This window comes from Argentina anserina, chromosome 3, assembly GCF_933775445.1.
Source record: "Argentina anserina chromosome 3, drPotAnse1.1, whole genome shotgun sequence".
In the NCBI taxonomy this organism is placed as follows: Eukaryota; Viridiplantae; Streptophyta; class Magnoliopsida; order Rosales; family Rosaceae; genus Argentina; species Argentina anserina.
Window position 1 is genome coordinate 13477836 of NC_065874.1, and position 72089 is coordinate 13549924.

The 72089-nt window shown below is 36.3% G+C and overlaps 3 protein-coding genes across 4 annotated transcripts; all 3 read left to right on the plus strand.

The window, feature by feature from the left end:
• The first annotated feature begins 11790 nt into the window (after nucleotides 1–11790).
• Nucleotides 11791–16383, plus strand: LOC126787784 (uncharacterized). Its single transcript, XM_050513684.1, is given in 6 exon segments — nucleotides 11791–11815; nucleotides 11818–12102; nucleotides 12306–12470; nucleotides 12702–13067; nucleotides 13070–13185; nucleotides 15816–16383. Coding segments are annotated over 6 exon segments (1329 nt in total). The 3' UTR covers nucleotides 16188–16383.
• Nucleotides 16384–31711: 15328 nt separating this feature from the next.
• On the plus strand, nucleotides 31712–34068 carry LOC126786186 (indole-3-acetic acid-amido synthetase GH3.6). The gene is made up of 3 exons (XM_050511936.1): nucleotides 31712–32132; nucleotides 32225–33153; nucleotides 33248–34068. The coding sequence occupies exons 1-3, from the start codon at nucleotides 31831–31833 to the stop codon at nucleotides 33835–33837; spliced, it is 1821 nt and encodes a 606-aa protein (XP_050367893.1). The 5' UTR covers nucleotides 31712–31830; the 3' UTR covers nucleotides 33838–34068.
• A 10641-nt stretch (nucleotides 34069–44709) lies between these two features.
• LOC126787778 (DAG protein, chloroplastic) lies at nucleotides 44710–46654 on the plus strand. 2 transcript variants are annotated; one of them, XM_050513677.1, is made up of 5 exons: nucleotides 44710–45093; nucleotides 45829–45926; nucleotides 46014–46079; nucleotides 46159–46335; nucleotides 46417–46654. In XM_050513677.1, exons 1-4 carry the CDS (start codon nucleotides 44744–44746, stop codon nucleotides 46332–46334), a joined length of 690 nt encoding a protein of 229 aa, XP_050369634.1. In that variant the 5' UTR covers nucleotides 44710–44743; the 3' UTR covers nucleotide 46335; nucleotides 46417–46654. The 2 variants fall into 2 exon arrangements, with proteins under 2 accessions (XP_050369634.1, XP_050369633.1); XM_050513676.1 differs by having other exon boundaries at nucleotides 46159–46654.
• The last annotated feature ends 25435 nt before the right edge of the window (nucleotides 46655–72089 follow it).

The window sequence follows — 72089 nt, forward strand, 5'->3', positions numbered from 1 at the left end:
TTTTCTAGTCGATCATAGCAAGTGATCTTCAAACGAAGATGGTGATCAACCAATAGATCAATTGAGTTAAATTTGATGATCGCTGTGAAGCAGCTGCCCTTTATTCAAAAAAAAAAGTAGACATATCTATCTATGATGTCATATCGCAGTAAGCTTGAGGTGTGCAAGCTGACAAACACAAAGATGCTTTACTCACATATTTAGAAGACACAAACTAGTGATATCCTTCGTATGAGAGAGAGAATAGACAGAGACAGACGCTCTGAATGTACACAAACTAGTGACGATCCGATCGAGCCGACCATCTCTCTCTCTCTCTCTCTCTCTCTCTCTCTCTCTCTCTCTCTGATATCGATTTGACACAGAATTGGAGCACATGACATGTACTAGGCCAAAGCAAATCAAATGCAGAAAGAAATACGAACGACCTAGCCCTAGCTAGCTTGCTGATTTCTCTAATCTTCTTGATACCAATCGCATACTTTATATGAATTTTAGGTCAACCGGAGAAATCAGAGAGAAAGTGAAACACGCACCGCGTAAGCCAGTGGGTAGGTCAAGACATTCCGCCAAACTTAATAATCAGTTTGCTTTGTTTATTTGCTAACTAGATTAACTGATTGGTTCTCTCTGTCACACTGACACACAGACTTGCACTAACTCACTTGTTAGTAAAACATAATTTTCGTTTAATTACTTCGATGTGATAGCTTAGCGTTATAAGTCAACATATATTTAACTCTTAACATAGTCAACTGGCATGAATTTGGAGCTTGACTAATGAGATTTGGCAAACTTCCGGGGGCAATTTGGACGGTTCAGATCGTTGGGGTTTGACTTTTGATTTAACTAGCTAGATATATACCGTATGTAATTGACAACCCTATTCATATTTACATGTTATTTGATGGATTTATTGGCTTCCGTGTTCATCTTGGTTTTTTTTTGTAAAGGGGTTTGAAACCCAACCTAGTTGGGAGACTCATGACTAGTTTGGTATTGCTGGAATATTTTAAAATTTTATTTCCGTTGTAGTGTGATAATAATCAATTGTCAATTAAAACAGTTTTTCATTTGGTAAATATTATTTTTACTAGTGCTTTCAGCAAATAAATTATTTAGTAAGTTCTAAGCAAAATTGTTGTGGTAATGGTCAACAATAAAAAAATATATGATTTTATTTTAACTTATCAAAAATTATTATAGATAAGAGTGTTATTTGAAATTTTACAAAAAAAATATTAATATTTATTGAGTTTTGAGAAAGAAAAACAGCTTCTAAAAACGACTTTCAGGATGTTCTTAAAAACTTATGTGAGTGACTTATAAATTCTATAAAAATTGATTTTTTAAGTTATCAAACACTATAAAGTCAACGTAGAAGCTGATTTATTTTAAAGTAAAACTATACCAAACTAGCCCTCAACCCCATGTCTGGTTCCATTTATTGAAATAGTAATAAAATTTTGCAACGAGGGAGACGTATAACTTGAACCCCGTGTTACATACTCTGAACTACTCATATCCTTGGTTTTGTATAATGAGAAAATTAGATATAAACTCATTACTGTTAAATCTTCTTTAAAATAAACCCATGCATATTTTTTCTTCATTTTACACCCATTCCACGTAAGCAAACCTACCATATAGAGCGTATGTCTATAATTAATGGTGTTTTCTATTTTTCATGTTACTAATTTGCCCTTTTAGATTGTAAAATGCTATATTTGGTATGTGACACAATTTTTGTATCAATTTGAATTCAAATAATAAGCTGAAATTTAGTTGAATTTAACTTTATCATAAATTTTACATTCTTAATTTCTTACCTCATTTTATATTTACTCTACTCCCTTGATTATATATATTCTCTTCGTCAAAGTATTTCATTTATAACAAAGTTTCATATTTTCTTTCAAAAGATGAAAGGAGACTTTGATTAGAATCTTCATAAAGATTTGTATTATTGTTTCAAAGTAAGGGAAGAAGAGAAGTGTTCATAGCACTTTGTGCATATGTCTTTGTGAGTTGATTGAATAAATATTATGAAAGAAAAGAAAGAATTGAAGAAGAGGGAAGAAAGGGGAAAAGAGTTTTGACAACAAATTGGATTGCATTTCAGTCCTAAGCTCACATTGATACCTTGATTTTCATACTCAGAAAAATGTCTAATTGCAAGGTACATAATTTTTTTTCTTTGGCAAGTTTTTCTCTTCTTTTAGGTATATTATTATTTCAAATTTAAACTTGATCTAGAGAACCTTTTATTCTCAACTATTTACAACTTTAATCTACCTATTAACTATATATATATATATATATATATATACAGTCTCTATCCAGAGTGAAGCTTCACTCTGAAATTACAGAGTGAAGTTCCAATTTTGGCACACTTTTCGGTCAAATTTTTTCACTATAAGTGATTCCATATTTAGGTATGCTATTCAAGATCATCTCTACAAAATTTCATCCAATTTGACAATGGTTTGAGCTTTCAAAATTGGGATTTACACGAACGGTTCACGTTGAACAGTTTTAATTCATTCATTGATTTAATCTAATTTCAATACCTTAACGATATCCGAATTAGATGAAATTTTGTATAGATGATCTTGAATATCATACCTAAATATTGAATCGCTTATGGTGAAAAAATTTGACCGAAAAGTGTGCCAAAATTAGAACTTCACTCTGTAATTTCATAGTGAAGCTTCACTCTGGATAGGGACTGTATATATATATATATATATATATATATATATATATATATATATTCCACAATCATAGGTATAATTTAATAGGAAACCTAACGAATAGGTATAATAAAAATAAGAATCTAATATATAGGTGTCTAATATATATATGTGTCATACAAAAAGATGTATATATATGTATCTTATTTATGATTAATTATACCTTATGTATAAATAATAAATTCTCTTTCACCTAACTTTTCATAAAATTAAAAATTGTAGAAACAATCCATGATTCTTGCAATAATAATTAAATTGATTGAAACAACAAAATAATTAGCATTACAAGAAAGAATAAACACATAATTAAGGTATTGAATACAAATCGTTAATCAAGATTTTTAATTATGTTGATTTTATAATTAAATAGTGGCAGTTTGTAAATATTACATAAAATAAGACATAAGATATATCACAGTCAGTAATTTTATGTGTCTATTGAAAAGATATATTTAATGGGTTTTATTTAAAATGGGTCTTGAAAATTGGGCATAAATTAAATTTCCCCTTTTATAATTTAGGAATGATTCATTCTAACTTTTGCTTGAATCAATAATAACATTTTTGAGAGAATTGATATGGATACATCATTTTTGTGTATTAAGGATGATACTAATTTGGGAGCTTCTACATACCTCCAAAATTAGCACTTAAATCTCCCCTCTTAATAGATCTCCAATTCGTTTTTTTAAATAACCAATTTGGCATCTACACCTCCTTTTTTCCAAAATATCTCTCCACCAATACTCAATGAATTATAAATTTAATCCTAATTAACCAGGACATTTAACGAAAGCAAGTCTATTATTTTGGTGTTGATTCAGATTATAAACCCTTGCAATCAGCCACATAGGGTATATGTGATCGAGTACATACATATTTTCTTGATGAAGCCCTTACTCGCATTAGGTTATCAGTATATGCAGCATTGCCATTTTTCCAAATAGAATGTTACAGTTTTCAAGGAAGATAACCTCATATTCTTGTATAATAATGATGACATAGCAGCCTATATTCTCTATGGAACGATCTCTATGACATCCAAATGGAGTAGAGTAAGATGAGCTCTAAAACCTTATAATCAAGTTTAATAATCAAACCTTATTTCTAACCTCCAAGAACTCAAAGAAATAAAATCGGAAAAAACCAAATTGATCTTAACGATTTCCTTAGTTGAAAGTTATATGCTCATGTAGATTCTTGCTCCGTTGTATAATATAGTGTTTATGTATATTACGAGTTGTTAATTTAGATATCAAAAATTTTTAATTCTTATGTTCGGGTACGGTGTATACAGATCTATGTACTTTTTGGTAATATGACATTAGTTGATAAAGCCAACTATCAATTAGAAAAAGAAAGAGGTCTAAGTACCAAAATTGGAGCTATGAATATAAGCCCCCTGCTAATTTTATGTGTGATAGCATCTTTTTATACGGAGGTACAACAATTGGCTAAGCATGTCAAAATTCAAATCGCTTGCACATTCATCTGGCATACATAATGGTGAGTAGTGTTACCATAGAACCGAATGATTGAAAGGATTCAACTCTCTAGCTTGACTATGATCCAAGTTTCACTAATTCGAATTCGCTGCGCGCATTCCGACAATGCAACAAGCGAAGGATTTTGGGCAGAATGCGAACATCTTGGTATTCTACGATATATTTTTGCAGACTTGGTCCTTCCCTTGGTGATTCTTGGATTAACCAAAAAACTTTCCTCAACGTACGTACAAGTATTTATATGAAAGCGAGGATATACATATTGATGATATCTGAATACTATCGTTTCTTTTACAAGGTTCTCCAATATTTTTATATGTCCCGCTTACGAATCAGCCACTAAAGAATGAACTAGTACATAATATATAGACACTACTATGAGTCGACCCACCCATCACTTAATCTTCGTTAAAGGGACCAACTAAGACTTCCACTTTGTTCCTCTAGAGTCGAGACTGAACGATATTATTTGTTTATAATAGCCGAAAGAATGTTAGCCAAACTTTCTAAAAGTTTAGGTCTCCAGATGAACAAAGCTTATGGATATGCATAAATATGGTGTATATTATAATAGAATAAGTTTGAAATAATTGAACATAAAAAACAAGAGGCTGCAGCTTGCTCATAGTTTCTTATTCAAGTAAGATTCACAAATGACAAATTGCTTAGTGGAAAATAATGTAAACTAAGTACATTCTAATCATGATGATAAATTCGTTTGAATAACTAAGTTCTAAACGTGTAATATTAATCAAATGTGAAAATATCTCTTCTAATTGTGAAACTGTCCAAGTTCTTCTCATCCTCACCAACCTTATTCCCTCAACCTCATCATATCCTTCATCTGGTTTAGGTTTCTTCTTACAAATTTGCGCAACCAGTTGCGAGAGATCGAGTAATTAAAGCCCTCCATTATATGACCATCTTTCTTTTCATTGACTTCGTCTCAAGTTATGTACGTGGGGTTTCAGTTCATCTGGAAAATTATTTGAAACTTAAATATAAGCTAGAGTCCTCGCACTCCTAGGGTTTCAACAAGATGATGATCATGATCGAATAATAAATTTACCAGCTATAGTGGGCTAGCTGATGCATTGTCACCAAAAAAGAGTCTTCCCCCACCTGGTGGGGTTGACATGGATCTTGACTCTCTTTCATGAAACATTCTCTAGGTCATGATTGGCCCCCCATTTACATTATGACCTTAATCCTACAAAATTTGAGGACATGGGTTGAAACTTGAAAGTTGAATGCTGATTTATCACTTGTCCTCTTATGCTTTTCTTTGAAAATCGTTTTTCTTTCTATTATTTTATGTTGTTGTTTAGCTGGTGATTGATGCTATATGAAACTTTCTTATTTTCATATATTGACTACTTAAGAAGTATAGTACGTATTGTATGTGTGACATACATCTCACTTAGAATTGTATATGTATATTTATTATCATAAATTAAGAGAAGGGGGGCGGTTTGGTTTCCCCTCGCAGGAGGAAGAAGTAGTTGTCATTTGAAAGGAAACGCCCCGGTTCCAGCTATTTTTAAAAGAGAAATTATTTTTTTAGACAACTTATGTAAAACATCATTTTCCTTATTTTTAAAAAATGCTTTATTAATAACTCATGTCAAAATGTCCATTATATATTTTAAAAATAGATTAAGATTTCATAGTGTACACCATAATGACCATAATGATACATGGGATATACCAACTAATATCACAAATTCTACCATATTTCGAGAGGTCGTCTACAATACCTTAAGGTATAGCATACCCTCAATTACAAATTTTTGAACCAAAATTACAATTTTATGTAACTAAATTTACAACATTGAGAACAAAGTTACAACATGTGTTTTATATATTTACAAATAACTAAATAAATTTACCACATTAACAACTATTTATTCATAATCTTGTAAATTGTTATGGGTGGAGTAATTACACCTAATAGAACTAGATTTATCCAAAAGAACACTCTATTTACCACAATGACAACTAATTTATTGTGATATCAGTAAATTGAGGTACTACATACCTCGAGGTGTCTACAAAATTCAATATTTCGACACAATTAAGCACTTCAACTTACACCCAGACAATTAGTTTGATAACTTCATTTTTATATCTTGAGTGCATGGTTTGTTAATTATATATGTCCGTTCAACAAAAAATTTTCTTTCTCAACAAGAAATCCTATTGTTTGCAATTATATTTCCTAGAGAAAAAATAAATTTTGAAGGGAGTTGTGTCTGTTGAACAGTAAAATTGCCGATAACTTCATGCACCAACTTAAGGATACAAAATGGAGCGCGACTAGTGTATTTTGGGCATTTTGACAGAGCTTATTCAGTCTACTGTCTGTGGAGCTTCACAGCATAAAAATCACCGCAGGTGTTTCGCACGCATATTTTGTTAAGAGCGAAACACGATACATCCTCAAAATTACCATCATCTCTGTTTTTTCCCCTCTTTCATGATTTCATCGTTCTGTGGGAGAAAGATCCAAACATCTTCATGTTCGTTCATCCTAATCCCTCAACTATCAGTCTCCCTCAATATTTCTTCTTTGTTTCAATCACATTAGAACTAGCAACCTCAACTGTTTTCTTCTTCATCTTGTTTCTTCCTTGTGCTTCAGCTCTACACGGATTCCACAACCGGAGATTGAAGCCTAAAATGGCTTGGCGCTTGGCGAAACTCGACGCCACCGTCTTTGAAGTTGCCCAGTTGAGCTACTGTTTTTGTAGCTTAACAAAGACATAGATTGATGGTAGATGAGATTCTTGAAGTGGGTTTTTGCTAGGCTGGTTTGTACTGCTTTGGTTTTGGAGTTTGGTTATGGGGAGGAAGCTCGAATGACTGTAAGGACTTCATTTTTAGATGGAAATTTGTATTTGCCACATTGAGTTTGGTTGCTTAGGGATAGTGTGCTTTTAGATCTGCTATCTAAATTAGTTTAATCTGACATGTCTGGTGGATGTTAGTTTAGCTCTACAAGTTGTTTGTTCTTCTTAGTTTTGATTTGACTATATCTATCTTAGTTTGTGAAATGACTGGTATTTGATTCATAGTGATACTTGGTGTTTTCAAATAGTTCAAAGCACCACCACCATGTCGCCGCCAAATAGTTCAAATGCTTGGTGTATTCGATTTCACCGATTTAGAAAATAACTCAATTTTCCTCTGTGTTCTTCACCATCACCATGTAGCCATCGCCGACTTTCATTATCTCGACGATGTTCAGAACTTCTTTACCCGTGGGTAATCTCTCCTTCCTTCTTGATATAGATTGTTGCAGGTTTTAGATACTCCCGAGATCAACCATATAATACCATGTTGAAAGTTTGCAGAGTTTATATATCACACGCGCAACCACATTCTTTAATTTTTTTTTACTGATTTTAACTTAAGCAACCAATAATTGCCACTTGTCTTTTTACCTGCTGTGACCCTCCACGGCTGTGGAGGGAATAATTTTCGACATTCGGAACAGGAACCTATACGACATTCTCTGCATCCAAATTGTGGATAAAACTCAAGTAGCGTTTGTTTTTTTCTTCTTTCCCCTAATCCCTGATCAACAACATTGTATAGTTGTACTATCGCTCTCGTTTCAGCCTCTCTTTGTTCTGGCCCAAATGGAATCACTCAAAACTGGATCGATTGTTCGTGAAGCGCAAAATAGTTAAGGTGCGCGCATTGAAATAGCATGACCTCGGGTTGACGTCAATGAAAATTTCAAAATATAAGATTTTTTTGGCATTCTTTTATATGTATAATCCTTTGATAGGATGTCTTGGCTTTGAAACGGAGGGTCGGGATCTGAAGGAGCTTTCAGAATTCAGATATATTTAAAGGTTTCATGATGAAAATAGGAACTAAGAAAAGGGTTTCCATAATGGTCTTCCTTACTTTCATGCCCTTTGTTCACTTTTCATGATAGATATTAACGTAGGGGCTACCCTTACCCTTATGGCCCTAATTATCTGAACCTTGCTTGGTTTTGATCCGTTCGATCAACCATTTTCGCATACTCAAATTCCAGGTCTCTGTTATTTTTACACACAATCATATGCAAGATCATTTCGACTGCATTATTCACACTATTGGTTGCCTGCAGGCTGCAGATACCGTAATAGAAGCCTGCCTGTTCACACGAACAACTTTAACTTCTTCAATTTGACTTGGATATTATAATGGACTTAATATTACATAGGTTTGATTGTTTGAATTTGAGTTTCATGTCCTAAAGCTTGTCCTCCCCCCCCTCCCCCCCCCCCCCCCCCCAAAAAAAAAAAACAGGGTTTAGGGTTTAAAATCCTTACTAGAAGAGACATACAACGCTCACTCTATATATCGTGTACCCTCCCAACTCCCAAGTATAGCATGCATTGTAGCTAAAACGAAATCAGCTAGCCTGCTATGAAATTAGTGGCTAGAAAGTCTGATCCTTATGTGAAATGACTTAAATCTACGAGAGAATTAACCTGTGTTGATCTCGATCCTAATTAGATTAATTACAAAAGCTCTCTACAAGTATCTATCCTCACTAAGGCAAATTATTAGGAGAACATATACAGTTAGCTAGCATATATCCCATGCCACCATTGCTGAGAAATGGGTTTTAGGGAGTTTATGGTTATGTATTTAATAAATTGTTACAGTTGTGTATTTAAACATATATAGTCGGACTGTTGGACTGCTGTATCAGTAGACATTATGTTATATATTTTATTGTGTTACAAATATACCGATCTCTGAATTATTTCAACGCATTTCTAAAGACAATAGAGATGTCATATGTGTTATGCTCTTTACTAGTTGATGTGTTGTTGGGTACTTGTTTGTAGAGATTTTTAATAATATTTTAAGTCTTTGTAATCAAGGGTTAAGACCACATCCCTCTTATATTCAACAATTTTATTAATAAAATCTTGAGAAGGTTGAGAGGTTGGTTATGGAAGGTATTTGTTTTGTCTTGTCAAATCATGGCAACTAGAAATCGCGATGCTAGTTGCTTGTGATTATATCAGTGATGGTGAAATTATATCGGTGGTCATTGTTGTAGAATCTTGGTACTATCAATGATGGTAATCGGGGCCGGCCCTGTGCGAAAAAGGGCCTAGACGAAAAATAAAAATTATTGATTAAAAAAATATTTATTATTAATTAAATAAAATTTAAGACCCTCACATTCATAATGGAATGTAATTTATCATATATATACCAACTTTATGATTTCAAGAGTCAAATATCAAATTACATTTGCAATAATAGAAAAAAAATACATTTGATCATGATTTAAGCCCACAAAAAATTGATAATTAAAGTATCTATTAAATTCTTTCAATAAATAATTGAAGAATATGTGAAGAAATAGTTAATTTTGGACTTAATAATTAATTACATATCAATTTTTATTAATTTTTATATTTACATGTAAAAAAAGGCCACTATATTTTTTGGGCCCTTGGTGTGGGCCTACTTTGTCTTAACCCAGGCCGGCCCTGATGGTAATTGTAGCCTTGTATATTACAGAAGATGAAAGATAAGTTATTGATTGTATGCGAAAAAATAGTTTTATAGTTTTGTTACTTTGTAAGATAGAACTTAAGAAGTTGTCATATATGTTATAAAATGATAGGCCAAAACCTATTCTAGATTTTGTGCAATAGGGCAGCGTCTCTACGGCGTCTATCTTCTAACCCCGTCTACACCAGGACGCTCCAGTGTGCAAGGGCTAGAGGCTTCTTCCCCAAGTGTTGTGCGGGGTCGCTGGTTCTCAAGTGCTCTTCGACGTGGGTGCAGCGGGGGTAATCAAGCGTGGTTATTGTTATACTTTATTGCTTTCGTTTTTTTCATTTGTTGGCATGGACTCAAGTTTTACTTTTTTTTTTCTTTCACAGTTTATAATGAGATTGCTCCTGCCTGAACCTGCAATAAATGCCGATTTGCACCCCAAATTTGACTGAAAATTGTCAATTTGTACCCCGAACTTGCATTTGAGTCAATTTACCTCCTAAACTTGGTAAAAATTGCCGATTTACACCCCGAACTTGTATTTGAGTCAATTTACCTCCTAAACTTGGTAAAAATTGCCGATTTGCACCCCATCCGTTAAATTTAACTGTTTCTATCCAATTTTACGTCACATGTCATGCATTTAAGGGGTAATATTGTCATTATATATTTATTCATATTGAATAATGAAATAAATTAATAAAATTACTTAAGAGGAATACTTGCTACAATGTTTGTTTTTTCGAAACATGTTATTGATTTATATATTTATTATTTTATGTGATATGGTATGTTAAAAGATATTAGAAAAAATATAAATAAATAAATACATTGAAAATTAAAAATAAATGTGTGTTCCGAGAGAATTACTATTCTACCATTGTGTGTGTCTTAGCCTTATTAGGTTTCCTGTTAGAGATAGATTCGCATCTCTGTAATAGATTAGGACTTTGAATCTTACGGGATTGTGGTTATGTAATGCTTATATATTGGCCTCATTATCAATCAATAAATGGTTACGTTCTGTTCTATTACGTCGTTACTATTCTCGTTTTGTTTATCCTCCAACAATGTGTACATATAAAAATATATTTATACACAACACACTATATTTGAATGGGTGGGTATATTGAATATATAATTCAAAGTAGGGTTAAGTAAGTAGAAAAAAAGATGTAAATAAATAATTTGATTAACAAAATAATCCTCATTTTAAAGAATATTTTTATTTATTTTTAAGAAAAATATAAATAAAAAATGACAACATTACCCCTCATGTGCATGACATGTGACGCAAAATTGGATAAAAACAGTTAAATTTAACGGATGTGGTGCAAATCGGCAATTTTTACCAAGTTTTGGGAGGTAAATTGACTCAAATACAAGTTCGGGGTGTAAATCGGCAATTTTTACCAAGTTTAGGAAGTAAATTGACTCAAATGCAAGTTCAGGGTGTAAATTGACAATTTCAGTCAAGTTTGGGGTGTAAATCGGCATTTATGCCTATATGTAGATTAGAAAACATTTTGGATCATTAAGATAAACTCTTACTCTACTTATGATCTTTCATTTTCTTTTTTCCTGAAATTGATATGTCATAAGTTCCATATTTCCATTTCCTCATAAGAAGTTCAGAACTTTGTTATAATAAAGGATCTGAAAATCCACAATCTGGTCTGGCAACTGAGGCTTCTTCATCAGTGCATCTCTATCTCAACCTCTCTTTATCAGTCAGAAAGATTTTCTGTATATCAGCTGCCACAATCAAAGCTTTACCTTAAAAGCTCAATCTTAAGTAATCACATAACCCACCATTAAAAAGAGAAAACACACCGCAAATTCTGAGATTCACCCCAGGCACAAGAATAGTGAATTCTTAAATGGTGTACAGTACTAGTAAATTATGGGGGCTTCCTACTATCATGGGCTCAAAAAGGCAAAATCTAATACTGGCCCTCTTTAGAAATTAGAGCAATTCCAAAGCGCCAAAGCTCCCGACTGCACACGACATGGACCTTCTCTGCAACGCTTACTCAATTCAAACACCTCGGACGACGACGAAGAAGAGGAAGCTCGACCACTTAAACAACCCCGACCCGAAACCTCCACACTCCCGAATTGGAAGCCCCTCAAACCCAACAACCTAGTTCACCATCCCAACACTTATCTCCCTCCTCCGACCGCCGCAGCCCAGTTTCCGGTCATCCCAGCACAGACCCATGTCCCCGGCAGATACATATCCAAGATAGAGCGGGCTCTTCTGGGCTACCAGCCCAGCATCCACGACCCGAATCCGAATACCCTCCCCACTACCTCCCCTGGTCTATTGTTTCAGTTTCTGTTGCTTTCTTACTATGTGAGTTCAAAGACAGTAACTTGTTGTGTTTCTCTTACGTTTGTTGTGGAAAGTTTGAACTTTATGTTGGGAATGTAAGGTCGAAGAGAAGAAATGGTTTTTATGAAAGTTTACAATGTCAATCATAGGATGTGGATATGGTGCTTATTGTAGTGATTTTGTTGGCAGTTTTGGGGAGTATTTCGGATTGTAATGTTCGTCGCGATGTTATGTCATTGTTGAGGAATAAAGGAAAGGATGGTTCAAAGCATGGTCGAATGCCTGACAGAATGTCTGTGTGTCTGAATAGACATACCAAAGCTGTCAATGCGGTACATTGGTCACGTAGTCATGGTAGGTACCCTTGCTCCTTTATGAAGTTATTCTTGAATTTTTGGAGTGATTTTCGCTGTAACTATTGGTTATTGAATGTCTTTCAATGCATTTGTGGATTCAATAAGTGGTTTCATCAATAATTTGTAGAAGGGTGTTTTTGTTTTGAATTTAAGCATTGAGCAATGTGTTGGAATGCCTCTTCTGTTATTGTCACATTCCTTATTGATCTGTTCATTGGATAGTTTACAGCTCATCTTCTTGCCTCTGCTTCGATGGATCACACAATCTGCATATGGAATGTGTGGAGCAGTGACCAGAAGGTAGCACATGTGCTGAATTTTCACAATGTAGCTGTCAAAGATGTAAAATGGTCGCGGGATGGATTGTTTGTGCTTTCTTGTGGATACGACTCATGCTCAAAGTTAGTGGATGTTGAAAAGGGGATAGAGACACAAGCTTTTAAGGAGGATCAAGTTGTCAGTGTTGTTAAGTTCCACCCTGAAAATTCAAAACTCTTCATAGCTGGGGGATCAACAGGGAGCCTCAAGCTGTGGGATGTTAGAAATGGCAAGGCGGTTCATAACTACCTTCGTGGCCAAGATCCTATCCTTGACGTCGATTCACAAAGAATGGCAAGCAGATGATTTCCTCAAGTGATGTATCTGGACGAAACCATAGTGAAAATTCTATTGTTGTTTGGGATGTTTCGCGAGAAGTTCCTCTGTCTAATCAGGTGATAGCCTCATTCCTTCAATATATGTTAAATCTTAAAAGTTAAAACTGCTGGGTTTTCATGATTTATCAAAAGTTCATGACCATACACCTATGTAGCACCGACACTTCTAAGGCTGTAGTGTCGAAGTGTCTGACACTCCCCGACACTTCTCCGACACGCCACGTGGCGTGTCAGTAATATTGACCCCGACACTTCCCGACACTTTGACCGACACGGCACGTCATCATTTTAGATTAAAAAAATAGAAAAACAAAAACAAAACATGAATAACCTAAGTTTTGGTTCAGCCTCATCGTTTTCCCTTTCTTCTTTCCTTATATTTATTTCTTTTGAATTGTTATGCAATGGAATGAACTTTTGAATCTTTAATTTGACATTATTTCATATATTATATATTTCTTTTATTCATTAATAAATATATTAAATTATATATAAATTGCCGTGTCAACGCCGTGTTGGAATCTAGGTATTTAGATTTGCGGTGTCAGTGTCGGTCCTACATAGCCATACACACATATTTATACAGTTCGGTCCTGCTTCATGTATTTTTTTTTAAGTCCTGCTTCATATATTAAGTAGAACTTTCGTGTACTGCAATTTGCATGCATCCCTGTTTAGAAATCTCTGTAACATTTTGACTTGTAGCTTCCACTAGACTTTTGTTCAATATCTGTTAATTAAAGCTGCATTTTGATATACAAGATGGATATAAATGCAATTTTCTTCTTGCAGCATAAAAAAATTCTTTTAGCCTTTTCTCTTTAAAAATCCTTAATTATTGGATTTTATTATACTTAATGGTATGTTCTTATTTAATGTATGGAATGTTGATCATTTCTCTTTGGCAGCAACATACTAGTTAGTTGGCAAACACATTTATCACTATCTTTTGAAGACATAACGGTCATCGAAAAGTCAGAACATATAAACATGATAATATGATAAAGGAAAGACCTCTGATGAATTGGAAAAATACATTTATCATTATCTTTTGAACACATAACATTCATTCAAATGATTCAATGAGTCAGAACAGATAAACATAACTGTATGATAAAAAGATACCTTCTAGTTAGAGAGATAGATTTTCTACAAAACTGAACTACTATTGTCAAGGATGGATAGCATTTTATTTATGATAGATTGGGTAGTACTTTCTACAGATAAGCTCAAAGACATTGTACTGTTAGTTTGTGACTCTGTTTTCATATTTAAGTGATGGCTGCATGGACTCATGCATCGTCAGCATTTCTTTCTGAACACATCTGTAATTTGAGAACATATTTCATCCTGTATGGAGTCACTAGTAGTAAGTGGCCTGTAAGGGTAAATCATAACCTCTTCCTCTCCAATGATGATGTTTTGTGAAGCCTTTTAGTTTAAATATATAATAGAATCTATTCTAAAAAAATTGTGTGCATTATCGGTTTTCATGCAATGGTGATGGAAAATTTATATATGCTTTGGCAACTTTAGTTGGATCCATTCACCAAAGTAAAATGAACAAGTAGAAGAAGCTTGAACTTGTTGCTTTCTGTCTTTTTCACCGGTAGAGTTTTGTGTGGAGATATGGACCAAGATGTGTTGTCTTCGGAAGCTTTTTTATGTTAGAAATTAGAATAATCTGATGGGGCAGCCATAAGATGGCTGGAAAAGAACTATCATGTTTGGAAGCCTAAAATTAAGTCCAAAAGAAAGTCTCCATGGTAGTTTAAGGGTCTTGTCAGGTTAATTTACAGTTGCAAGAATAATTATAAGTCTAGTGTTATAAGAGTCTATTAATGTCTTATTATCAATAAGTTTGAGCAGTTATAGTCTTAGGGTATTCTAGAAGTCTAAGAGTTGTCTTTGAAACTTATAAGTATAGCTATCTATTGTACTTTCAAATCAGATTGGAATGAATTGAAAATTGTCATATTGAAGGCTCTGCCTTGTTATCTCTCCCTTAACCTCCATCATTTTACTTTTCCCTTCTAAAATCTCTCTTTCTCTCTTAAACTACCCTCATTCCTGCATCAGAATCACATGATTGTCAAGTTTTCTGTTGTCAAGTGATAATGTCTATCGAAATAAGACATAGAAGAGTTGTGTACTTCAGACTAAGATTATATTAGAAATATTGATGTATTATGCTCTTGAAGTTTATTTTCTCAAAAGAACTAATAACTTTTTACTCATTCGATTTCTCCTTTAGGGGATGATACTCTAATTTATATTTGAAAAAAAATATTTGTTTAAGAAATTTTTGTTATTCAATCAATTTTTTGTACCATTATCATTTACTGGTATAAGAAAAGCTTTTAATGATTTGAAGATTCATAGGGGCAGGAGTTGGCATCGCTACACTGTGATCATCAAAAATGTGTTCAGACTTTAGAGTTGTATGCATAGTTCCTATTTTGGGATTTGAATATGCTACAAAAATCAGTTGAGGACAAGTACCCTAATATTATATGTTGCTCAAGTCGCTCCACATTTGTGATCATACACTTTTCTGTTACTTAACATAAAGGTGAATTGTGTTTAGACCATTGTTTACTTGTTGAGTTGTTGTGATGACATTCGTTTGTGCATTTTGTTTTTTACTTATATAAATGATAATGTAGATTAACATTCCTCATTACCAGGTGTGTGTAGAAGCATTCACCTGTCCCTGTGTTAAATTCCACCCTTTTGAACAGTCATTTGTTGCCCAGTCAAACGGTAACTATATTGCCATCTTCTCTGCAAGCCCTCCCTTCCAGATGAACAAGTACAAGAGATACGAAGGCCATGGGGTATCAGGGTTTCCGATAAAATGTGTTTTTAGCTTGGACGGGGAAAAGCTACTGTCAGGCTCCTCAGATGGTTCAATATACTTCTATGATTATGCGTCTTCTGACGTTATCAAGAAAACCAAGGCATTTGAGCAGGCCAGCATAGATATAGCTGTCCACCCAATCATACCTAATGTGATTGCTGCGTGCAGTTGGGCAGGAGAAGTTACTGTGTTTGAGTAAGGTGTTTATCACTGCTTTATCTGAGCTCTTTCCATTGCAAGGCAGTCTCTGTTTTCCTAAGAGAAATTGATGCAGATGGATATAACGAGAAGTCTAGAACATACAAAGGATTTCTATTATTTGTGCAGAGAACTTTGTATTTTTATATGACCAGGCCATATATAACTTCTCAAATTTAGAATTTCAATTACTGTTATGTCACTTTTAAGTGTACTATTCCAGCGATGTGGGCTCGGTTTTAGTCATGTGAGTATGTGACTATGTATTTCACATCATACACAAAGTGTTTGATGGCCCTTGATTTGAAACTCCTTGAAGTAATGCTTTCTTTCGAGACTTAATTTCTGCAAGTGCTGAAATTTTTATCTTTGATGAAATGATACGCATCAAATGGGCTTTGTGTATCATGCAATTAAAGAGGCCATCATAAACACAATTCATGGAAAGTTTTGACATTGTACCATTGAGGACTATAAGCCATTCAAATTCATGGCTGTGTTGCCCACTAGGAGCCGGGAAATGTTGAAGACGAATCAGTTTCATTGATAAAGCTTTTTGATCCCCCTTTATCCTATTGTGATTGACCCAAGTGCAGTGCCGAATTTGCAAGTTTAGTCATATCTAATGGGCTCTACAACAAATATGGCAAGTTCTGAAGGTTTTCCTAGTGGTATAAGGATCACCCTATGGTACCAGTCTTGAACTTTATATTGAGTTTCTTTTTTCTTTATTACACAAAAAAAAAAAGGAATCCTCAATATGGAAGTGCATAAACATGAAGTCCTATAGAGAAGTACAGATATTTTCCACAATCTAATATCAATAATGAAGAAAGTAAACGAAAGCTGTTGTAGGGTTCATTGATGTTAGGTGCGGGGCAATCGGCATTCTGGTGCTGCAGTTCACGATCAAAATGCATGTCCAGATGCGACTAACTCATACCTACCAATCAGGAACAGAAATATGCATGATTCAATTAAGAAAGAGGTGTTGGGGTATACTCAAAGCTCTGCCTTTGTTCATCACCCACCACCTCCCTTGAGATTTAACAAGAAGAGAAGAGGGGAGGAGGGGCCAAAAGTATACTAAAACAAGACACAATTATGCAGTCCCCTTTTCATTCTTCATGGGGGTCAATTGTAAAGGGGACATAACACACTACTTCTCTCCCTTTTTAGATGCATTTGCAAATGTCCCAACCCGCTCTGAACCCCCGTTCTTTCAACACCACCTCCACAACAATCACAAACAGAAAACACATACATAAACAGAGTAGACAGAAGCACAAACCCAAGATACTATTTCAAGTCAAACCAATTCTCTCAACAAAAAATATAAGAATTATTTATATAAAAAAAACATGCTTCTATTTCTAATTTTTTTTCCCACAGCACTATCCAGACAGACCAGCTATTGCTCAAGAACATTGATGGTCCACATGCAACATCCTCCTCTCAGAAACTATTTGTATTGGAAAACTACAGGGAGTGATCCCTAATCCCAGTTAAAGCAAAGGAACACAGTCATGCCAACCTACTTTCCTATCTACATTACTTATTTAATTTCAACCTTCATATCAATATGCTCCCCACCTTAATTGGTCTCAACTCAAGTACTTTCTTCCTCCTCTCTCTACAAATTAATCTAATCTAGCCATAGCTAACTCCCATCCATCCATCCATCCATCTACATACTAGCTTGTCACAATGTCACTCATACCATTATTTCAAGAAGCAAAGAAAGAAAGTTTAGCTGAAAAAAAACAAGCAAAGAAACAAAACTCTAAAGTATGACTCCTTATGAGAGCAATCATCGTCTAAAAGAGATACTTCTTTTCGAAAGGAAATGTAAAATATTTGGTTTTTGTGGTCAAGCGGATATTCGCTCATCGAGGGACCCTAGAGTTTGCCTATCTTGGAACATAAAACGATGGGTTGCAAGGTTTTCAGAAATTAGAAATATATTCGATCTATGTCTTGAATTAGGGTTTAGGATTGGACATGAACTCCATGGTCTTAATCGATTTTGATGATGCTTTTGCTTTTGATTAGGAAACCAAAGACACCATTATTGGGAATCTAAGATCATGCTTAACGATGCATAATCGTTGCTTGAGAATCACAAAACTCAATCGAATCCTAGCTACATCATTAATGAATATATTAGTCACCCTCATTATCTTTCTGTGCCATCTTTCGACGATGAGGACTATTTTCTCTTCTTTGATGATCCATCTTGTCATCTTTTCAACTTTAGATGAATGTTGATTATACGCTAACACATAGACAGTCTAGACCATAATCAAAATGTTTTGTTAATTTAGGACACAAAGTTTTTAGAAATTATCATCTTCCAATCGTGGCCTTCAAAAGTAGCCGACAGACTCATATTTATTGGCATCACCATGTGATTTGCGACCTTACAACCAAGTCATGCGATAATACAAACAATTTAATTAATAGGTTTCTCCATCTCTTAATTTTAAGCATTTCATCAAGTGTGAAGGGTGAGATCAGGTCGAGTAATAAGGTGCATCATTCTCCCATATCATTACATTTCTATATTTTAAAGCAAACTTGTTATAAATTGAGTACAAAAAAAAACTAGAGGAACGATGTTTATAGATGCTAAAATACGAATCAAAACTCGTGAATAACCGAATATGAAGATCGATCACAGGAAAAGTTTAGTATCGAAGGCTAAGCACAACCCGCTTAACAGCGCCAAAGCTTCAGGGCTTATCCTTGTTATCCTGGACAATGTGACCAACGATCTAAGCTTTAATTGGTTGGTTTATCTTTTGCTCTTGTTGGATTAGGGAGTGAACTCCAATAGTCATATTATATATTTATTGGGAAACCACCAATCATGAATTTGTTAAATTACATGTTCTTTCTCTTCCAATTTAGGAAGTATTCCTTTTTAGGTCTTCTGTGTAGGTGATATAGCCATTAAGCTCTAGTGATGGCTTTTCATGCATGCATTTTATCTAAATTAACAACAATTATATAGTACTACGTCTTTTATGATGTCCTTAGAATGCTATGCTCCACAGCCATGAATAACACGATGTAGTATTCTAGTATAAGTGTAAACCTCTGGCTAATATTAAACAAGAGATTTCTGATGGCAATGATATCTTAGAAAGCTAAATAGCCGAGATTATGTCACCGGTTGAAGCCAAGAGTCGACAATGCTGATTCCAGCTAGAATCCAATTCAATTCGATTCTATGTATAATCAAAGCATTTGGATTTCATCAGCTTTTTGTAAAGCAATTAATAACTGTATCATTGAATATATAGTAATTCTGTTCATGCAGATGACCGAAGAGATACTGTTCATGCAGAGATTGCATGAAGTGATTTAGTCAACTATAAGATTTCAACTTATTTAGGTGTGTGGATTATATATAAACTATAGGCTTAATAGCTAGTTACTGTTATCCTTTTCTAAAAGAAAAGATTTGTAGCTGTCTAGGAATATTATAAAAATTCAAGACAATGGGATACAATAATCAGATTTTTATTTGTCAAACCGAATCGCGAGTTCAAAACCAGTAACAATTAGGTGGTTTCTACATGCATCTAATTTCGCGAGTTTAATTTTGGGTCGTCTAGCTCAACTGTCTATTCTAGGTGCCGATTGAAAACAACATAAAATTAATCTGCAGTTATTTTGTTCAAAACTTTGTATATATTTATGAAACTTCAATCTTATAATTAGTATATCTTTTTTTTTTTGGGTAAGCGACTTAAGGACTGAGCGCCCTTAGCCGAAAATTTATTAAACATAGAAAAAAAAAATACAAAGTCCAAAAGTAAACAAAAAGAATGAGAAAACGAGGGAAAAATATAATCTTCTTGTATACAATTTTGGGAAAACACAAAAAAGAAAAGCTCAAACAATAAAAAAACTAGCACTGAAATGTCAAAACTTCCTCAAATTCAGAGCTTCATGATGATGATAGTGTGATCTGAAACCTAAAACAGCCGGTCTTTGGAATCGACTTGTGTAATCAAAAAGAAAAACGATAATTTGGGAGTCCTAAAAAATCAGCATGCAAGAACTTGTGTATCTCCAAAGGAGGGCTAACATACCAAGTATATGAATCACATGAAATACCTAGGTTTGTCATCTTATGTGCTGGTGTATTCCCCTCTCTGAAAATATGAGTGCCATGAAATTGCATACATTGAATGATTTTCATATAGTTCTGCCATCTAACTCTGAGGTCCCAATGAGGAGAAAACATCGTTTAGTACAAAGACGCTATCACACTAATAGAATCAATTTCCAACCATAAACTAAACCAACTTCTAGAAGAAGCAATTTCAATAGCCCTAATTACAGCATAAAAGGATGAATTGCAACCTAAAGCTTGGCGGAAACACCCTAAACAAATACTAAAAGAATCCCGAAAGACATCTCTATAAGCTGCAGGACCAGGATTACCTTTCGCCAAACCATCCGTATTAACTTTGACACAGGGATTGATAGGAGGCTGTTGTAAGACAAACTGAATCTTGGGTGCCCTTCGGGAAATAGGACGAACACCAAGAGAAGATAAAAGGCAACTATCAAGAACACCCTTATAGTAACCTGGAATAAGTATACCAAAATGTCTAATCCATGCCATGACTGAACAATATAGTCTACAAAACATTGGAGACTGATTATCAAACATGAGTCTATTCCGCGCCTTCCAGATTGTCATAAAAGTAAATAAACCAGCTGCTAACCAAACATTATACAGTTGAGGCGAAAAAGACTTGTGACAAACTCAAACTCTTGTAGTTACAACTCCATTGCAATACCGTACGAACTATGAAGCCGACACTTGCGTCGATTTGTATCATAGTTCAAGGGACCGAGTTTAACTACTTTCTTACCTGGGAGAAAACGATAAAATTGATGAAGATGATATATGTGACACTGAAACGAGAGCGTACAGATTAGTCAATATATATCCAGGGGATTAAGGAAAGTTGTTCTTAGAATCTTAGATATTGGTATGTTATAACATAATGCTTAACACATTAATCCCTATCAAGAACATATTCATGTATCACATGTACCGCGGATTAGGTCAAATATTAAAGCAACTTGTGTTGGATGATCTAAAATATGTGAGCTCTTGTTGTTTATATTACTATCCAGGATGACCTGAACGAAAGATGATCGAGATTGCACAATTATGAATGGATTAGGTCTTCTTTGCTAGTCAAGTCATGGGCACGTACACCAATAATTCTCTGGATTGTTCGACCAGGTGAGGGATTGACTTAGTTTCAGAAAACGTCATGAACAGTATCCCCTAATTTCTGGGGCACTTGACCGACAAGAGTGCACAAACAGCTAGCTTCTCTGCTTCTGGATGAAGAATGGCCTTTACATTATCACCATCATCCATGGAAAACAGATTATTATTAATATTATTGAAGGTGAAGCTCCCATTTCTCTTAGGGGTAAAATCACAGTCACTATACGAACCCTAGCTATCAGAATTATCAACGAAAGCGAAAGAAAAGCATACGATCGAGCCAAACAAAAGGCCAAAGGTTTCGGCACCATTTCTTCTTATATGGTTACAGAGATAAGGACTACTCAGACCAAATATGGGCATGCAGATCTACCCGGTACGACTTGCTGGAGCAGTAGTGAAATATCCGATAGAGATGTGAAACTTTTTATGCTTGGTTCATGACGTGGTGACAATGGCATCATGTTGATAAAGTTGTACAGCTAGATATGCATTCCAACTTTGGATGATTTCTCTGTTTTGCATTGTCTTCATGTTTTCTAGTTCCTTCTTCCTTTGCATTTATGCATGTGATTAATCGAGGACATGCCCAAGGAAAAGGGGCGGTACAAGCCAAGTACTGGATTTTTAAGCTACTCTCTCGCCAATTTTTTCGCTTTGGTGGACTATCTATGTCACTTCCATTTTACCTTTCTGCAGATGATCATGATGATCTTCTTGTCTGCCAATTAGTGTGAGACACTGCAATTGTGTCGGCGAGTAAAAGATAACACAAAGTACTATATCTACTATAGATTAAAAATAATAGAAAGAATGGTGTTGGATATGGAAATTGTTATAGCCATTTCCTCATTAAGTTAGATCCTGCGCCTCCTTATTTTTCTTAGGGATGCATATATATATGTCTCAGCACATTAGCACGTACCGTAGCTTTATACCTAGTTTATACCCTAAAGATAAACCAATAATGTCACCAGCAAATGAAAAAAAAAGTTGATAGTATGTTTAATATGTTAATCGTTATAGCCATTGAGTGTGTGTGTGTGTGTGTAATTAACTGTGTGAGTAGTGAAGATTTCTTAATCTGTTGTTTGGTACTTTGGTTACATAGAAAATTGATCTTTTTTATTGTGTCCTATAATTCATGTAAGATCGTAAAAGTATTGGCTTCTCTTAAATTTCTTTCAAGTGAAAGCAAGTTGAAGATAAGAAATCATGCATTAGACTGTTTAGAGCGTGATGAAACGTGAAAAAAAAAAGTCTGATTGATGACTGACGTTTATGATAAGGAGCTTTGCATGCGTTAACTTACCGCAGATAAGACCCTTCAAATCTGAAAAAGAAAAATGAGAGAGAAAATTATATGCCCTGATAAAGTACCTAATATGTACCATTTGCTTCAATCAGTTAGCTAGCGCCACAATGTAATCGATACTTGACAATTCATTTGCAACAATTAAACTGTAAACATGATATAATTGAACCAGCAGGTAGCTAGTATCTGATCCATATACTGTTCTCTGTCGAAATGATCACAATTAAGGTACATTTTATTGCTTCTAGTCTTTTCATAACTTGACAAGATATATGCTTTAAATTCCTCAAATAATTGAGTCACCAACAAACAAAGTACGTCCATACCTTGACATGACAAAAAACACTTTTGATGTAACAAATATGAAGTTGCCAATACAAAACCCATTCCTTCGTTTGCTCCAATAACTGAGCTTATGAATACACCATCAAAGATCTTTCTAATTCTCGCAATATATGATAAAAACTATGTCTTTTGAACTATACGTCTCGTTTTTTTCTTTTGTCCAACAATTTTGCGTTTCTTGATGTTTAAAAGCAGTACTCCTCCGTTATATATCAGCTAGGTTCTGCAGAAACTCCGAGGGTTATGATTCTTGTTATATGTATCAGCTAGGTTCTGCAGAAAATTGGAGAGTAAAGATCTTCAGAGGGGACAACAGGATTAGGGTTTTTGGGGTTTGGAAACTTCTGGCTAGTTTCTGCAGCTTTTTTATGAATACTATGCAAGCGCCACATGTTTTTCCTGCATTCAACATGTTTCACGTACAAACCCTCGATCATCATTTTGTTACTTGATTACTTTTTCACCTGGACAAGATAAGAAAGATTCCACCGATAATTCATGAGCTGTAAGTACTCCTCATGAACCCTAAAGCATTAGGGTCCTGACCTCCATCATTGCACGAATAGGAAGCTGAGCTTTTTCACTTCCAGTTCCAGTGGGTAGGGTTCAAAAGCCAAAAACCTCCCATGTAAATCACGAGCTAGCTTCAACTTGAACAGTAAAACAGACACAGAATAATCAACTAAACTAAACTGGTCCCAAAAGATGCGTGTGATTAAGGAATAGTTACTAATTTTAAAACCCTAACAGCCAATTAGGTTCGGGTCAAGCCTCAAAGTACTTAACGTCATTGAATATTATGCATGGTGATTAATACCACGTACGTACTGTCAAAATAAGGCAGCAGGATCCTGGCTTAGCGATACGTTAATTATTCCTTTTTACATATGTTCGTGCTGTCAGTGACAATTTTTTCCATGTTACACCCAAAGGGCAACATGATATTAGGGACCATAATTTGGGTCTCTTAAAGTTAATCCTAGCTTAATTAAAAAGCTGTTGAAGGACTTACATCAAAAATCCAGGTTTCTCTATGTTATCTTTTCTAGCTGTTAGTTAATCATTTAAACGATAAACAAAGTGGTTTTCAGTATCTGCCTAACTAGCCAGTGTCAATATCTTCGTGTGAACATTTATATCTGCCCCTGCAGATCTTATGAACATGATTCAACAATGTGAACCTCATACTACATGTACGCAACGTACAAGAATATTTGTTCAGAAAAATAATTAACAACTAGCCTTCTTGCACGTACTATGCACATGCAAAAATTGTGCTCGCACGTGCATCTATATTTTCCTTTTCACTTTCGTGTTTAGGTCAAATTTTAGGGTTTGTCTGGGGTACATCGATGTACACTATACATCAGGTGCTGAACGGCTGGCAAGAGCTGTCATTTTCTGCACGCAGTGGTGGTGGTGGTGGTGTGCGGTTGGATGTGCCGGCGTATACCATACATCCGCGTAGGATAGATTTTTCCCAAATTTTATATTTAAAACAAATGCGCCAACCTATTGAAACATACTTCTTTACAATTTAATCTTGATTTTTTCCGAACAATTGATCAATCCAAAATGCTACAATGTGTAAATTAACCGTGTATATGGCCAGGTAGTTGGTTACTATTGATAACCAATTTAAAGGATCTGCAATTTTATTTTTGGGAATTCAAGAACAATTGTATCGTAGTTTGAGAGGTTAATTAATTGCAAATAGGTTTGCTTGGACAGATTGCTTACCATGTTATTAGGAGCAATTGAGGTACAAATAATTCTCTTCCATCGGTGTTGATTTTGTCCATATATATCCATCCCCTCTTCCATCTCCAACATCTCATTCCCTGCATATCTCCTCATAATTACTCGTAACCCTAGATAGATTTACATCAACTAATGGTGATTACCAAAGAAGTTCGATATGATAACAAACCTGCTTGACCAACCTTGTATAGCCTTCACTAATCACTATCTTCTCCCAATGACAATATGCGTTTTGTTTACCACGTGGCAACTTCTAGAAAAGAAAAGGGTTTCAAACTCATCATATCAACAATTTCATAGAGATAAGTCATAAGTCATACCTTTTATTGATTTATAGTTTGGTAAATCCATGCTTGAGATATCGTTTTCCATCATTCGAATTAGCACTTAGCAGTAACTGGTGGCGATGTAGAGAGTGAGAACAATGCTTGCAGATCAGGTAGATACGTGGGAGGACTACTCCTACAAAACTTGTCCTCTGTTACTCTTTTACCCTTTATAGGAAAAGTTATCTATATTAAACCATAAAATAAATAAAGGGAATTGTTGGGTTTTTGAGGAGCAGTTCCATAAGGCTTATTGCCTTAATTAATACCGATGCTATCATTTAAAACTATTAACCACATACACTAATGTACCTTAATGGTAAAGTAAAGTTCCTTTCTAGTCGGGTACTCCTTTACTCAAGAAGCATATATATAAACCGCACAATGTGAGTGGTGAAAATCGATGATTTTATTGTAATTACTTGGTGGTCAAAACATATAGACGTCCTAAATTGTATTATAAGTGTAGTTCCACACCTTGCTTGTTTTTAGAGACATTGTTAACACTATTACAGATATATAATATATTTCATCATTACCTAAAGATGCAAGTCATGCAACACCTGTGAGCCGGCCGGGAAACACCAAAAACAGAACACACGCCCCTTCATACTACGTACAAAATATTTTCACAGTATCTGCTACGCATAATTAAATTTAATTAGAGCATATCCTCCCTGTTTCGGTAACTTCTCTCAAGAGTCCGCTGCATATGATAGAGCTTGGAGTACTATTGGTATGAAGGGGGTATTATACTATCATTGACAATCACGTACCTCTTTCGATCTCGATAATTTTTTCACAGAAGACCACAATTTAATGGTATCTTCATCACTTTTTTTTTTCTGATCTCGAGTTGTTAAAACAACTCAAAAATCTGGATAAACAAAAGTGAAATATGAGAGTAAAAGAGAGAAGTCAACGGTCAAAGATATGCATTACCGTCTGTCTCCCGCACAAGGCACCACACTCCTCCCTTCTATAGATTTGCATTACTTGCATCAACACACATTCTCTCTCTCTCTCTCACTGGTGCAACAAAGTCCCCAAAATCCCTCCGATCCCGAACACAAACACAAACAATAACACGAGATCGCACGGAGCACTATGCCCTCCCCACCTGGGCTCGGCCCTACCTGCCTCCTCGGTGCACTCGCATCCACCCCAGAATTTCTCCTCCTCCTCTTCTCCCCCCCAGTCCACCACCACCACCTCTAAACAAGTGGGGGGCGGCCCCCACTCCATCTCCTCCTTCCTCTCCTTCGTGTTTTCCCAGTGTTGTTTTTGCGTTCGAAGCAGATCGTGCTGGCTTCCTAGCCGTTCGATCACACTGCCGGTCGGGTCTCTTGGCGGGTCAATGAGCCTCCGCGGGTGACACGTGAGGCTTGGATTAGGGCAAAATGGGGGCGACAGGGGACGACTCAGGTGGGGCGCTGACACGTGGGTCAGCACGAGACATGCATTCAGGACGAGATGATGTTTGCTGGCGTCGGCTAAATTGGGGTTTCTAATTGTCTTCGCAAGATGATACCAATTGTGTTGATGACATTATGGTGAGTATGATATGTACAACTACTCCATATGTGACTTAATTAATCTAGTTAGATGTTTCACATCACCATTTTGGTTAAAATAGTAATCAACACAAAGACTTAGTCATTGAACGATGATGATGTAAAAAAGTGATAAAAAAGTTGGAGAAATAACCAGTCTTTTTTAATAAATCAAATTGAAAATTCCTTAATGAAAGCCATATATATATATATATATATATATATATATACATATATACGGAGATTTTCAAGTGAGGAGGTCCGTATCTTAAACTAAGGTACGAATTTTCATTTTTTATCAACTTTTCGATCGAGTTTTCACATCTCTACCGTCTAATCCTTAGATAATAACGTATAGATCACCTCTGTAAAATTTCAACCAATTTGGTAATCATTAAGGTATCTAACTAAGTTAAACCAATAAACGGATTAAATATGCCGAATTTGAACAGTTCATGTGTATAATAGAAAAACGCAGTTTTGAGTGATTTAACGATTACCAAATTGGCTGAAATTTTGCATAGATAATCTATACGTTATTATTTAAGGACTGGACGGTAGAGATGTGAAAAATCGATCGAAAATTGGTAAAAAATGAAAATTTGGACATCCGCACTTGAAAAGCCCCGTTATATATATACACGCGCTTTCATGAAAATAAACCTTGGTATGCCAATATTTAACTGTCGCTTTTAGTATGTTAATCCTCATTTATTTTGAGGAGTGAGGCTTATGTGTATCCTTACTAATTTTAGTATTTCGATAATTAAGTTAGTATTTACATGTATAATAGGCATCATACTAGTTAAACAATTTATTAAGGTCGACCAATGCATGCCAGCGTGTTCAGAACCAAATAAGAAAGTCCCAAAATGATGCTTCATTCTTTTAGTCATCAAAATCCGTAAAATCCAAATGTATGATCAACTCCACAAAGAAAAATGGATACAATGAAGTCAAGAAAATACTTGAGGAGGCCCGGCAGCTGCATCGTTTTCTTACTATATAGATATATCATTTGAAAAGTTAATTATTCTCGATGACTATTTGAAAAGTTAATTAGTTTAACAATGACGTGTGTTGTCATCGTCTGGTTTTTCTAATCATAGGAGCAAAGAAAATCTTTAACTAATTGAAAGAGAGACTAATCACGTATTAGTGTGAAATGAGGTCTATAATCTCTAACTAGATAGGTGTACCTTCAACTGATTGTACGTAATTTTCTCCCGAGCTAGAAAATAAAGTGTGATTGTGGCTTTCTTGCAATCTAATCACGTATTAGTGTGAACAGATCTATTGCAGTACGTATGCCAGCTAGCTGTTATAGTTGAAGTTTCGTGCATTGACTGGATCTAAACTCTATTTTAAGAAGTAACAACATTAAGTAGTCTAAACAGCTTTCAGTTAACTGTCTATTATTTTGCTCCACTCTACTAAGAGTTAACCTAACTTCGCTTTCTATATATAGGTCCAAATTTCCAATTCAAAAGTTAAAGGGAAAGAAGTAATTCCGATCGATAGGCTAACTATCTTGGTACAGAACAAATGACCCATAGAATTTTCCCATATACACTTCAGTTAGAGATCGATGTTTTCTTGTTGAGTTGTTGTTTTTATTTTTGTGTACGTTTGTGTTTGTGTTTGTTTTTGTGTGTCTGTAGTGGATGTATAAAACGTGATGAAAGTATATGATCAGGAATTATAATATATGATGTGGTTAACAAGGTATACGCATATAAGAACCTTAAGAGTTCAAAAGTTCTATTATCGTCGTGAACGACTCTTCTTAACTTATTGCCAGACTAGCTTATTCTACTCAATTGGCCATCTGACAAAATTTTCAAAAAAGAAAAAGAAAAATTATTATATATAACCGCTACAAATATCACGTAGCGTATCTCTTAATATTATTGGTTCATTTTTTATTGTGATTGTTTCTGATTGGTTCTTATATGTAAATAAAATTTGTTATTTTTACCACGTGCATGTTAATTATACCATGTCATAATATGATTGGCTGGATACATCACATGACAGTGTCACGTAGACACGTGGTGTAGCGGGTATACAAAATAAGTACTCAAAGAAAAGAAATTAAAGGTTAAAATATCGATCATATGTTTGTGTGTATTGATCGTTTTTACATCAATTAATTTACTAATACAAAATTTAATGAACTGTCATGTTAGATGGAGTCTAAAATGCAAATTATAGAGACACCATTTCTGCCAAGAAACATACCTATATTCACATATTTAGGACATATATGTTTCTCAATCTTTTGCAATGCCATTCACAATCTTTTTTAATTATAAAGATGAAATACTGATAGAGAGTTTATTTTAGTTGAAGAGTCACTTTTATTTTTCTCCTTATTACTCACTAGCATTGCTCTACACAATGTGTGTATAATTGTTTTTTTTCTTCATTAAAAATTAGAAATATGAGAAGTTAGGCTCCAATTAGGAGTTAGTTACCCTTTTTTTACTGCTCCTAAAAACGTGGCTTGATCTTCTTGGATAAGAGGAGATTTCAAATTCCTAAAGATAAAGATATTCTAGTGCGAAGGAAAATTATGAGAATATTGTTTTCTTTCTCGTTTTACCCTTTGTGTATGGAATTTCTAAAATTGAGTTGTTTAATAAATCAAGGGCAATAAAAGTAATTAGCAACTTGACAGTTCCATATATAAGGCATGCCGGCTTAATTAATACATATTTGGTTGTCATACTCTATTTTACATTAATTGTCAATTAAGCTCATGGACTTACAGATCGAGTTCAATTTAATTAATTAAATTTTAATTTTCCTCTAGACGTAAATCTTAAATTGACATTAAAAATTTTGATACATTCTTATCTGTACATCCTAATTTTAAGGCTATTTGATTGTTGACTGTCTGCTGGCGTTTTTATTCGAGAACGCTTTACAAGAACAATGACATTTCCAAATAAACCCGTAAATTTGTTGTGAAGTGAAACACCATAACTTTTCTTGTTTGGGAAGAAAGACCCTATTTAGAGTTATAAGCTGGATCTTCTCTTATTTGAGCAATAAATAATTCTATAGTAACATATCATCTCCGCCATGATTTTCCGAAATTGAGGAAGAAATGGTGGCGCATAGGTCATCACCCGGTAATAATACTAAGGAAAAGTTACCGTAATGAAAGTTTGTTCGAGCCCTGGAGGAGGTGGCTGCCGGTGTTTTGTGGACACCTGGATGGTACGTACAATCGTTGTAAGGAGTGTACTTAACTTAACACGGGTCAACCGGATATTGCCGGTTTTAATTGTCTAATTAGCCCTAAGCTGCCTTTGAACGCTTTTACGAGGTCCGTAAGTAACTACGGTTTTCATTTTACGACAAGCACACATTGCTTTGGGTTGTAGTTCTTCAGTCCGGTCCACTACTTCCGGAGCGTCTGGGTGAATAGTGAATACTATATTGAAAATTGGTAAACAGTAAACTTGAGCACGCAAAAGTGGAGATACAATCTTGGCTGATCGACTTGGGCGAATCATTTCGATCTCAGAAATTGGGATTTCCATTGGGCAATCTGGAAAGGACACAGTCATTTTTCTAGCTTTTCTTCATGTAGTACCCCTAGCTAGCTTTATAAAAAAAATCTAAATTTAAACTAAAGAAAGAGTAGAAATGGGAAAAACAGTTCGTAGCAGCAGGCCAGTACGTGAATATAGGTTTTACTAGTTGTAATACTTATACTTACGAATTACTATTGCATGATCACCAGCATGTTCGTTTATCTTCAAACATGATCCATGTTGAATTGATGACAAAATAATGAGATAATTAGCTTGATGTCTTGAACAATAACATGATCTTCCAAGGGACTAAAATGTTGTCGTTATACTATCAATTGAAATTTTCCTTAACCCCTTCGACTCGCGGTTATTGTACATTATGATGATAATAAGAGTCAAACTTTTAATAATAATATGTATTACCTTAGGAAAAAATTATTATATATACCCGATACACAGTTTACGTAGCGTACCCATTTAATATTATTAATATATTTTTATTGTGTTTGTTTCTAATTATTTACTCATATTTAAATAAATTTTTTTCTTTTTTCACCGCATATATGTTTACCAACACTATGAAATATTATAGCTCTCATGCAATAACAACAAACCGTGTGCATATATTTTGGTAAAAAATATGTAATATATTTAGGCGATCAAAATTGTCACTGGTTATGATGGAAGACATCGATGATATGATTAGCATGCGATATCTTTCGGGTGTCAGCATATACCATATCGTACACTCGTACATAGTTGACTATCATGTTCTTACCATATATTACCGAATGTCTTAATGGCTAATGATCGAGAGTGTGAGTCTCCCTTAAATCAATCACCGTTGGTCATTTCGTGTTTCCCGAGATTGTGGGTGGTAACATTACAAATGTCTTTTTAATGCATGTGTATGCGGAAATGCTAGAATGCTATAATTGTTGGTGTACATATATGACAAATTATTTACCATGTATTTTGATTATAATTTATAAATTGTCGGAACATTTGGTGGATCATCTATCATGGTGTACTGTTCAAAAATTTTGCTAACGCGAAAAGTATGATACAACAATACCAATAGTCGTTGGAGGTTTTATATTTGGCTTGCTAATCGTAAAATGACTAGCCGGGCCTAGTACGTTTGACTATCTCCGGTGAGGTAAGTCGGACCTCGAATTTGAATGTACCGAAATTCCATGTTTCTGTGTGTCATATAAGCAGGTTCGGAAAAGAAAAACAAAATGATACCAACAGCTACATATTGACTATTCTGCCCTTCAGTATACTATGCTGTTACTTTCTGATCCCCACTGGCTTATATCTGCTGAGGCGGAGGCCTCCATTTCTTCGCTCTATATATACGCGCCATCTCTCTTTCCTTTTCCCCCACACCAAAAACCATCACTTCTGTTTCATAACAACAACCATCTCCATCGCCCTCCCTTCTATCTCTCTCTGTCCTTCGATCTCATACACTTTCAAACCCATCTCTTTCTTTCTTTCTCTCTCGCTGTTTTGGTTGAGTCCAAAAAAACCATGCCTGAAGCTCCAAAAAACTCTCTGAAACACCAGAACGAGAAGGCTCTTAAGTTCATCGAGAGCGTCACGGAAAACGCTGATGAGGTTCAGAAGCGTGTTCTGAGCGAGATCCTAGCTGCAAATGCTCATGTTGAGTATCTACAGCGCCACGGCCTCAATGGCCACACTGACCGTGAGACTTTCAAGAAGCTCGTGCCTGTGATCACCTACGATCATATCCAGCCGGACATCAACCGTATAGCAAATGGCGACACTTCCCAAATTCTCTGCTCGAAACCGATCTCGGAATTCTTGACAAGGTTTGAACTTGACCTCAAAATTCTGAGTTTTTTGTTTCCTCTGTTTTTTGTGGATTTTGAACTAAATGGGCTTGTGTTATTTTTTCATGTAGCTCTGGGACTTCTGGAGGTGAGAGGAAACTGATGCCAACAATTGAAGAAGAGCTGGAGAGGAGGTCACTGCTCTATAGCCTATTGATGCCTGTGATGAGCCAATACGTGCCTGGACTTGAAACCGGGAAGGGAATGTACTTTTTGTTCGTAAAATCTGAGGCCAAAACTCCTGGGGGCCTTGTGGCTCGTCCAGTTCTCACTAGCTATTACAAAAGCTCTCATTTCAAACAAAGGCCTTATGACCCTTACACAAACTACACCTCCCCAAATGAGACCATCCTCTGCCCTGACTCCTACCAAAGCATGTACTCCCAATTGCTCTGTGGCCTCTGCCAGAACAAAGAGGTCCTCCGGGTTGGCGCTGTTTTCGCCTCCGGATTTATCCGAGCCATTCGCTTTCTCGAGAAGCATTGGACAATTTTGTGCAAGGATATCGAATCCGGGACTCTTAACAACCAAATCACCGACCCATCTGTTCGAGAATCGGTGTCGAAAATCCTCAAACCAGACCCGAAGCTAGCTGGTTTCACTGCCACTGAGTGTGGGAAGAAATCATGGCAGGGGATCATAACTAGGCTGTGGCCTAACACAAAGTACGTGGATGTTATAGTGACTGGCACTATGTCACAGTACATACCTACTTTGGATTACTACAGCAATGGGCTTCCTCTGGTTTGCACCATGTATGCTTCCTCTGAGTGCTATTTTGGGGTCAATCTTAACCCAATGTGCAAACCCAATGAGGTTGCTTACACCCTCATTCCCACTATGTGCTACTTCGAGTTCCTCCCTGTTAACAGAAACAATGTCAACTCGGATTCAGCCTCTGCACCCGAATCGCTTAGTGAGAAGGAGCAGCAACAGCTGGTGGATCTTGCTGATGTGAAGCTAGGCCAAGAATATGAGCTTGTTGTCACAACCTATGCTGGTAATTAACTTCTCTTTTGGTATTTTCATCTAACAGTTAAAGTTGTAATCTTTGTGATGGGTTTGTGCTTAAAATGGAGTTGTTTATGTTACAGGACTTTACCGCTACAGAGTTGGTGATTTGCTGAGGGTGGCAGGGTTCAAGAACAAGGCTCCACAATTCAACTTCATATGCAGGAAAAATGTGGTGCTAAGCATTGATTCGGACAAGACTGATGAGGTTGAGCTCCAAAATGCTGTGAAGAATGCTGCGACACATTTGGTTCCATTTGATGCAACTGTGGGAGAGTACACTAGCTATGCTGACACTACATCAATTCCAGGCCACTATGTGCTCTTTTGGGAGCTCAGCCTAAATGGCTCAACTGCAATCCCACCCTCAGTGTTTGAGGACTGCTGCTTGGCCATCGAGGAGTCACTCAACAGCGTCTACCGCCAAGGCCGAGCATCCGACAAGTCGATCGGGCCACTGGAGATCAAGATTGTTGAGGCTGGGACTTTTGACAAGCTGATGGACTATGCCATAAGTTTGGGAGCTTCCATTAACCAATACAAGACCCCAAGGTGTGTCAAGTTTGCACCCATTGTTGAGCTCTTGAACTCTAGGGTGGTGGAAACCTACTTCAGTCCCAAATGCCCCAAATGGGTCCCTGGCCATAAGCAATGGTGCAAAAACCAAGATTGAAACTAGCAAGAGGGAAAGTGTTTCAGAGGAAGAAGAGAAGAAGAAATGACTGCAATTTGGACTCGATAATTGATCATGTTAGGGAAGAGTAACAAATACCCATTTTAGGTTAACCTTATGGTTTATGTTCAATCACCATCCTTTTTTCGTTTAACTATGTTCTGTGTAGACTTTTAAATTAGCACCATCATGTATAAAGTCTAGTTCATGTTTCATGGAAGGAAGCTCCTTTTAATTTTCCTATTTGTTTAGAACTAGCTGCTGTTCATCATGGGACGTTCATTCTTATTTCCAGCCAGGTTTCCTGGCCACTGAAGTCTAATGGGCCTCATATACAACTGTGGTAACGGCACTTAAAGCTCAGAATGCCAACCTCTGATGAATTAGTATATACTATTCCCTTATCTTCATCAATTTCTCAAGAAAAAGGCCACCCACTTTTCTGATAGTGTATGTAATCACAGTAATTGAGTCACTTTACCTCAAGATGAAAATCTTCAAAATGAGGCTCTCGCCCGCCACGTGTATCATGTTATGTTATTTCGAACTTTTTACGAACTACTATCGTCTCCCAAAATTTTTATCATTTTTGTGTTACTGTAATCAGTACTTCCAATCTCGTAATTTTTAAAGATAGATTAAATAATGTCATGTTAAGGGAAATTGATTCGTTGGTGAAAGTCATCACGACTAGAAAAACTTACACAAATGGCTTATGGAATTTTGATTTTTCTAAAATAAGCACATTGTTAATAAACCCAAAGTCACCTGGAATTTTGGATATTTGTAGTAAAGAAAATTGCATGCCATGCTTGTGGCAACTCAGTATTATTAAAACAATTATCATTGTATGAATTTGGTCATTGTATTCAAAAGAAAAAGACACCAAAAATGTGACAGTGTCCAAGATTTGATAAGTGTGTATGATTTTGTTACAGAAATCTCTGGTGTGGTTGGAGATTGATATTATCCATGGGGAGTCATGAGGAGGAGTCAAAAGACAAGAACTGGTGCATTTGGTGGTACTACTAGCTCAGAATATTGGTCCCTGCTGTTGCTTTTGCTTGCTCCTGTCTTCTAACAGAAACAAAACCTGTTTTGATTTAGGCAGATTTTGCCGAGTCAGCTAGTACTTCTCGGCCAGACCTGTGGTCAAAATAATGAAAGCTCGCAGTAGACAAACCCAGAAAAGAAGCGGTGGAGACAAGTTCAGAGAGGACATGATTTCAGGGTACGGTGGTGGACTGGTGGTGGTGGAGGAGATAAGGGCGGTGCAGTGGCGCAGTGCCTTTGGTGACTTTTCTTCTGCTTTGTGTTCATGAGCACCAGTTTAAAGTGACCACCGCTCTTTCCACTCCAGTGTCACACAATGTAGTCCAGTCAAGGTTTGGGGACTATTTCTGGATAGTTGTCAAACAAAAAGATCCTCCGCCCAAGTTAAATCTCACACAAAAATTTGTTGATTCATTTGTCAATGATGCTTTTGGGCATGTTAACTTTGTTCATGAATCAATATAGGTAATGATTGAGATTTGTTTTTTGAATAAATGATATAATGTATCTAAAAAAGAAATGATATAATGTAATTCAAAGGTTGTCGATGTCTTTATAGTAAATACTAATAATAATATAATGTATGTATCTTAGAATAGATATTCGTAGATATTCGAATTCAAAGATTGTCGATGTCTTTACAATAAAAAAATAATAATATAATGTATGTATCCTACAATAGATATTGGAGGAATAACTTACGAAATTTGTAGCAAGTTCATTTACTAAAGTTCTGCAACAGAGAAACTTTGATAAGAATTTAGTTAGATTAAGAATCACTGCCCTCCTGCTCTCAATGCTTACAGAATTGATTATTTACTTCCGATTAATTACCGCTGGGTAGAAAAAATTGACAGATTTCTTCAAGGTGGTAAAAGTTCTACAGAACCTCGTTGAATACAATTCAAAGGAAAAACTCGGCGAGGAAATGCGATGAGCATAGAATACGTGCCCCCTAGCCCTAGAGTCTTACTGAAAGAGGAACGAGGACCATCTGTAAAATCTTAACACGTGGCAGTGAAGCTAGCGTTGCCCTGAAATTCTGGTAAAACTATTCTGTATTTCTGATTTTCTGATTTTCTGTTGAGGATGTAGGACCCACATTGGTTGGGCCAATGAGAGCACAGAAGTGCCACGTGAGCTGTCGTTTTGAGTTTCGCTTTGTTTGGCCCCTACCCCCTACATATATATTAATATCTACATAGCAAGGGGGGAAAGGTGTTTGACTGATTTTCGTCATTGAGGATTTGAGAATTGAGATGAGCATAGAAATTTGACCAGCTGATTTAGATTAGGAATGAAAGAGGTTTAAGATAAGTGGTACCCTTAATTTCAAACTTCTTACATAACTTGGTAAATAGTGATTTTTAAGTTGGACAAAAATATACATCAAATCCGATGAAGTCGTTAATGTTGAAAGAAAAGCATCTATAAATTCTCATAGTTAAAATTTAATCGTATGTAAATAAAATTGTGAATCTTTGCTCGTGACACAATATTTCCGTTGCAAATCCACTAAATGTGATACTGTTTTTAATTTCTTAAAACAAATATGAATTGTAACTAACTAATTAGATCTTATTTTAAGAGTGATAATTGATGATATATTTTTATATATATAATAAGAGAGAAAAAGTCTAACCACGTATTGTGAATTAATGTTCTTGAGTAATGATAGGTGAATTAATTTGGGTATCACATCATCTCATGTACGTAACTCGTGAGGTAATTGATGTGCGTGATAAAAAGAGTTAAAAGACTAACTTATTACTCAATTTATGTCAATGCATGACAGAACAGTCAGAACTCATGCGAACTTAGCTTTCATGTAAAATGTATCTAATATTATTAAAAATAATGATTCACTTAGTATTATTCATACATATCCTAATCTTAATTCAATTCCCGACTACCTTATCTAGTTTGTCACTTGGGCAATTGGCATGGATCAAATGTTATAGATTATAATTTTCAACATCCCATGCGAGCAAGAAAAAATTTGGATCCAAATCATCCAACCACATGAATACATGATAAGTTTTCCGGTAACAATTGCTGCGCTGTTCTTCGGTTAGGAAATTACGTAGGTATGTCCAGAAAACACTGCATCAAATCTCCTGCAGCACATGCGGCAGTTACGATCGCACTCATCAGGTACATAAATACTCTAGCTCTCTCTATCTTGATCTTAGTTCATCGAGTCAAAAATGGAGTGATCTAGGGTTTCCAAAGCTGAGAACAATAAGGAAGGGGCCAACGGTAGTCGACCCCTCCCAAACGACAAATAGGTGTGTAGCCACAAAACACCACACAACACAACACCAGATTAAAATATCAATCATTTGGGAGGAGGGTTTAAGCTTAATACATGAGCTCTGCCCCGACCGGGTGGTCGTTCAAATATCCGGCCCCCATAGCCCAGACTTCACGTGAAATGTCAATTGTTCTCCGACGAAGGCGACGGCCCAACAGGGGGCGGTTATGGAGGGCGGAGAGCTACTCGATCACTTCTCACCACACCCCAGCACTCACTTCACACGTGGGCTGTGGCCTGAAGAGCTCTCCACCCGCACGTGAGGGGTTATTCGCTTTGGTTTCCTGCCAGGCTCACTTGATGGGCCAGGGGGTCATTCAGTTTGGGCCCAGAGATCGTCATCCAGAGTGTTGAAAACTGTAGTACAGTATAATTTTTCATAGTTTGAAAATAGTGTGGTTAGGGTTTACACTATACAGCTATAAACAAACATCATGATATTTTATCATGAGGTGCATATAATTGGTCACCTATCCGTTAGTGATATCCAATTACGTGTAAGCCTCAGGTCCTGGCCAAAAAAGAAGAACTTGAAAGTTTTTTATTTTTATTTTTTTATCAACAAGAACTTGAAAGTTGAAACAGAAGTACAGAACGGAAGATTAGGGTCAAAACCATGGCCAACGATTGAAGATATTGAGTTTAATTAGGGACTGTAATTAAGAGAGCACCTCTCGAGAAACTTGATGTTTAGAATGTGCACGTAGAACATGAGAAAAAATTTCAGTGCTCCCGGAGAACCACGTGGCAACTCCGTGGTTCTCTTCACTTATTATATTTTGACACATGGATTTATTACATTAAAGTTATAATTTTACATATTTTTATTATTTGTGAAATGACTTTCATGAGTATTGATAATTTTGAACTAGAATTTTGGGTTTAGAGTTTAGAGTTTATGGTTTAGGGTTTATGATTTTAGAGTATAGGGTTAAGGGTTTTAGAGTTTAGGGTATTAGGATGTAGAGTGTAGAGTGTAGGGTTTTAAAATAAAACCCAAAATAGTCTTTAATAAAATAGTTTAAATATGATTTTTTAAATTAAATTCTAAGTGTCAAATGGTAATTGGATGAGAGTATTACTAGACATTGTCAAGTGGTTGACTGAAAAATTAGAGAGTGTAATTAAGAGAGCACATCTCGAGAAACTTGATGTTTAGTATGTGCACGTAGAATATGTACGTACATGATTCTAATGTTCATCAACAATATCAAGTTATTTACGTTAATTACGTGCGCATGAACGATGATTGACGCTGGCGTATTTTAAGAAGCATATGGAATAAATACACCAGTAAAAGTTGTGAAATTATTATTGAATGACAGAACAACGCGCTCATTATTGTAACTATAGCACCTCTCAAAGTTTTGGGCTATAATGCAAAGGTTTATCTCTTTTTCAAATTGTAAGAACAAATTAAAGCAGTCGTTGTGATCAATCATGTATCCCCAAATAAATTACTAATAACGTTTCTCATGATTACGTACCACGTACGCAGTTTCATTATCCAGCAGTAGTTGTTTGAGAAATGAATTCGACTGAGTGGTTAGAAGTCTTCCTAGCGAGTACCCAGAATTGTTGAAATCTGCTGCACAGTCCCATTCTTTTTACACATGCATGTTGCTTACCCGTCTAGCAAGTTAGGTTAAAACCATTCAAATTATAGGATTTGATCAATTGAAACAACTAGAAGTTTGAATAGATAATGAAAACTATTAACACGCAATGCTAGCTTAAGATTATATAACAGATCGAAACCCCTTAGTCGACCGCCATGACAAAAGTGGATATATAGTAAGGAACACCTGATCTGATATGTAAGAGCCTGATCAAGTCACTACTGTCAGTTCTGTGGTTGGATTGTTGGAACTTGGAAGTTGGAAGAACTGGTGATCAGTAAACAAACAAAAACATTTGGTTTCAACGATCTTTCATCGCTAATTAAAAAACTTCAACTGATATAATTGAAACATTCTGCAGAACATAGGGAAAAATTAAAATATCAAGACATAAATTAAGACATTAGACTAGTGAGTCATACCCCCTTTGTATATTTGCGGCGTAGTTGGTTTGTTTAATTTTTCAAAGTTCAACCACTCTAGCTATTTCATAACATAATTAACATATATATATATAGACGGTGTTGTTGCTGATAAACTGTTATGTTCTCAATCAACGTTTTTTGGGATATTTGACCGAATTATTGTCAGGTACGGTTTAGAGTAGAGCTAGATCGTGTACACACACACACACAACAACAACAGCCATCGATCCAAAGATGGCTAATGGTTGTTGTTCATTTGTCTGTTAATGTCAGGTTGTGTTGGCCTGGGATCCGATTACATGTCAATGTCTTTCGATACAGTGCTGCTTAGAAGACGACCACACAGTCCACACTTCGTCTTCAAACTAATCTATACATCTTCAAAGTTGGATCCTTGAAAAAAGAATGTAAATAAATAAATTAACAGATAATCAAGTCAAGTTAGAATATTAATAGGTTTCAGAGATAAGAGACAGTTCAACCACAGTTGATCGAATGTGCAAGTAGAAATTGGAGACTGATGATCGCAGAACTGATAGATCAAAGTTGATATATATATATATAGGAGAATTTTCAGGTGCGGACGTAAGGTACGGATTCGCCGATTCCGGCGAAGGCATGCTGCAACGGCGGGGCAGACCACGACAACTGCACTCCCCACCTCCCGGTGGTCCCGTCTATGCCGGTCGGAACTCTATCGACGACCCACGGCGGCCGGAATCGCGAAATCGCCGGAATCTGCTTAGAAACTTGGTTTTTGCAGATTCTGGCCACCGTGGGCCACCGATGGAGCTCCGGCCGGCACAGACGGGATCGCCGGGAGGTGGGTAGTGCGGCTGTGCTAGTCCGCCGTGCCGTTACGGCCTGCCGTCGCCGGAATCAGCGAATCCGCATGGTGCAGACATCCGCACCTGAAGCGGCATGTATATATATATATATACACGTACATAAAGATAGAGGGCCTTCCACTAAATGATTTTTTTTGTCTTTTAAAGGGATAACTCATTAATCAACTTTTCAACTACATTTCAATATCTATACCGTTCAACTTTTAAGGTCTAATGTATAGATCACCCCTATAAAATTTCAGCCAAAATGGTGATTGTTAAAGTATCAAACTTGACGAAAACAATGGACGTATTAAATATGTTAAACATGAACCGTTTATTCTTATAAGTTTAAATCACAGTTTTGAATGCCTTAAACACCTCCATTTTGACTGAAATTATACAGATGTGATCTACATATTATACTCTAAATGTTGAACGGTGGAGATTCTGAAATGTGATTGAAAAGTTTGTCAAGTGACCTATCCATTTTTTAGACCCCAAAAAGGGATCCCTTAGTGGAAGGGTTTTGCATAAACATATGTACCATCCAATTTAATTCAGCTAACCGGTTTGTGACATATATATTATATCGATCGATATATTATCAACAGTGACCGGTTGGGATGTCCAGTTGGCTAGAAACTAAGATTAATACATGCTGAAACTACTACATAACTTGGAGCTTTAATTATTGGTTCCTATGCTACCATATATCAAAACTTTTGAAAACAACTACACTACGTACGTACTCATCTGAGCAATTAATTGCAGACAAGAGACGGTTGAGCAAGCTAGAGGCTGGAGACGTACTGATGATTGAAGTACTGAAGTTGAAATCTACCAAAACCAATTCAGCCGAGTACCGTGCATGATGGTTATTATATAAATCGATATTTCTTTCAACTTTCCATTAAAATTTTGACGATATAGTCATAGTTAGCTATGAATTAAGAACATGCTGAAATTAATATGGAGGTAGCTTCCATCTATCGAACACTTCTGAAAACAACTGCACTACTTATATCTTACGTCAACAATTTGGCCACTTCAATGATAAATTATATCATGCATGTACGTGATTCAGGTTTTCCAGAAATTAATTGATAACATGCAGACATAGAAAAATGAGATAGTAATGCAAAATTGCAAATCAAAAGAAGACACGCACATTTAGCTACCGCTTGGTTGCTCAGGAGCACGATAGCTAGGTTTCAACTTCCATGTCTAACTGCTACACTGCACACTTCATATTATAGATGAAGAACAATAATTAGTCTCTAGTTGGTATGACTTAGGGATGATTCTGATGTTTGAATATATAATTCAAGTTTAAACTCATCCCAATTATTATGATCCAATATAGATGAAACTTCCGAGTTCCGAGTTTTAAAATTTTCATGATGTATCAAAGGTCATCAGATTAGTTTAAGGGGATGTATTCAATTCAGATTTTAAAAAACTTTAACTGACTTTTAATAATCCATTGAATATGCAAATTCTATAGATTGTTTTGATTCCATATGGAGTGTGTCAGATTTTATTAGATTGATTTTTTTAGACTTTATAAGTCGATAGACTTTTGAAACTGTAATAAAAAAACAAAACAAAAAAATGATCAAAACATAGACAATAAAGTTAAAACATGATGACTTGAAATAAAATGTCACTGTACAACATTATAGGTTACCCAGGTACCAGTATCAACTCAAAGTGATTCTCAGATCAATCCCATTATAAAACTATGTTTGAGATGAACTCCCATATTATTGAATTATACAAGGTAGATGAACTCCCATATTTTCAGAGTTCTCATCCTCAAAGCTACTATTTGTCAAATTGGACATGGACACCAGCAAAGACACGAGTAATGAGATGGAAGATGTTAGCACCAGTATCCTTGAGCAGGGACTTGCCACCCTCATCCTTCAAGCTATACGTGAAGCCATCAAAAGAAATCTTGTACTTGATGATGACACCAAAGATCATCATCATTTGTCTATGATCAATGTCAATTGGGGAGGAAGCAAGACCGGCACCATTTGTAATATCCCATCACCAGCTCTCTACCATGTTGTTTTCAAAAACAAAAAGATGTCAGCCAAAAGTACAAAAAAATAAAATATAAGAAACGCTAATAACAATATCTAACATTTTAGTTTGAACCTCTTGTTGCTTAATCTTTTGTTTATCACTCTTAAAGTTGCAAAGTAGAATACAACATATTGAACATGGAGATCCAACAATACAAGCTAAAGCGAACTTATAACAGAAAATGAATATGTCTCACAACACAAGAGAGTGAAGAAGAACATCAAAGAGAGAGGCAATCAGTACAGAAAAAATTGGAATCAAAGATATATTCCAACAACCTTTCAAAGTCTAGTAATGACATCATGAAACTGATTTTTATTTTTTTCCAGTCCTTTGGTATTTTGTAACTTTGATAACTTGTCTATCTAAGCAAGACCACTGGTTAAGGTTTCAATTATTAATATCCCGTAATATGGTTAAGTAATGCTTTACATAATAAAATATCTATCAATATCTAATGACGACTTTCAAAAGATGGCACTTATAAGTACTTAAAACATCATACCATAATTCCACAAATCAATCAAAGAATTGGAGAGCGGGATTGAGTACACGTCATAAGGGTCGATTTGTTTGTTAGGTTCAACGCCTTGGTGCTCTACTGGTCCAGATTGGATATGCCTAGTAACCTTATAGATCAACCACTTCACCCAAAACATTCAAGCATGTGCTTATCTCTATACAGTAATAAAAATCATCAATATAGAACACACATACTTTTGCAAGCGCATAAACTATAAAGAAAACCAATCAAACTACAAGTACCATAATAGCCAGATATGCAAATTAACATGCCATCAGTCCTATAGTCTAATACCCAATTAACTGATTGCCTCTATGTTGCTTACCGATCGTTGAATTCTCTTATATATGCTGTGGGAGCAATGATTGGAAATGCACAAGAGATGTCATGGCATGGTTTGAAATATTCGAAATCAGCAAAATAGAAACGGGCCAAATGTGTGTCAAGAAACATGGAGGTAGTGGATCCAACATTTTATTGTCATTTCCATTATCTAATGACAAGCTAGCTAGTGCCTAAATCATAGAAGCAATTTTATCAAGCTGAGTTCCTGTAATGTTCCTGTCATAATTCTATTGTAAAATTCCAGTGATTACATAGGTAGGTACTTACGCACTAGAATGCCCTTCAAGAAGCTTAAGCGACAGAGGTAACTATAGAGCTAACAACCCTTTTCATCATCGATCGATACAAATACGAGCCCCATGATATGATCATTAATTAGCACCTGATGAGTGAGAACAATATTTCAGTAACTCCAAAAATCCTAATCTAACACACATTTGAACCCTGGAAATTGGCAACTGGCTTTCATACAAGGATATGAGCACATATATATAGTATATACTAACAAAGTTGAGATTCTCCCAATTGCACTACTAAAGTAATAATTCTTGAAGAACTGGCCGTACAACCAGAAAATAAGTGGTGGATTGAAAGTCCTTAAGTGAAGGTCGAGCTCTAAGGACTTGAGAAACATATAGTAGAATTAAGTAGATTGAACCTTAACAAATGTGACAAGAGAAGCAAAATCCCAGCAAGAACTACTGGATCAAGATTCAACTACGTATGATGAGAGAAGAAAAATAAAGAGGGGGTTTGATACCTTTTGAGGTGATGACACATGAAACTTGACTTTTGCCGAGATCGATGGTCACAAGAGCGAGTTACTGGAGTCGCTCACGGTGGCGATTACGCCGTTTTGGGTGGACCTACCGCCGCCGCAAAATTTACTCCATCACCCATAGGCTCATAGCCCTTGTCTGCTCCATCCATCAAAGCCTAAGCTTGGTATTAATCGTGCAGGAAATCCAGTGAGCTCTCATCTTTTGGGAATGAGAGAGAGAGAGAGAGAGAGAGAGAGAGAGAGAGAGAGAGAGAGAGAGAGAGAGAGAGAGAGAGAGAGAGAGAGAGAGAGAGAGAGAGAGAGAGAGAGAGAGAGAGAGAGAGAGAGAGACAAAATCTCAAAATCTTGAGGGAGGAGGCCAGATTTCCCAATCGATTTTGTATTTATACCTAGGCCTCTAAACTCCTGCAGAATCCAACAATTAATGAATTATGTGAGAATCCGTAGAGTTTTGAATACCAACGTATTTTAATAGAATTTTTAGATCTCATGAGAAGTGCCTGAGGACGGTAATTACGAAAACATAGTCTAATTCGGCTTTCCTCCAATCAAATCGGTAACGTATAACGTCTCTTATCAGAAAACTATTTGCATACCTTAGTAAGAATAAAAATTATACTTGGTTTATTAACCTTCACTAATGCATCCTATAGAAAGGGCACCTGCATATCCATCACATTTTCAACAAGCATAAGAATCTTGGTTTGCACCTGCATTTGTATGCAAACACCAAACCTAGCTAATCAAATACCTCTTTGTTGCATACATGATACACTAGCTGCAAGTTTGCCCAAGCCCATAATATTAAAACTCAGTTAAAGCCCAACAGCCCAAACTCGAAACATAAAAACCTGAAAATATCACTCGGACTCGATTCTCCTTATCCTTCTCTCTCGCTCTCTCGAGTCTCAAACTCTGAAGAAAAATGGCAATGGCGCCGAGCCTCTGTCTCACACCCAAAACCCTAATACCAACCACCCCAAGGCTCTCCCTACTTCACGTCCAGCCCTCCATCTCCTCCCTCGGATTCACCTCCGCCGCCGCGGCTCCCCCTCTGACTCGCTCTGTATCGTCGAAGCTCACCGTTCGAGCTGTGAGCGACAGCGAGTACTCGTCGAGAAGGAGCAGCAATAATGAGCAGAGGGAGACGATAATGTTACCAGGCTGTGACTATAACCACTGGCTTATAGTCATGGAGTTCCCCAAAGACCCAGCGCCTACTAGAGAGCAAATGATTGAGACTTACCTCAACACCCTCGCTACTGTTCTCGGAAGGTATCATTTTCTATGTGGGTTTTGTTTGTTATAGACTTATGGTGGAAAATGATAATGGATCTGTTTGTTTTGGTGAAAGTAGTGAAGTACTTAATGTTTGTGGGCTTGTCTTTGTTTTAAAATTTTATAGGAGCATAAATCAGTTATCTGGTAATTACTAGAATCTTTGGTGCTCGCTGAAGCTAGTTGCATTCTAGTGTGAATTATTCTTCAGTATTCTTTTAAGGAGATGAAATGCTTATGCAGCTAATTGGAAGGATAGATAGTCTTTGCGTAGAGTGATATACTGATATTTGATCGGACAATGTTGAGTGTATATCCCCGTGGCCGTAATAAAGTCAAAAGGTTGATGCAGAGTGAAGCTTGAAACTTTAACTATGTTTGATGACTTATGACTTATGACTTATGAGTGAGTAAGTGCGGTGAGATAGTGGGATACGGTGAACTAACCTACCGTTTGAGTGTGTTTTATATGCTTTGTTTTTAAGCAAATTAGTTCTAAGATAACAAGAATCGTAACTAGCAAAATCGTGATGGATTAAATCTAAGCAAGATATTTTCGTTTATTAATTGTTGTGGCAAGGATATGGAATGATGTTGAACTTCTTTTTAATTGATGACGTGGAAGGGCCAGAGTTGTATGCCTAGATAAGGAGTTAAGATTTATAGTATGAGAGGCAGTTTGTTATTAATTTGAATAATTTCACAACTATTATATGGTATTCTTTGTTACAGTATGGAAGAAGCTAAGAAGAATATGTATGCTTTTAGCACCACCACCTACACTGGATTCCAGTGTACTGTATCAGAAGACACATCTGAAAAATTTAAAGGTTTGATTGCAGTTAGGTTCAAATTTGCTTGGTTTTCTTGTATAACATCAACTTTCTTTGTTCTAATCTGGTTTGGGCCTGATGCAGGGTTGCCTGGTGTCCTCTGGGTGTTGCCAGATTCGTATATAGATGTTAAAAATAAGGACTATGGAGGTGGGCTATATCACAAGTAAATGGTTTATTGTGGTCCTCAAACACTGTCATTATAATTTCATTTGGGGTTCAATTGCAGGTGATAAATATGTTAATGGAGAGATAATTCCTGGTAACTACCCTGTTTATCAACCAAAGAAACGAAGAGAAACAAAGTTTGAGAGCAGAAGATATGAAAGACGAAGAGATGGACCTCCTCCAGAGCGAACACGGCCAAAACAAGAAGCTACTCCATCAGAATCAGCATCTGGTTGAGGTAGTCAGGAATGGTATTTAGGAAGTTTTTCTCTTCAATTTTTTTGGAGTTACTTTAATGTTTATTTCTGTACTTCTGCAGTTTTAATTGGGGAGTCCAATCCATGAAACTACTAGTTTATCCTATGGTCGAACTCATCCAGGGGTACTCATAATCGTGCTTAATTTTTTGGTGAAGCGTTTTTTTGCCTGGATAACAATGGTGTCTTATTGGCTTGTAACCGAGACACTATAATCTGTGACATATTGATCTTAGATTACCTTTGTGATAGTGTGTTTGTGAAGACTAGCTCAGTTATATACAATTGATTTGGATCGGACCTAGTTTTTTTCACTGTTTTCTCCCTGCATACTGGTTAGCATCCATGTGAAAGTGCGGCGCTGCTGCATTATCTGCTTTAAATCTAAATGATCTCTATACATGTTAGGATGAGATTGACTGCCTTCTGACGAACTCAAAGCTTGAATTTGTTTCCTGCCTCATATTTGTGGGAGTTATTCGGCATGACCGTTGTAGGTGCCGGGAAGCTGTGGCCATCTAGTCTTATGCGTGTTAATCTAACGCAAAAGCGACAAAACTGCAGGTGCTGCAAGACTTATCTCTAAAGCACACCCAAGCCTGAAAACGATCTTTGCTGAGTGAAGCATATGACCTATTGAATTTTAAAAAATGGAAAAAGATAAGTAATAGAATTGTATCAGTTTGTGTTGAACCTTTAAGAACCTCCAATTTGATTAATGTGCAATTGATCTACTCATTAAAGATAAGAAAAAGAAAATTTAATTGACAATTTCTGTAGTGAATGAGCCAATGGTTGTTTAGCTGTTTCGCCCCACCATTTGGAGATGGCACAGGCTAGATGCAATAATCAGGAGCAATATCTTGGGCTGCAGGCAGAGCTTGGCAACCAACGTTTTGTTTTTTTTGGCAATAGTCGAGTAACCTGCCTAACATATAATTGAACACATAATCACCCAGTTCTCCAATCGGGAAAATATGAAGTACTTCTTAAACACCTCGATCGAGATTTCAATAAAAATGCCTGCCTAAGTTTCAGCATCCGAAACTCAAGCCTCGAAAGTCACTACTCCTGAAGCTCCTCCTCGGCCTTCCGCAGACTTTTCTCCAGGTATTTGGTGTGAAGTATGATTATAATGTGGTACGTAGGAAAGGCTAATGTTGAACACTTGCTTCAACATAAAGTTTATATAAACCTCTAGAGAAGTCATTATTCACATGAATAATATGAAAATAACCAAATATATGAAAATGTTTCAACATTTCATACTTCATTTGTTCACAAATTTTAATAAATACCTTATATATTTTTGGCTACAACTATTGAATTTGTTGAATTAGGATCGAATGCTTGTGAACAATAGTAATCCTCAAATTTTAATGTAGATCAACTCTTAATTGTACCGATTCGATCTTGAATTTGCATATACCATGAAATCATTTCAATTTACTTGTGCAAGAACATGATATTAAGAATTGTAAAAACCTTTTGGAAAAGCTTGTCCAAATACCAATTTGGAAACGAGATAGAAGTAACTTTTGCAGAAAATTCACGAGAGATTTTATAGAGACGGCGAGGATGATAACCTTTATACTTCGGCTCTCCGTTCCATTGACATGAGATGCTAGCCCCTTCCAAAAATAGCTAGAATCATAGGACAATTCTAATATACATCAATGTATGCTATACATCCCACATCTGACGGTCAATATTGTTTTGTGGGTGGGGTCAGAAAAATAATATTCGTTGTCAACCGTCGGATGTAAGATGTATAACATACATTGATGTATAGTAAATTAACCCAGAATCATAGGGATCTTTCCTCAACCCTTCCACAAAAAAGCCCATGCCAAGACAAACCCATATGTAGAGAAGAGAAAGGAAAAACTAAACTCTAAAGCTTAACCAACCGGAGGTTTGGACCACATTGCTTCAAGTTAAAGAAGTTGAGTCTAAGGGTCATCATTTGGGCCTAAAAGCCCTTGGGCGGCCCTATAGGTCAAAAGCCCGGCCTTATGGGCATAAAGTTGGGTAAATGCAGATAGTTCAAAGCCTTTGGCCGGCCCGTTGGAGTCCATAAGGCTCAAACTCAGCTCGACCCTAAAAAATCCGTCCAAAACCCATTTAATTTTAAAACTAATAGTTTAATATATAATTATTTATTAAATATGTCAATTAATTAAATTATTAAGTTTTATCTTATATTTTATACTATATTTAGTTCAATAATTACCACATTCTAATTTTTTCTTAATAAATACACATATATATAATGAGCCCGACCCATTAAAAAAACCCGGTCCGGCCTGAAAAAGCCTGGGTTCATAGGTAACCAGTGAGTCTTGATTTTATTGGCAAACCTAGCCCAGCCCCGCTCTAAAATTTGGAAAAAGAAAAAAGGTTAAGGACCGGCCTAGCTCAACCCGGCCAATTGCCAACCCTTAGTTGAGACCCAAAAGCCCAAACCGTCTGCTTACCGTATTTGACTTGGCGAGAAGTTACCGCAGCTGAATCAATCCGGTGGTTTGCCTGGGGTGGAAGCCATGACTTCGTTGCTCAAAGAGTACAAACCAGTCTTCGCCACACAGTTGACGTCATAAACAGATTCGCAAAACTTAAGTTCATCACTTCGAACCAACGTCATTAGCAAGCATTCGACACCCACCATGATCAATCCTCAGATGTTGCCTTCAATTTTCAAATCTCACTTAATTTTTCGTTGACAGAATCCAACTTTGCACCCATCGAGCAACGCCGGAACGAACTCAAGAGGATCACCTCATAAAACTCCCCCTTATAGCATCATCAGAGGATCCACAATTGCAAGCAAAGCACTAGAGGCCGCCCTAGCTACTACCAAATCCTAGGGTATCGATTTGCTCATCTCCAAACTCAGGAGTGACTTTTTAGATTTCTCTGTATGTGTTAGTATTTTAAATATACAAATACAACATAACTAAAGAACAAATCTCGAGGAGCCCTCATTCACAGATGATCTAATTAAAACGCTGGAGACAAAACTAGGAGAAGACAATTAAACCACAATGAAGGAGCAGAATGAGAATAAGCAAAAGGAGCGAGGCGGTCCGCAGCAAAATTAGCTTCACATTATACATCCCGGAATGTAATACTCTGTAGAGTAAAAAAAAAAACCAATGATGTGAATGATGTTATAGCCAGTGCCTGCCTGAAGACTAGGGCCACAACTTTGGAGGGGTGTCAGTACTTTTTGACAGGCTTCTTGCTTTTTAGCTATTATTTTTTAGACAAGTTAAATGCTTGAGAATGACAATTGTTTTTCTTCTCAAGGCCTAAAAGCTTTTTTGGTTCAATTTTTTCAGAAGGCGTTTTTTTTTTGTTTTAACGCCGGAAATATCTCATATCTCCATTTTAATTTGGAGCATGTAATTTTGAAAATCGTGATTTTTTAAAATGTAAGATTTGTAATTTGTGAGCTATTAACATGCAGTAAAGCAATGAATTGTTACATATTCGTTTTAAGGTCCCCAAAAGTGTGAATGCTTTGCAATGAGCAAAGAAGAATGATATTATTCTTCGATAAAGTGTTTTTTATATTACGGTATACTGAATGCCTATCCCCGCATTTAGCCTCCATAATAGAAAATTATGAAGGAACCGATTGAAGTACATTTTTAGGAATCGGAAGGAATGAGAGACGGAATGGAATAATATGGAGGAATAGGAAAGAAATTAGTTACGATTGTTGTTGTTTACTTGTAATAAGGAATCGGAATTAAATTTAAGTTAATTACCAAAATGTCCTTTTACAAATAGGAAAAAACTCTCTTTAGTGTTTCCTTTACAACACTTGATCAAAATATGTATTTAAGTAGGTCATTTTGTACCTATGGCTAATTAAGTAGAGGTTTATTAAGGTCATTTTGTACCTATGGCTAACCAAACACAACTAATATAAGTAGATGGGTAAGGATATTTTTGGAAGAAATGTTCATTCCCTCTCATTCCCTCCCATTCCCACCTCCCCCCTTGGTATTACAATTCCATGACATTTCCGGAATCGGAATGAATTTTAGAGGTGGGTCCCACCACGAATTCCATTCATCTTGGCAAGTAAACGCCGAAATGGAATTGATTCCAGCGGAATACAACTCCATTCCAAGTAAGTAAACATGCCATTTGTTTTATCACTCCCAGTGGGGTCTCCCACCGTCTAAGATGGCCTAACAAAGACAACACTAACTGATAAGGAGCAATGTTTCCGGCTGCTAGCATAGATTTTAGTTTGCAGCCCACGTTCGATCTACATAATATAGATATTATAGGCTCATTCTTAGAAAATAAATTAAAAATATTGATTAACGTACTAAGAAAATAAGATTAAATATTTGTGACACCCTATATTTTAGGTGTAAAAACAGTTTTGTCCTTCTATTTTTAAATTTAATCTGTATATCCTTTAACTCTTATTTTTTAACAGTTTTGTCATTTTACTTTCAAATTAAACTTGTATATCCTTTAACTCTTATTTTTTAACAGTTTTGTCATTCTTTTTTTAACAGTTTAATCAATTATGTTAGTTGACCGTAAAAAAAATTCCGTTAAGTCGTTAAAATGCCTAGAATACCCCCAATTCAAATAAGATTTTTTTCTTTCTTTTCTCATGCTTTTTTTATTTTCTCTTTTGGTTTTTCTTGGTTTTAAATTTAATTCATCATATGTGCTATCCAATATATATAATTGTAATCAACACAAATTATCAAATTAATTGTAAACAAGAGGAGAATTAATGACAATTGCTTAACATCAAGTTGGAAATAAATAATTTGAAACTATTTTTGCATCAAAGTATGGATATGATAGTAGAATTCTTTTTTGTCTTAGCATTATAGAAATTAATCAAAATATGTTTGTAGAGCATCATAATATAAAGTAAGTTTATAACTGGATTTGAGTACTGGCACTCACATGCCATTTAAGGCATTATCCAATTGATTATAAGATGTTTACAATTAATTTGATAATTTGTGTTGATTACAATTATATATATTTGATAGCACATATGATGAATGAACTTTAAAAACAAGAAAACCAAAAAGAAAGACCAAAAGAGAAAATAAAAAAGGCATAAGAAAAAAAGAAAAAAAATATGATTTGAATTTGGGGTATTCTAGACATTTTAACGATTTAAACGAATTTTTTAACGGTCAACTAACAGAATGGACAAAACTGTTTAAAAATAAAAGTTAAAGGATATACAGATTAAATTTGAAAGTAGAAGGATAAAACTGTTTTTACACCTAAAATATATGGTGTCACAAATATTTAACCCAAGAAAATATAATAGCCTCTAGTCAGCTAACTAAGTGTACAAATATGATTCCTTATCGAAAAAAACCTGGTTCAGATATGATTCAATTTTGTGTATAAATAGGGAGTACTACAGCTCTTCCACTCAAACCAGTTTTGGGTATACCTCGTGGCGAGTGATCCAGATTTATATAAAAATGCCTGCCCAAATTTCAGTATCCGAAGCTCAAACCTAATGACTTCCTGAAGCCCGACCCCTAAAAGTCACTACTCCAGAGGCCAACTTTTCTCCAAGTATTTGGGGTGATCGTTTTTTGTCATATGATTATGTGGTACGCGAACGGAGGCTCTTTCCTCCACCATGTGAACCTTCACAGCCCACACGCCGTTAATATAGTTTGGAGGACAAAAAAAGACACGGCTGTAATAAATGGATCTGCTGCCATGTGCATGACATGTGCCTCTTTTGATATTATATGTTCTATCATTTCAATGTTATTTGCTAATTACTTATTTATCCTCCATAAATAATATGGTAGTACTACATACTAATAAGGGGTATTAAGGTAAATTAAAAGTCATGTATGTTACTAAATATTCATTAAACATAGTTTACTTTAATCAAAATTTATTAATATACCCTAGCATACTGCTTAATTACCAGTATTACAATGTCACAATTAACAAAGTCAAATTCTAATACACCATTAAAGTCAAAATCGCTATAAAAAATTGTCACTAACTCCAATAGTTCTTACATTTTATTCGACAAACTTAAATGTAATTCTGTATAATTTGAGAAATATATGGAAATATTATATATTTGTTCAAATTAAATAAAATTAATTTTTTGACATTATTAACTTTTTTCATTTTAAAATAAAGAGAGTGAATTCTAAAAGCAATTAATGAAGTTTAAGATATTTTTCATTGGAGTCAATTTTGAGAATTTTACAAATGTAAAGATTTTCATATAAATTTTTATATGCTACCGTAGTACTATATGATAATGCATAGTGGTACTTCTTACCTGTTAAATTACAACATGCGGAATTTTTACATTAAAATTATAAATGCAACCGTAACACTACGTGGTAAAGCCCAATCGTCTACATTTGCAATCATAATTTTACACGCATGATTTAATCAAAAAAAAAAGTTAGCAGCTAATTTATCAAAAACTATTTTTGTTTTATTTCTAAAACCTTAACCCTAAACCCTAAATTTTAAACCCGAAATCTTAGTTCAAACTCATCAATATCCATAAAGGTCATTCCACAAATATTAAAAATATATGCATTTATAATTTTGATGTAAAAATTCTATATGTTGAAATTTAACATATAAAAAATACCACTAAATATTGTCACGTGGTATTACGGTAACATATAAATTTTTCTACAATATGTGTTACAATTTGATAATCACAATTATTACTTACCAAAAAGGAAAAGACAATTGAAATAAATAGTCAACTAATGTTACTATACTCAAACTCGAAAATAACAACTAGAGAACAATCATATGAATAACGCATGAAAAGCCGGTCTTTCACTTTACATTAATTTTCAAGTTATAAAAATCATCTGAAAATCTTTGAATATATTTCGAATTTTTGAAAACTTTTATGCTCTTTGAATAATGAGTTATATTCACCAATATAAACATTATGATATATTTATTGTTTGAGAACACATATGCCCTTGTGAAGGAAGGAGGATACACGGGGTTACCTCATGACCGAGACCTAAACATTGACGGAAGTACGTAAATGTTAAAATTATAGACACATTTCATTGTAACAATCACATCCAACGATTGAATTCTCATTTTGTCAATTTAATCACATGAAACATAATGTGTCACAATGTACCAACTAAAGTGGTATAACTTATTTCATAGATTATATGTAAGTGTATTGATTTCCAACCCCGTTATATTGAAATAAAATTTGAAAATATCGACCGTATGATGTCATCACTACATTGAAATTTATGTATGATAGAAATTTATGTATTTCCAATAATGTTTGAAGTCTCGATTAACTTGGTTAACATTATGTATACTTATACTTCTATAAGAGAAATCGTATCATGTAACGGTAAGTATATGAAATTACTTACATGGGTGGATAGAACATGACACCACGATAATGTAGGAATTTTTTAGAATTGTTTTGAACTCTTGAGTTATTATTTAAGATTATTGAAATGTTGAGTGTATTAAAGATAATTATAAATTCAAATATAATAAATCGAACATATAGACATGTTACATCTGTGCAATATGCTACACGTGGCACGATTTTTTATTTATACATTTATTAAACAAAAAATAAGATAAATATCTATAATATTTACATTTAAACCCTAAAATTTTACCCTATCACCATCATCACCATCACCATCGCCTCTGTTTCTCTGCGAGTCAGCCGACCACCCTCCTCCATCTCCTCCATCAGTCCATTGATGGCCATAAAAAATTTCAATATTTACCCAATCAAAGAGTGACCACCACCACCCCCCTCCTCCTCATCACCGCAAGCCACTTCCAACCCTCCTCGGACACTGTCGACAACCACCTCCATGGCTCCGTCGCCGCCCACACCCTCTCCCTCTCCAGCCACATGCCCCCATCACCGGCCTCTCCTTTTTCTCAACCTCAAGTCTCTTCCTCTTCCATCTCTGGGTTCCTCAATTGCACATCCAAGCTCCATATCAGTCACCACACACCACCTCCTCCAATCCCTTATATCTCCAATACAATATTAGATCAAATCCAAATCTCCAGTGCATCATCAAAGTCTTCCTAATTAAGGATGGATCAGAGAAAGAATTCAGACCCTTTATATCGGACTTGGGTTTTTGATCTGACCTTCATTCGATAATTCAATTTCACCAAGTCCCATTCTGTGTGTGTTTTTTTTTCATCTTCACTTGAAAACGGTGACGGCTAAACTTGACTAACTTCAATACCAAATACTGACTGAAAGATGTGGCTATTATTATGCCACGTAGATAGGTGAACCTCCACCATGTGGTGGGAAGAATTTTCGGTACGCGAATGGCATTAGTGATTGAGCGCTACCATACTATTAATTTATAGAAATGATTTCCTTTAGTTTTGAAATTTGAGGAATCTCATATAGTTCAATAATCATATAAAAAACTAACCACGTATAAGAATGTTTAGCCTTTTCATTAGCATCATATTCGTTATGTCATAAACTAGAGAACATATAAAACAGAGATCAGGTGGGAGGAAGAAGAAGTGTCATTATTCATTGTCATTGACATCTTTATATAGGTAGAGGTATAGTTTACATTATAGTACATAACTAATGAGTATTTACTTCGACAACCACATACATTATCATTTTTATAACACGCTCTAGTTTTTCCTAACAAACTGTATTTGTTTAAAATTTTAATTTATCAAATTGTTTGTATAAATATCTATATATAAATTTGGTTGAATTTTGAAATTCGTGCAAAAAAATCTAAATATATGTAAGAGGGTGTTTTTGCGGTTCGACTAGGCCCAAAATTGATCGAGGAAAGGATCCAAGAACGATCTTGTTGCGATTGATCTGACTTGATAGTAACAACAACAAATTAACCTCGCCGTGACGAACTTGGTTGTAACAGCAACAAATCGAGCTCACAATGATGAAACTTACAGAAGGCGTGATAAGGGAGCTGGATGCTTGTGAGTTCAGTAGAGATGAGATTGCATGATTTGGGGGAGCATTAAGGCAAGGTGGGTGATGGTTTGAGTATGAGAGATGAGACATGCTCTCTTGCTTGAAGTTACTAGGTTTTTCTGGGTTGGGATCTGATGGAATGAATTGGAATCCATCTCCCCCTTTGAAGCAGCAACTCTCTCTCTCTCTCTCTCTCTCTCTCTCTCTCTCTCTCTCTCTCTCTCTCTTTATAATGGAGTTGGGAAGGGAATGGGAACTTGAAGGACCGATGGTTCTTGGGACTTCTCTTCATCTCGTTGAAGGAATTCTTCAGTGCATAGGATGGTGGTGACAGAGGGATAGGTCGGTGGTGCTCATGCCTTGGTTTTCCCAAATCCCCTAGATCACGCTCTAAGAGATGGTAGAGGTAAAAGATCAAAGAGATTTTTGGAGAATTGGATTCCATCTCCTCCTTTGAAGCAGCAACTCTCTCTCTCTCTCTCTCTCTCATGGAGTTGGGAAGGGAAGGGGAACCTCAAGGACCGATGGTTCTTGGGGACTTCTCTTCATCTCGTTGAAGGAATTCTTCAGTGCATAGGATGGTGGTGACAGAGGGATAGGCCGGTGGTGCTCAGGCCTTGGTTTTCCAAATCCCCTAGATCACGCTCTAAGAGATGGTAAGGGTAAAAGATCAAAGAGATCTTTGGAGAATTGGATTCCATCTCCTCTTTTGAAGCAGCAACTCTCTCTCTCTCTCTCTCATGGAGTTGGGAAGGGAAGGGGAACCTCAAGGACCGATGGTTCTTGGGACTTCTCTTCATCTCATTGAAGGAATTCTTCAGTGCATAGGACGGTGGTGACAGAGGGATAGGCCGGTGGTGCTCAGGCCTTGGTTTTCCCAAATCTCCTAGATCACGCTCTAAGAGATGGTAAGGGTAAAAGATCGAAGAGATCTTGGAGGATTCATGCGTGATTTTCTCTCCCTGACTTTCTAGTGCTGCCGGAACTAGCCAAACACCAATCCCAGCAGAAAAAGTGGTAAAATGTGTTTGCCAAATGAGGATGAAACAACTGAAATGGAAAATAGATATGGGTTATGTGATGGATTTTGGGCCATAAATGGCCTCGGCTTTATTAGGTTGAATATCACTTTTTCTACTAGACCAATGTCGAATTTAAAGCCACATAATGCATGAATTTTAGTTCCCAAACCCAAAATTTATTTACGTGCTCTATTTCGATGATGAGCCTCACAAGCTCCGTTACCTTCCAAACCACGACCCTCATGTAAGCCCCAAAGCGTAGTTTGAGTTTATGAGAATTGCATGACGTGTTTTAATTTATGCTTGGCTTGATATTTAACTTAGCGTGATTTGAGGACCGTTGATTCGGTTCTTCGCATGTCAGTCCTTATTAGTAATTTGTCTTGTACTTATTAGTAATTTGTTATTCTTTAACTCAAACCACGTATCATTCACACTATTATATGATTATATAATCATATCACTTTTCTCATGGCCACATAATTCACTGCTTCTTGTCGTCAATTGATAGTAACTTTTGGCTTTTTTTGTTGTTCATGTCATTGTGTCACCACTTTGCCCACTTTTGTGTTATTATTATTTTTAGTGGGAGAAATTCTTGCGTGCGTCAAATGCACCACATGTCCATACGACCGGCCACTCTTATGTTGACACCTGTCCCATAAACACCATCTCCGATCAACCTCTCTTCTTCCATCCTTTGGCAATCCCTGAGCAAGGTGTCTTTCTTTATTCTTCTACACGAATCTTAATTCATTCTTGAATCTTTGGTGGTTTTTGGGTTCATTCTAGAAAACCCAGGTCGGAATATGCTCATTTTCCGTCGAAAAACAGCCCAACTCCTACACCCATGTCGTCTTCTTCCCCGCACCCTTTCCTTTCGGCAGGGCTCCTGGAGCCGTCAGCGGTCTCTGCAACTCAAGACCCACATCTTTGACTGTAAAGATCAACTGGCCGAAATAGCCGGCGTGACCGTCGTTGTGTGCTGATGCTTCCCCTGCAGGCTGGTCCATCTCATGGTGCTCGTAATCTATAAGGTTCCAGCGGGGCTCTGCTGGCGCGTGTTGAGGAAGAAGCGGCGATAGAGGCTGATCAAGAAAGGGCTGCTCAAGCCAAGCCACCTGTATTTCACATGCAGCTTTGACAAGAGGGAGCTGAGGTTCCACTCAGTCCGAGATGGTTTTTTCGTCGGACTATTACGTTTTCTATACCGACGTAAAATTATAGAGCACGTGTCAATAGAGGAATGGCCGGTCGTATGGGACACGTGGTGTGTTTGACACACGCAAGAATTTCTCTTTTAGTGGCACTGAGGTCGCAGCATAGCCTCAACTGTAACATCCTGATTTTTGAAGTAGGTGAAATTCTATTTTTCTTTTGAGAAATAGAAAATAGAGATTGCCACGAGTTCAGTCTCAAACTATTTTTAATGAATTTTAGTAGTTTCGTCGAGATTGCATCGTATATTGATGTGTCATAGTTGGATTGGTCAAAAGGCTGACACATGATAAGTAGAGAGGAGACCAGCTGACGCTGATGTCAGCATTTTGTTTTGGTCATCAGCCACATGTCAAAATTGTGGGGTTTGGTGTGGCTTTATGAGAAGTTGACACATGGCATCATGGTGGCCAATCCATTATTGGCACATGTCAATGTCGAGGGGCATATATAGGGGTGACCAGTCCCATTCTTGCCGTGTATTTTCTCTCACGTTTCTTTCTCTCTCCTCATTTTTATATTATTTTATTTATTTTGTTACGAAATTTCCACGGATCATAACTTTTGATCTATAACTTTGATTTTAAATCCGCGAGTGACTACATATTCGTATCGACATCATCTTTCTATCCTAGAGGTTTGAGATAGATCTAACCGTAATTTCTAGAAGACTCGTTCTAAGAGGTTCAATTTACGATCTAAGTGACGATTCGTATTCTCGAGGTAAGTGGTTTATGTAATGTGTTTTTAAATATTTTTATATGCTTTTGAAATAGTTGTAAAACATGTTTTGAATCTATTTGCGAAATATCTATCTATTTTCAAGTGAAATATGTCGATTTGTGAACTGTGTTGAGATTATACGTGTTATGGTGTTAGATTTAATGTTTGACTAGCCATGGAACATGTGAACTTCTTGATTGAGTTATGCCGAAGTAAGGATGTGACACACATATGTATAGGTCAAGAAGAAGGACATTAGGTGTCCCATGGGGATCATTAAATTGAAGGATAACCAATGAGGAAGACTTGTGCGATATGACGCATTGTGAATTGTGCGTATATGATATACTGTTTTCTTATAGCGTGAGTAAAATGACATGGCTTTACTAGCATATTACATTACACACTCATTGAGTGTGTGGTTTTGCTCACCCACCCATGTATACACTCTTTTGTAGAAAAATATAGATTTTGTCGAGTCGAGAAAGTGTTAGGTGAGCATAGAGTGAAGAACCTAGAAAGAAGTGTGTTTATATTTTTATTATATTCCGCAATGTAACATCAACTCTCGTGTCGGGACCATCGTTTGGTGGCGGTAAAACCCACCGACCGTTGAGACCGGGGCGTGACACCAATGCAGCAACATAGCAACACATTTTTTTTATTTCTAACCACATTGCAAGTTTATTCAATAAACATGTTTATTTATGATATGATCGATTTTGACTTTTTCGTATTATTGCTTGGAGGATCGGACGACGGTTGAAGGACTTGGTCGACCTAAAAGATTGACTACTCTCAATTCATAGACTTGATAACACTCACTTAAAGTGTTTTAGGCTTTGCGCCTCACATTCGACATTTGTACACCATCTTCAGCTTTTGACATCACATTCGGCATTTGAGCATCACCCTTCACATTTGACATCACATTCGGCATTTGACATCACCTTTGACATTTGAGATCACATTCGGCATGGTGGCTTTCAAGAGTTTTAAGGACGTGATGGTCATTATACTTCATCACCGATGTCTCCAACCGAGTCGTTTGCCATTCACCACTGTCGTCACAATGATTCAAACCACATCCCCTTGTGAATCTCATAATGGCATTTGAAGAACGCAGACGACTTAAATGCTTGACTGCTCCAATTCATAGACTTGATAACACTCGCCACAACATGTAATTTTGGTGGAGCTCGAAGAACGCGGACAACCTGAAACGTTTGACTGCTCTCAACTCATAGACTTGACAACACTTACGTGTACCATTCGATCTGACATTTCAGGGTTGACATTATAACCCTCCAAGTGTACACTTCTCCGACCAGGAAGATGAATCCTCTTTGTGAGCCTTGGTGACGCTCACCGAACGATGTTCACGTTAACGTCCACTTTGACACTTATTCTTTGTGAGGCTTGATGATGCTAACTCCACCACTATAAGCTTTTTCGGCACTAACCGAGCCACATGATTCAACGACATACTTGATTTTCATTTCCCTGGCCTGATTCATTAGCAAGTGGCAAAAAGAGGTACATGCACGTCCGAAGGTTGTGCCTTTGAATTGACAAACACTTTATGAATTCTCAAGTTATAATGAAGAATCATGATCATGAAGCATGTTTGTGTAGACCCACTTATTGTGAAGGAACATAGAGAGACTTCTTGATTTTGTATGAATGCATCCGAAAACACACATTCTTTCTTTGTTATGACTGGACTCAAAATCACCTTCTAAGTTGCCTACGTAATCACCCAAAGAAAGAGATTAAAAATCATCACGTAGTTCAAGGGATTTTTTGCCATGCGCAATTTAGGCTTGTGCTGGCCATGAGGTTTTTTTAGTACCTTGTGCAGTTTATGCTCATGTAGGTCCGAAGTTTTTTTTGTGTGGATTGCCTTGTGCAGTTTAGGCTTGTGCAGGCTTGGAGCATGTGCATTCTTATTTTCTTTATAGCACGTTAGGCGAGTAGCATGCCCCTAGTAAAGGTGTTGACAATGCTAGTTCATGTTGGCTGAAGATGATGGTAGCATAATATGACTGGGCCACACCATCTTCGATGTCTAAATTGATTTTTCCTTGTTTTGCGAGCTACATGATGAGGTCCATAAGCACAAAGCACCTCTCGACTGGATGACTGATGACCCGCGGCTACTTGCAATATTTTGGATTATTGACGAGATGTTTCTCTTCTGGATGCTTGCAGTTCGTCAATTCGATTACTCTTTCTTGAAGCAAATTTTCCAATATGTCAACAATGTCAAAATCTGAGAAAGGGTAATTTTTAGCTTTTTCCCTCCTTGCTTGATTTTTAGTTAGCGTCACCTTTTTTTTTCACTTGACTTGAATTGTGTTGTGACCTTGATAGGTGTTGTGCTGATTGCAAATGACTCAATTAAACGTTTTTTACTATGTGTGTCAATGTCATCATCTTCTCTTTGTCCCTGATTAGCGAGACTGAGTTCCATGTCATGAGCTCGAGTTGCAAGTTCTTCAAAGGTGTGAGGCTTTATTCCTTGAAGGATGTACAAAAGTCCCAATGCATGCCTTGAATACACATCTCTATTACTGACAATTCTGAAAGTCGATCCTTGCAATCCAGACTTAGCGCACGCCAACAATTGATGAATTCTACAGCCGACTCGTCACTTTGTTGTGTAGTGTTGGTGAGCTCTAACATACTTACCATGCGACGCGTGTTGAAGAAGCAATTCAAGAAATCCCATTCCGTATACTCCCAGATGTCAATGGATTCAGGCTCTAAGTTTGTAAACCATTCGAACGTCGTACCTTGAAGTGAGTGAACAAATTTCTTCACAAGATAATCACTATAAGTGCTAGTACTATTGTATGTCTCGATGAAATGCACAATATGTTACTTAGGGTTACCTTTGCGATTGAATTGTTGAAATTTGGGAGGTTGATAACCACTTGGCATCCTTAAGTTTTCGAGTCGTTTTGAGTAAGGCTTGGAATATGTAGTATCACAAGGAAGACCACCATAATGTGCTATAATTGTGTTGGTGATCATGTCTTCAAGTTGTTGCCTTGATCATGAGGCTATAACTGAATTTGACTATTTATCCTGTCTTGAAGATCCTCCGGACGTGTCTTTCTTTTGACCATGTGATGCTTTGTCAATCTTATCATCATGTTTAATTTCCAGGTTTTCTATGAGTGAGGTAATTTCTACGTCCTTCTCTTCAACTATTTTTTGGACCTTCTCCACCGCTTTAGTCAACTGGGCTACTCGTTCATCCACGGTCATGACTTCTACCAACAAGGCTTGCATAGTGTATGAGTCGTCTTCAGAAGCCGCTTGCTTTTTACTATCATGAGGCAATTCCAGATCTTGACCTGTATGCGGATCAACTTCAAGTATGGATGAAGGAGCACATTTTCTGGAGTTGCTTGATGATATCGAACAACTTTGCTTATTGAGGTTTGCCCCATTGTTGTCAAAGCGGTGGTAGCATGACACGGCTTTGAGGAACGAACTTCGAATGCCGGGAGTTTAGAAGACTCACTTCGGGTTATAAGATTGCTAACGTTTATATTTATTTTCAGAGTAGCATCTTTGTTGGTCTTGTCTATTGACTTGAGAAGTTATGCCATCTTTGAAGCCATATGATGACGAAGTCGAGATTGTCGGAAAAGAGATGAGAGATAGAGATGGTCCCATTGGTGTGCCAATTTGTAGATATGGAAGATCCTGTGAAAAATAACAAAAACACGCATGTACAAAAATAATATAATATATTTATGAATTTGTGGGTTACAATCTCTATGGGTATTTTTTCTATAAGAATGTCCTCTGATTCGATCTCTGACATTGATTTAATTCAAGGGTGACTAACACTTGATATTGAATTGAATGAATTTGATTTGAACTTCTCGTCTCGTTGACGACTTGTAGAAGAAAGTATAGGCTTGATCTCGGTCAGACGTTCTTTGGCTTTGATAGCGGATAAGGATCAATACATTTTCTTGGTGCTTGTTGACCCTCCAAGAGCTTGTTGAAGAACTTGATTTTGCTTTGTTGCAGACTTGGAGACGAAGGTCGATCAAGGGCTGTTGAGGCTTGATGTTGGTTAGGTTTGGGCCACAAGTGATGTCACGTGGGGATTTGTATTCAGTCTGAAGTTGGTGAAGAGACCGGCTATTCGACACCTTGATGGCTCTTCGAGAGTTTGACGACTTCTGGATTTGGGGTTGTCGAAGGTATCAGTTACTTGAAAGCTTGATTATTATTCAGGAATTTGACGACTTCATAACTTGATTTGGGGATTCATAATTTGTCGAAAGAATCGGCTACTTGGGAGCTTGTTGATTCTACAAGAATTTGACGACTTTGGGCTTCTCTTCTATTAATACCCAAAACATAGAAACAACCTAAGACTTAAAAAAGATTTTCAGCAAAATACATACTTATATATATAACACAACAAAATAGGTTTTTATATACTATATATATATATATATTTTTTTTTTCTAGTTGTTACATAAATAGTTTAGGAGGCAGTAGATATTATTTCATGTTGTATTGTATTTGACATTGTATAAGAATCTGTATTGTTCAATTGAGTAATATGTTGTTGTGGTTGGGTGAAATTGTATTTTTTTAAATATATCCTCAAGTTTTGCCACTGATATCGGTGACATTAAGAAAACACACTGATAATATAACAGTGTGAGAGGGAAAAGGTATATGCAACATTGGTTTCTGGTATGCCACTGATAAATTATTTGTGTGTAAAACACTCTTAGCATCTCATATAGAGGGCACTTATAATTTATTAGTGGCTGCAAGGGTGCTAATTGGGTTTACATACTGTTATCAGTGTCTATTGGGGAAAATAGACACTGATGCTAAGAGGTGCTATTGGGGGAAATTGTAGTAGTGATTTAAGTCGGAAACACATAATTTTGATTCTGATGATCCATTAACATGTTGACGCGTGTCTTATTCGGATCCGCGTTGACTTTGTTGACTTTCGGGCCACATAGGCAATTTGTTGGGCCAATGGTCGATTTAATAATTTAATAAAAAATATTTATTCATTAAATTTTATATGTCTACAATGCTAGCATACTATTTCACCTTGTGATGACTATTTTCCGCTTGGGAGGCGATGCAACATAGCTGACAATGTCACGACAACCCAATACCCTATATGTTAACGTGACGTGACAGTATTAGGAGTTTGAAATTATATATATTTTGTCTGGGGGACATATTGTATGACTCATTTATTTCTTTTAGACTAGCGGGGTCTTGTCCACTTTTTTGATCAATTTGGTTATTTTATTTGGATTAGAGGAGCTAGTCCACCACCTCAATTTATATCTTTTGTTATTGGTTGACTAGCGGGGACTAGTCTTTTATGTTAAATTATTTATCATGAATTTTGTTTAACAACACTTTCCTGCATTCAATTTTCTTATTATAAAAAATCGGGTGAGTATCTAATAAATTTTATTAATACAAATAATTATTTTTGTCCACGCATTCTAACATTTTGAATACTTTTCTTTGGGCCATTCGGTTTAAAATGTCTAGTTGCAGACTTGTTGACCGTTAGTAGCAGTTGAGATCTCGAGCCACTGCTCGTCGTAGACTATATGTTACATGTTTGACGTACTAGTCCTTGTACTATAGTTCCGTTTAGTTGCTCTGATACTGTAAATATCTTTGGATTATTTCATTATGTTTGAAGAATTTAGATTTAAGTTGTGTAACCATTGTTGGGATATTTGATGTCGGAGTTGAATATTTTTTGTTGTTGTATCCTTATGGCTTCATTGTTATTGGATTGATATTGGAAGGAGCAGAGGGCTTTAGGATGGTTGGTTGTGATTAGAAGTGTTGTTTTTCGTAAGTTGGGTTGGCTATTTTAAAGGGAGACTATGCTGAAATTTTGGCATAACTCAATTGATAGTGGTCTTCGCACAACTGACTTTATATAACAAAATAATATTTGGGGTGAGTCGTGTCAGTTATAGGAGGATATATGGAAAGAAGTGGTGGTGCAAAAAGAACTTTATTCTTGATTAGAAGTACTATGACCGTTATATTCACAAAGGAGTAAAGCAAATGAGAATCTCCTGCTCTGTTGCCACTGCCGATCAAAAATCTGGGTGCCCAGAAATGTTTTCACTCTTATTTTGATTTATTTATTTATTTTGTATCATTTTTCATTATGAATCCATAAAATGGTATGTGTTTTACCTTCAAACCCTTGCTGGAACTAGTGACATGTTTACTCGTTTAACAAATTATTAGAGGTTTATATATAAATATGTAACATGTGTGATAGGTTTCAGTAATGATTATCTTTAATATTGGGGCCAACATGTTTATTTTGGTTGGGGTAACATGTTTACTAGGTGTTAGTAATTTGTTATTAGGATTAATGGGGTTAGAAATTTATTATAGTACGTTACTAGGGATCAATAGTTTATTGTTTAGAATTACTAGATATCAGTAATACACCATAGTTAGGATTATGACATGTTTACTAAGGGTCAATAATTTAGTATTAGACATTACTGGTGGGGGTCAGTAATGTTTGTTGGTGACCGGTAATCGGACTATGTCGACAAAAATCCATTGACCAGTGACCTGACTCCAGCGACCGGTGCGACCAAAGTCTCTCTCTTCAAAGGATATGAGGGTAAAATGGTCTTAAAGTGCATATAATTAGTAAAGATGTGTTGATTTGGACAAGTTGTGGACGATCTTGTGTTGAAATGGACTTAAGATGTGTCATTGAAATTGGCAAAAAAGTGTCCAAATTAGTACTTAATGGACATTTTCTCTATAAATTATCTATTTCATTTACATGTACGGAGTCAAAATTGTGTTTCCCTTAGATCATCTCCAACAACTTCTCTATATTTTCTCTAAAATACACTTCAAAATCTCTAAATAATTTTATGTTCAAAGTCCAACAACTTCTTTATTTCGCACATTTTTGCATTTATTATAACAATAAAATATATGTTTTCTTATTTATTTTAACTATAAAGTATTTAATATTATTATATTGTTGGCTTAGAATAAATTTTTAGATTTTTTTGTTGTAATCTAAGTTTGAGTTATTGGAGAAAGTGCAAACATTTAATATATGGTTATGCAAATTTTTACCAAATCATGTAAATATAGAAAATTGCATATTCTCTTTCATCTATTTCTCTATTTTTAGAAAATGAGATGGAGAAGCTGTTAGAATGAAAAAATTTCTCTAACATATTTTTTTTTTCTGTAAAATGCATACACTGTTAGAGATACTTTAATTGTGTTTCTTTAAGAGCCGATTTGTAATCCACAAGAAAAAAAAAAGTATATATCAGCCAATCAACAATGGCATTGAGGAATTGGCTGCCCAGTTCCACATACCAAACCTCAAGTTAATTGGGAAAAAAGGGATTGTGATGGCTACTCAATCCTTATCCCATTTTTTATGGCCGATGGCGAGCGATTAATTTGACTTAATTATGCTTCCAATATGATAAATTTTACTAAGACGTGAAATTAGGACTACTAGAGACAATAAATGTCAATCTATAAAATGGCAACATGCTCTTCAACCTAAGGCAGGCCGCCTATCTTTACAAACGATTCAATGGAAGTCATCAATATAGTTTCTTTAATTCCACGTTGAATATGTTTTTCGAAGTGTTACCATCTGAACTTGAAACTCAATATGTCACAACTGAAGTTTGATGTTCAGCTAACTTTTAATCTGGTGTTATGGGTGATCATTTCTTGTCATATGCTTTTCGGGTGCGTTGTAAATAGATAATTATCGTAGTTTCTGCTATTTACTCAGATACTTATATAATTTTTTATTAGAGATATTAATTCTGATTTTTTTAATTAATGTTACGAATCCGCAATTTAATTGTGTGTATTTGTAGGAAAACGATATTGAAACTAAGTACCATATCCAAAAGCTAACATAAGAAGTGAGGATAATGCTCATGGCTCCAGTTAAAAAGATATCACAAAGGTTGAACTTGATTGATGCTGTTGCGAGTTTAGGACTGTCCTGACATTTCGGAAAAGAGATTGATGGAATTTTGCTAAAAATGCATGAAAATTCGTGTAATGGTACATATCAACAATATGATGAAGATATTTACTTCACAAGTCTCCGCTTAGTTTGCTTAGACAACAAGGTTATAACATATCATGCGGTATGCTAGTTTTTTTAAAACTCGGTGTCACATTTATCAATTGTTTTGAAAGAGCTTTCCCTAATCGTGTAACAAGACAAATGCTTGTGACGTTTTTGAAAGCAGATATGTTCAACAAGTTTAAAAACGGTGATGGAAAATTCATGGAGTCACTTGTCAAAGATGTAGTAGGATTATTAAGCTTGTATGAGGCCGCACACCTTATGATGCACGGAGAGGACATATTCGAAAAGGCACTAGAATTCGCTACCACTCATCTCGAGTCTGCATTGCACCATTTGTGCTCCGTACTTTTGAAACAAGTAACTCATGCCTTATATCAGCCCGTTTGGAAAGGCTTACCAAGGATAGAAGTAATGCATTATATGTCTATTTATGGGGAAATTGATTCACATAATAAAACTGTTAACTCTTGCAAAGTTGGATTTCAACCTACTCCTTAAAGTCCGTTAGAAAGAACTAAGTGATATATACAACAAGGATTATCCTTAAATTCTTTAATTAAGCTATATATATATATATTAGTAAAACTATTTACAAATAGACATACTAAGTTAGTTCTTCTAATAATTTTTTATTTTATTATGAGAGCTTTTATTCATACCTAGATCTTTTTTTTTTCTAGGTTTATTTTGACTTTTTCAACGTGTTGCGGGAGAATTACTTTTCTACTCTTATGTGTGTCTTAGTCTTATTAGGTTTCTTATTAGAAATAGATTCACATCTCTGTAATAGATTAACACTCCGAATTCTAGGAGATTGTGGTTATGTAATGCCTATATATAAGTCAGATTATCAATTAATAAAGAGTTACGTTATGTTCCATTACGTTGTTATTATTCTTGTTTCATTATCCTCCAACATGTTATCATGCACTTTGTTCTAAAGTGTATGAGTAACGAGGCCACCACCACCAGAAAAAAAAAATCAACCCTGGTCCCAAATCCTTTTCCTCCGATAGCATCTTTTTCTTGGCTTCACCGGAAAATTACATCAGTTTCCGGAAAATAGTTGTCGGAACAAGAAAAAAAACTAGAAGTCGTATCTGTTATGGGCACCCATGAAATTTTTCTGGGCACCCCATCTTCTCCATCGACCCCACGCTGGTGACCAACTATTGATGCCATTCCGGTTATCACCGAGTCTCCCCATGATTCAGTCGTCATCCTAGCCCAGACGCTATTGCCTGGAACTTGGTTTTCCGGTTACTTCCTCAACCCAGGACACGCAGTTCTCCACCCTCATCGAGCCGCCCTGACGACTTGCTCCCAGATTTCAATGGCTTAACCCCCGACATTTCTCCAACCCAACGCCGAAGCCCATAAGCTATTGGCTGGCCTTGCACCGCTGCTTGCTCAGCCGCATGAGGTTGCTTCGATGATGACACGACACGATGTGGCTTAACCCAGATTTGTTCCGACCTAGTTCGATCTCCGGACCTGACCCGTGTCGGCCTTTGGGCCTTCTGCTAGCCCCATCAGCCCACTTTGGGTCTCTGTCCTTCCGAGCCCAACAACCCTATTGGCCACATATTTTCTTTTCTTTTTCCTATTTAATTATTTAATCGTTTCATTACACGTTTAGTTCTCAACTACGTTTTTACGTGCTCGTAATAGGAAAAATAATCAATCGTCGTACAATTGTGATGTCATGCTTTCCAGAGATGGACGTTACTCAAGTGATTATTATGCCATCAGTATGAAGATCAACAAACCAAGGAATTTATCAAGCAACTTTTCTGCACGAAGATCGATTTGCAGAGCAATTTAATTATATGTGGTCTATTTAGTAGACCAACAAATATGTTTTCTTAAAGTTTCTGTTTTTGAACATATATGTATAAATTATCGGGCGCTATTAGCCTTATTCATGTCTCTTTTCTGGCCTTTCTTATATCGCCGATGAGACCAAAGAGGGATATGACTCCCCTCTTGGTCGACTCTTTTTGTGTGATGGTCCTAGGGGAGTCACGTTATTATTTTAAGGGAAGAAATCGATTTCATGTGGTCGCCTGAATGCACCGCTATTTTGGGTGCGATCATGATAATCGCCGATATGTATCGATTATTTTGTGACCATATACATCACAACCCTTCTAATTCCGGTTACATACTTGAATAGTATCGATTATTTGAAACCTATCCAACCCTCGTTTCTTATGGATGTGTCGCCAACGCGACTGTTATTAGAATTTTTGAGTTTTTTTTTAAAACTCATGTATATAAACGATAATCCCAAGATCTACATACTCATTTATTTGAGTTGAAATTTATTACTCTGACGCAGCACTATTTGCTGACAAAAAATCCCAAAAATAGCAAATTTTATGGGACACACTTAAAGTGATTCAATAACCATCTATGATGTTGTATTACCAGCGTTGACCTTGATGCATGCTCCACATCCAAGAAACGCATGCAATTTTTGGCACTTGTATCTATTTATTGAGGGAACTTTGGAGATGAAAACGTAAACATTCTTCCATTCTTAAGTAAGCAAAATTTTGAGCCTCAGGTTAAGGCTCCGCCCGTTTCGATATGCAAGATTTTTGTTGCTACATAATTTTGATTAGTCAATCTCTTTGGAATATGTTTTCTGCTTACTATTTTACAAGTATGACGTTGACATTGCCATGTTTCTTGCTCGACTTTAGCTTTAAGTCGTCTATTGGAATTGGAAGCTTGTTTGTGTTGTATTAAAAATTGGCATATTCAATAAAATTTCTCGTATTCCTTGTTTACAAGATGAACTCGTGAGAATTTTATTTATCTTAAACCTAGCATGAATGGTCAACGTTTGCAACTCACGTGTTTTTAAATTGGCCGCTTTTGTGTTACATCGGACCCTAATAGCACTACATTGTGAGTTTGGACCTTAAAATTTGGAAAACGGACCTCGGAACGTAAAAAATTGATGTCCATTTTAACTGTACACGGTTACTATTCCAGCATTTCCGGAATAGTTTCCGGCGTTTTGGCCGCCTTTCGGTCACTTTTTGGCATTTCTGGCGCCACCACCCGGCTCCTGCCGGCATCCCATGTCGGACCTGTAACTCCAGCCTCCATACCGGCCAGCTCCGGCTGTCGCCGGCTGATTTTCCGGCAATCAGCGCTGCCGGTTGATTTTCTGGCAATCAGCGCTGCCGGTTTCCAGCAATTTTGTTCGTCGTTTATCTTCATTTTTCCGGCATATTTCCCGCATTTTTTGCTACCACGTTTTCCCAGTCAAAATTTCACCCGGATTTGAGTTCTTTTGACATGGTTTTCCGGTTACTTTTTCTGGTTTTCTCTAAGTCATTTCATAGCTTAAACGATTTAATTTTTATTGGTGACCACCCGCACTAATTGGATGGTTTTTACCACCTTAATTGTTTGGTATTCAAATGCTCCAATACCATGTTTTTTTTTCCAACTTTTAAGTTGAAGAATGTAGTTCTATTACCAACTGATAAATTCGATATGATTGTAATATTTGTTTTCAATCCCCTTTCTGACAATGTCCTACGAGGTATTGCTTGGAATTGTTTCCCGTGTCGTTGACTCTTTTAATTTATTTTGATAATGTCCCGCGGCGAAGTCAAGTGTCTTGCTGATTGCGTACCACCCACACTGTTCTACGAGATAGATAGTTGTTTTACAGTTCTCATGCAGAGATTGTGTTTTATATCTTTGTGTCTTACTAAGTTTAAAAGGCCATACATGCCAATGATAAATTTTCATCTTGATATTTGTGTTGAGAATGGAGAGTAATAAATCTCTCAGATTTCGTTGACAATAGCTTTTTCAAGCTTCGACAGTAGCTTTGTTAGCCTGCAGACATAGCTTTGCTTGCCTGCAACAGTAGCTTTATGTAACTCAAGATTGTTTGAATCATGGGTTCGGTTTTGCCGTCTTCTCAGTTTTGACATAATCATTTTTGGTCATTTTGAACAAGATATGATGATTAGAGTTCTATGAAATTCACATGATCATCTATTTTTCATGTTCACGAAGCGATTGGAGGACCACCTCACCCGTGCTCCACATAGTGAGGCCGTGCCTATCCGTGCCATGCACGATGAGGCCGAGCCTGCCCCACTCGACAGCTTGTGATGATTCTCCTGTGTTGTAAATGCCTCCATGACAATTTCTGATGCCAATCGCTTATTTTGCAAAGCTTATTCTCTTACTAGATTTCAAGGACGTCCTTCATTTGCTAAGGCTCTACCGAGAACATTCCATTCTTACAAAGTATTTAAGGTGACATTAGTGGACCATATCCAACCGAATACAGATATTTTTCGGTGTTTTTATGGTATATGTTAAGAGCATCGACACGTTGGTTACACGTCGCTTTTCTTTTTCCACAAGGAACGCTGCATTTGCTAAGTTTTTAGCTATGATCATCATAGTAAAGGCTCACCACCCTTCACATCCTCTCAAATCTATTTGATTGGACACCGTTGGAGAGGTCACCTCCACAACTTTTGATGATTTCGTTTTGCATATCTACTGGGATCGTCGTTGAACATATAATTCCTCATGTTCATTCACAGAACGATCTAGCAGAGGCTCAGACTTGGTTATGGGTACTAACCTATCAGTCTTTGTATGGGGATATGTAATAATGTTGCATGCAGCAACACTTATTCGTTTCAAACTCACAACTCACTAAGCGTTTAGTGTGTACCAGATGGTTACTAGATACGATCCCAATGTTCTTTTCACTACCGCCTATTTGGTTAAGTTGCTTATGTGCCTCCATTTTAGTATCGCATATGGGTCTACATGAAACGATTAAGTATTTGGTTCGTTATGATTTATGAATCATCAACACTTGTCCGCTATTTCCAATCTACAACCGTAGATCTCTATCCTGCGATATTTGCAGACGGTCACTTTGATGAGACATACTTCCCATCGTTAGGGGGAGATATGTAATGCTTCCATTCCGGTTTTAACGCCAGGAATTGACGTGGGGTGGCACTATGTCTCATTAAGATCCCGCACTACTTTAAGATTAGCAAAAAGTGCAACGCATTATCGACCTCCAGAAAGTTAAGGATTTGATGCTTAATGACTTTACCGATATTGCGAAAGTGACGAGATCACACATAAATGGTGTGATGTTCCGGTAAGGTTGAAACTCTCAGAATATGAGAGAATTTCATATGACCTGGTCCTAGCACCGTTGGCATCATCATTGACAGTGGGAAGGAAGTGGTGTTGTCGGCGCTCGTGGTATTGTACATTGCAAACTCAAAGATGGACTAGTAAGGGTCATAGCTTCGGTCTTGGCTCCTACCTAGATGAGGGGGAGACCATTATTCTCTGGAATCAAAACAATAAAGAAGCGATGTGCGTAGGCACAAATATTTCGCCTATCATCAAGAGAAATTCTCTAAACATATGTATCAACTAAGTTTCTGTGGGACGCTACAGACTCTTTTTGTTGATGTTAGAGAAGAAAATAAATCTCTCAAGTTGATCGTATAAGCGCACACGTATGTTAATGGATTGATCTCCCATGATTGATGATGTATTCATTTATGCTCTTATTCCGTTATAAATTATCAACGATGAGCAACTTGACCAAAG

Bases quoted from the DNA above. Each gene is read 5' to 3' on its own strand.
- LOC126786186 (XM_050511936.1), top strand. From the start codon at position 31,831: ATGCCTGAAGCTCCAAAAAACTCTCTGAAACACCAGAACGAGAAGGCT. The intron at 32,133-32,224 runs GTTTGAACTTGA...TTTTTCATGTAG, and splicing joins ATCTCGGAATTCTTGACAAG to CTCTGGGACTTCTGGAGGTG. The intron at 33,154-33,247 runs GTAATTAACTTC...TTTATGTTACAG, and splicing joins TGTTGTCACAACCTATGCTG to GACTTTACCGCTACAGAGTT.
- LOC126787778 (XM_050513676.1), top strand. From the start codon at position 44,744: ATGGCAATGGCGCCGAGCCTCTGTCTCACACCCAAAACCCTAATACCA. The intron at 45,094-45,828 runs GTATCATTTTCT...TCTTTGTTACAG, and splicing joins CTCGCTACTGTTCTCGGAAG to TATGGAAGAAGCTAAGAAGA. The intron at 45,927-46,013 runs GTTTGATTGCAG...GGCCTGATGCAG, and splicing joins CACATCTGAAAAATTTAAAG to GGTTGCCTGGTGTCCTCTGG.